This window comes from Mauremys reevesii, linkage group 25 (genome assembly GCF_016161935.1).
Source record: "Mauremys reevesii isolate NIE-2019 linkage group 25, ASM1616193v1, whole genome shotgun sequence".
In the NCBI taxonomy this organism is placed as follows: Eukaryota; Metazoa; Chordata; order Testudines; family Geoemydidae; genus Mauremys; species Mauremys reevesii.
The window spans coordinates 20,992,230-21,063,140 of NC_052647.1; the positions used below are offsets into that span (position 1 = coordinate 20,992,230).

A 70,911-nucleotide genomic window follows, 5' to 3' on the forward strand; every position below is an offset into this window, starting at 1 on the left:
TTTTTTTACTGGAAACACTAATTTTTACCCAAACCCAAAATGTTACCAAAAATCAACATATTTTGACTGAAAACTGAACTGGTCTTCCTGAAAATGGTGTGCAAGAACCAAATATATTTACCAAAAGCTGATTGGGTTGGGTTTTTTTTAACCTAAAACAGTTCAGAATCCAAAAAAGGTTTCAGGTTTCATTTTTTCGATGAAAAACTTTCATGAGAATTTTCAGCTCAAACAAAATGTTTTGAACCCCCCCATGACAATTAATGCTTTTTGCAACAGCTCTAGCATCTAGGACGTCAGATCAGCAGCTTGTGATATGGTTACATCCATTCAAATAATAAAACTGATGGCACCAGTCATTTGACTCAGACACCATAATGTGGCGTCTCGTCTAAATGGAATCCAAAAGGTTGGATTTGACTTGACCAATAAAGCCCTACATGATCTGGGGTGGGTCACTGCTGTGATGTTGCACTCCGTATGTTTATGGAAATATGCTTAGGAGTGTAAATATAACGTAGCTGGGATCCCCCTCTCTCCCTAAGCCATACCGCTGCAGGTAAGATCAGCACAAATCCTCCAAGTTTCTCCTTCGATAGAGGGGGATACTGGGATGGACTTTGGAACTCTCCCCCACTTGATCCTGGATTTTTTAACCTCCAGGCATGTGTGTAGCCCATCGTCTTCCTCTAGCTGGTGAGGAGAAGGGGTGGAGGCTGCAGGCAGCAGCGCTCCAAGTGTGTGCCGGGGGCGGCAAGCCGCGGGAGGCGCCCTTGCCGGTCGGTGCGAGGGCGGCAGTCAGGCTGCCTTCGTCGGCGCGCCTGCGGGAGGTCCGCCAGTCCCGCGGATTCGGCGGCAATTCAGCGGCGGGTCCGCCGAAGCCGCAGGACCGGGGACCTCCCACAGGCAAGCCACCGAAGGCGTGCTTGGGGCGGCAAAAAAGCTAGAGCTGCCCCTGAGGAGAGGGGGCGGAGGCAATATTTTTGGCTTTATATTTATCTATTTTAAGGAGCCCAGAGCAAAGGATAAATTTGAATCCATAAATAAATACAGACTTGGTGGCTTCAGTGGCTGGGAATTTCCTACCCTGAAAGGGGATTGTCATTGAATGACTCTGAATCTCTGTTTAAAAAAAGACACCTGCAGCAAGAGGGGGGTGGATGAATTTGAAAAGACAATTCACCTAACCTGGACAATTTCAATGGGCACTGATGCTGAGCCGTCCCAATTAGTTTGTGCTGAGAACTCCCATCAAAGGGGTCCCTGGTCGGCGTTAATAGGGTCGGCCCAACTTCCCCCAACCTGGCCTCCCTGCCTGAGCAGGGACAGGAGTGTAGAGCTTCACAGACAATCCCAATTGTGAGCATTAATCACTTTACAACTCGCAGTGCATGGAGCAAAATTACCTTCTGCAAGAAAACAATTTCCCCTGACAAACTGTAGCTTGCGATGAGCAGGCCCTGCTGTTACATTCCAGTGACCTGACGCGGGCATCTAATTATTCTCCAAAATTGGGAGGTGATGCTTAAAAACAATAATTGGTCTAGTCCATAAATTTGGAGGCTAAAATATCTCCACTCAGAGACCGGGAATGAGCACCCACTCCTCCACTCCAATAACAAGCCCGGCAGACGTGTGCACTAGTTGTAGGAGTGGCGGAACGGTGGCAAAGGGGGACTGGCTGGTTCGCAGGGAGATTGGGCTAGGGAGCTGTTCACCCCAGAGCAGATCCGCTGGAGGTTATTGGTGGTATCATATGGCTCTCGAGTGGCCTGTGTGAAATAAGTTGGGTGGGTCTCAGCCCAGTTCTTAGGGGCATCGGGGTCCAGCTGCACAATCCAACCCCACCCCCCCGCCAATCTCCCAGCAGTGGGGCGAGGAGCGGTGCCCTGCGAGGGCAATATGCTGTGGGCGATTTGTACACGCGGCAGATATTAGTCGTGTTACAGAAGCACCAAGCTCCGGGCCCACTGTGCTAGGGGCTGTACAAACGTAGTGAGGCCCCGTGCCTGCCCCAAATGACGGTTTAAACAGACACAGGGTGGGAAAGGGACCCAGAGAGGGGAAGGAACTTGCCCTAGGTCACCCAACAGCCCAGGGGTAGGAATATCTCCCCCATTTCCCGAACGCCAGTCTGGGGCCCCAGCCGTTGGGCCGCACTGCTGAGGGAGAGGGAGCGAGAGGTGGGCTAAGGAACTTGGACTCCTCTCATAGAATCTCAGGGTGGGAAGGGACCTCAGGAGGTATCTAGTCCACCCTCCTGCTCAACGCAGGACCAACCCCAACTAAATCATCTCCTTAAAGCAGGGCCGCCCAAAGGATTCAGGGGGCCTGGGTCTTCGGCAGCACTGAAGTGCCCCCACCACTGACATGCTGCCAAAGACCTGGACTGCCACCAGGCCAGGGCTCGCAGGGCCCCCGTGGGGCCTGGGGCAAATTGCCCCACTTGCCCCCCCCATTTAAGGCAGGGTCTTAAAGAGAGCCCCTGAGTCCAGATCAGGGTCCCAGCAGGGGATGCTCTGTATACATATGGGAGGGAAGCAAGGTAATAATTGGAGATATACCAATCTCCTAGAGCTGGAAGGGACCTTGAAAGGTCATTGAGTCCAGCCCCCTGCCTTCACGAGCAGGACCAATTTTTGCCCCAGATCCCTAAGTGGCCCCCTCAAAGATTGAGCTCACAACCCTGGGTTTAGCAGGCCAATGCTCAAACCACTGAGCTATCCCTCCCCCAAGCGTGCACCATCACTGCCTGGGCTGGTTTCACTGTGTGGCTAAAGGGATGGGGGTCCCCTGGGCTGGCCCTCCCATGGGCCTCCCCCATTGCATTCTGATCACAGGAGAACTGCCGTCAGCTGCCACCGGCCAGAAAGCTCGCGCTTCTCGGCGCTGCAGCAGCTCTCGGGTTCGGAAGAGCCTCAGAGGCAGAGAAACGGGGTGGTGAGCGAGTTTCCCTCCAGGACCCGAAGCGAGGGCACCGCTCGGTAAGCGCCGCGCCAGCTCCAATCGGCAGACGGAAGCGCCGGCGCTAACGATCCAATCCAAGCTGCTCCCATTAATGAGTATGTAAATTTCATGCGGCGGAGAGAGACGTTTTGTTCCTCCGGCTCTGGGGAAAGCATCCTGCCTTGGTGGCATAACCATTAATGTGAAGTCTGTCGCCTCGAGATGAACAGAAGGACGCGGAAGGGGGAAACAACGCAGGCAATTTGTGGTGGCGCGAGCGAGAGAAGTGGCAGCCAAGCCCCGAAGAAGCTGGCCTCCAGCCACGATCTCTGCAAACAGCGTTGGCATCCGGACAGGAGCGATCCCAGCTGAAATGATCCACGGAGCAGAGGCTGCAAAACTGACGTAGCACGGGTGCTGTAGGTCAAATCTTAGGGAGCTGGGCTTACCCCATATTATTCACATGACAGCAGCCAACCAAGCAGGGCCGGTGCAAGGATGTTTCACGCCCTAGGCGAAACTTCCACCTTGCGCCCTCCCCCCGCCGTGCCCCCACCCTGAGGCACCCCCCCCAGTGGCAGCTCCCGCCCTCCGCCCTGAGGCACCCCTCACCCCGCCCCAGCTCACCCCTGCTCCGTGCACGAGCACCCCAAGCATGCTGTGGCCGCTTCACTTCTCCTGCCTCCCAGGCTTGCGGCGCCTAAGCTGATTGGCGCCGCAAGCCTGGGAGGCGGGAGAAGTGAAGCAGCCACGGTGTGCTCGGGGAGGAGGCGGGGCAGGGGTGAGCTGGGGCGGGGAGTTCCCCTGCGTGCCGCCCTCCCTCTTACTTGCTGCAGGCGGCCCTCCCTGCGCTCCCCTGCCCCAGCTCCCTCTGCCTAAATGCTGGCGGCGACCGGGGCAGCTGAAGATCCGGCCGCCGCGCTCGCTGCTGAAGAAAATGGCGCCCCTCAATGCCAGCGCCCTAGGCGACCGCCTAGGTTGCTTAAATGGTTGCACCGGCCCTGCAACCAAGCCTGCTCTGGGGCCCGTTGTGCCAGGCGCTGCAGTCAGAGCATCAGACAAGGCCTGTTCTGAAGAGCTTACAGTCTCCATAGACAAGGCAGAAAGCAACTGGCCCAAGGTCAACCCCCGAGGTTAGCAACAGAACCAAGATACGCTGATTCCCTTGTCCCAGGCCGGGTGCAGCTGGAATGGCAGGAAACGATTTTCTCCTTTAGCAGATTAGGCCCAGAGCCTCAAATGTCTTTAGGCACCTAACTACCGTTGATTTCAGTGGGAATTTGGCCCCTTAATACATTTGATGATCCAGGCCAGTGGTCCCCATGGCACCCGCCGAGGCATCGATGGGTGCCCGCCTACCGACAAGGGAGCGCCCCGCCGCCGAGGAGCGCAGCCGCCGGACAAGCAGCCGCCGAAATGCTGCCGAGAAGCAGCCACGTCAAGAGGCGTCGCCGCCGAAATGCTGCTGCTTCTCAGCGGCGACGCTTCTTGGCATTGGCGCTTCTCGGCAGCATTTCGGTGGCTGCTTGTCCGGCGCCCGCCACACTGAAAGGTTGGGGACCACTGATCTAGGCCTTAAAGCACTTACTAAACAATGCATCGTTTTAGCTGCAAAAAAGAAATTGCCCTTTGGGCCACATTCCTTAATCTGGGACTCGGAACCTGCCTCCGTCGGGCTGTTATGCTCCTTGAACAGGCTTCTGCTGGATTTTCATTTCCAAGGCCCAAACCAAAACCTTACCTCAGACCGAGCCCAACCTTTTAAGCAGCTGGTTCAAAATTCTGAATTTTGCAAAAGTTTGCCTGGCATTTACCATCGGCTCAAGCAACCCCCTGGAGCCGGGCGTCACCTCTGGAGTGAGGGACGCCTGAAAAGAATGTGTGTGTTTCCGCTGCAGGGTGCTAACGGCTGCCATCAAGCAGGTCTTTGTCCTCTAGACTGTCCCAGACCTGGTTAATGCCCATGGGTGTGCTAAACACCCTTCATTCTGGCTAATTAGCAGAAGGGGCCATTTTGGCTGTTGCTTTGCTGACCAGGAGGCCTTTTCAGGACATTCGGGTGCTAATTTGATGACATTCATTGTGCTTATGCATGTAACAGGGGAGACCATGAGCAGGAAGGAAATTGCCAAACTGCGACAGTGACACGGTGCAAACTGGTGGACATATCACGGACGATTGTCCAATCTATGCTCATCCTGGAGGTGTCGCAGCCATTCACATGGCTACCCCCTTTGCTCTGGACTGGGTAAGAGACCTAAAGATCCACCTGTAGTCGCACCATTGCTTTTACTGTTTCACTATTGCCATAGCAAAGAAGAAGACTGGCAGAAGCAGTTAAGCTCCATGTATGTAGTGATAGCTGGAAACAATAGAAGCTACTGCCCAAAGCATAGGGCTGCCTGGCAAGGCCTGATCAGAAGCTAAATGGGCTGAGAGAGGTTCCCTGGTTGCAAATGCAGGGGCTGAGGGGCTGTGTGGCCAGCTGTGTGGGAGAGAGGCAGGAAGCGGAGAAAGCCAACAGAAATGGAGAGAAGCCGTCGTGAGCCTGGCCCTGACAGACAGCAGAAGGACAGAGCTCCTTGGAGCACAGGACTGCCTGGAGAGGCAGGCTTGGGGATTTCTGAGCAAGTCAACTGCCTGCTGCTGTTTGTTCATGCTGCGTTTCAGGCCCAGGACTCTGTCTCCCAATCAGCGCTCCGGTGGCTTCCACCCCCTCTCCCCACCTGTCTAGTCCTTTCAGAGTCGCGTCTCGAATTTCTGGTTAATGTCACAGGAGATCAGAGGCTGAGATGTGGCAGGGGAGGAGGTAATGACCTCAAACAGTGGAGAGAGAAATCCTTATCCGTGCAGACAAGAAGGGGAATGGGAGTGCAGGGGCAGAGGGAATAGGACAGGCTGAGACTAAAGCCTCTCTCCCTCCACCAGGATCTGGCTCTGTTTTTTAGGGGCTTTTTGATCAACACTGACAATCCCCCCCAAATAGGGCCATACCTCCCCAACCTGCTCCCCAATGCATGGACCGGTACCACCAGTCTCGGCGCTGGCAGCAGACAAAATGCAAAGGAAGCAGCCAAGCTTAAGGAGTCGTAATGCACCCGCTGGGTGATCCATCATCTGGCGTCATGACTAGCCTATTAAATGCCTCCCGTGAGGGTGGGGCACTTCTGCCATAGGGGAGGAGATGGTCCTCTGACTCTGTGTGTGTGTATGTGTGTGTGTGTGTGCGCGCGCGCACATCTGCAGGACGCAGTGTAACATGTGAAAGCACCACAAGAATAATCCTCCGCATTCCCTCTCAGTAATTCTCTGTATCCACCTCCACTCACCCCTCGAGGCCAGAGGTAGGGACTGGAGGAGTAACCCCATTCTGCAGATGGGGCAGCTGTGGCAGAGACAGGGAGAGGCTCGGAACTGGAGTTTCAAATAGTCGAGGCAGCTGACTGGCCTAGAGGGGCAGGATGGTCTAATGGTTGGGGCCCCAAGTAGAGGAAAGACCTGGGTTCGAGTCTCCTCCTAGGATGCAAAGTTGCCCTGGAACTTTGCGTACAACTACACAGCAAAAAAAAAAAAAAAAAAAGTGCAGTAGTGAGTCTAAAAACAGCAGTTGTAGACACTTGGGCTGTGAGACCAGAGCTGCATTCCAGCCCAAGCAGGAATGTCTCCATGGCTATTTTTAGCCCTGCAGCACAGAGGTGGGCAAACTACGACCCACGGGACCGTCCTGCCCAGCCCTTGAGCTCCCGGCCAGGGAGGCTAGTCCCCAGCTTGCCGTGCCACCAGTGCTCTGGGCAGCAGGGCTGCAAGCTACTGCCGGGCAGCGTGGCTGCGAGAGCCGCCGGCCTGCCCTGGTGTTCTAGACTGCGCGGTGGCGTGGCTGGCTCCAGCTGGGCAGCATGGCTGCCAGTCCTGATGCTCTGAGCAGCATGGGGGTCCTGGGAGGGCAGTCAGGGGACAGGGAGCAAGTGGGGCCTGTCAGAGGGTGGGGGGTGGATAGGGGTCAGGGGACAAGAAGCAGGGGGGGTTGGATGGGTCAGGGGTTCTGTGGGGGGTAGAAAGTGGGAGGGGGCAGATAGGGGGCAGGGGCCAGGCTGTTTGGGGAGGCACAACCTTCCCTACCCAGCCGTCCATACAGTTTTGAAACCCCGATGGGGCCCTCAGGCCAAAAAGTTTGCCCACCCCTGCTGTAGCATGAGCCTGAGTCAGTCGACCCAGGCGCTAAGTCTCACTGCCGAAGGGGCTACTTTGCGGTGTAGACGTAACCTTTGGGTATCCCTACGCTGCACACTAAACCTGGCCTCTGACTCTGGCTGGAGCCCAAGCCCCCTGCCCATCCACACCCAAACCACTCTGATTCAGCTCAGCAAGCACCCAGGAGTTAGGACCCTGCTGGGGTGGGGTGGCGGGGGAGGGAGGAATCAGAGTCACAAGCCGGATCCCACATGTCCGGCTTTACAGTGTAGACACACCCTTAGGCCCAGAGCCTGGTGGGCATTTAGCCATCCAACTCCTACGGAAATGATTGAATCAACGGGCATTAGGCAGTTCACTATCTTTGAGTTTCTGGGCCTCAGCTCCCGTCTGTAACTGGGATAAGCGTGTGGCCCTGCAGCACAGCAGTGCTATGAGCGGCGGCAGCTCCAGGCACCGGCGCTCCAAGTTCATGCCTGGGGCAGCAAGCCACGGGGGGCGGCCTGCCGGTCGCCGTGAGAGCGGCAGACAGGGAGCCTTTGGTGGCATGCCTGCAGGAGGTCCGCCGGTCCCGCGGATTCGGCGGCAATTTGGCAGCAGGTATGCCGAATCTGCGGGACCGGCGGACCTCCCGCAGGCGTGCCACCGAAGGCAGCCTGCCTGCCATGCTTGAGGCGGCAAAAAAAGCTAGAGCCACCCCTGGCTATGAGGCTGGACGATTGAGTTGCCCAAATGCTATGGTGATGGGGGACCAGAGTTTCAATGGGATCAGGGCTCCTAACGCCCACAGGCTTCTTTGGGAAATCTCACCCCATGTGGCCTATTATTTGGGGGACCCCTGATTTCAGACACCCCAGAGTGACTGAGCCCCTCTTTGCAGGTCCCAGTGACTTTGTTTGGTAGACTGTGGGGGTCTCAACATCTCTGGAAATCGGGGGCCTTTGTGCAGCAGGCAGGATGCCCCCAAAGTCGAAGAGATGAAGCCATACGTGGCTTTCAGAGATTTTTAAGGCTACCGGGCCCGTTCTGCTCATGTAGGCCAGGGGTTCTCAGCCTGGGGGTCCAAGTCCCTGTCCTTATGGCTCGGTGGCTGGTGGTCCCAGAACTATTTTATGCTGGAAGATGGGAAAAGGCTGAGAAGCCCTGATCTAGCCTGAACTCTCACCTAACAGGCCAGAGACCGGATAGATTCGTGGCATGTAAAGCCAGAAGGGATTGTTAGCTCATTTAGCCTGACCTGTATAACGCAGGACATTAAACCACCCCCTTACCCAAGAGCTTGTGTCTGGCTAAAGCAGCTTTTCCAATCTAGATCTGAAGCCATCAAGAGCCAGAGAAGCCACCACTTCCCTTCGTGCCCATGGTTGATCTGCCTCACTGATAAACGTGTCTAATTTGACTTGGTCTGGCTTCAACTTCCAGCCGTTGGTGCTTGTTCGGCTGTTCTCCACTAGCTCAAAGAGCCCTTCAGTATCTGGTGGCTTCTCCCCATGAAGGTCCTTCACGCCGTCATCAAGGGACTTTGCGATCTTCTTTTGACAGATCGTGCTCCGGAAATCTCGCCCAGCTGCAGGCCACCCGGCAAGTCAGTGGCTGAGCCTGGAACAGACCCCAGCCCTGCACTCTGACCACTAGCCAATATTCCCCCGTGACTATCTGCTTATTTGTACCGGGTATATGGGGGTGCTGTGCGCATGCTACCTGTGTGTCGGGGTGTACAGACCTGTCCCAAGTGTGATTAGACCATGCATCTGGTTACACGGTTGTCATGAACTTGCAAGAATACTGTGTGTACCCTTCCACACACCTCAGCACCCCCATCCTCACCAACATCCCCACCCCCAATCCCTGCCCCCTGCCACTTCCTGCACGTGCCCCTCTGCTCACTATAGTGTGCTACCCCATATGCACCGAGGGAGAGGGCAGCTCCGTGCCTCTGCACAGGAGCAGAATCAATGAGCAGGAGGAGGGAGCCATCCTCTGCCATGGCCCAGACTGGGAACTGTTTGGCTCAGAGTGAGCAGCCAGGCTGGGGGATCCATCATCGGGCCAATGGCTCCGTGGTGCCAACTGCCTAACCCTGGGAGCAATGGAGAGAGCAGGCAAACAAGCTCGGCCTGCAGAATGGACCAGCTGCAATTGGTACCGCTGACAGAGGGGACTGGCTGGGTCATGAATGAGGAGGGATCAGGAAAACGAGCACAGGACCTTTCTGTTCTAGGAAGCCCTGGTTTTGATCCAGCTCTAGGGGGAACTGGCTGGCTCAGGGGTCACAAAGTGAGGTATGACTGAGGCCTTTCCCCTCTTGGGGGGCTTGCTCCAATCCGGGGGGGACTGACTGGCTGCGAGGGGGTTACGAGAATGGGAGATGGGCCTTTGTTCTACAGGAGGCACCAGTTCCAATCCAGGTCCAAGTCAGGGAATGGGATACAGGGCTTCTGTCTCGAGGGCGCCGACTCCGAGCTAGGCTCCGGTCACTGGGCTTAGATGGCCAGAGGGAGCTGGGTATGAGCCTTTTCCTTCTAGAGCACTGGTTAAAAGCTAGCCCTAGGTCGGGGGGACCGCTGGCTGGGGGCATTAGGGACTAGGATACAAGGCCTGTCACCTCCGGGGCAGCAATACATGCCTGGCCTCAATTGGTGGTTCTCATGTGATGAGTTTGCTGGGTCTCAGTCCTCACACAGACAGATGACCATGTCCCACAAGCACAATGGGCTCACGGGGGAGGCTAGGACGGACTGACCCCAGAGGCTCACCCTTACACCTAGAGGAGTCCGAGGCTCAATGATGGATGAGGTGGTCGGGTGATAACATGGTGCTGCCCAGGCTCTGCCTGCTGTGTGGGCGGCAGATGCACCCTCCAGCATCACCGTGCCCCAGTACCCCCAGGTGTGCAGAATATGCTCTGAAAGAGCCATGCACGTGGCCCCACTGCTGACTCGCAAAAAACATGGGGCTTGGCAAACATGGGGTTAAATGAGCTTCTTTGGGGTTTTCTCCCCTTCCATACTATGCCCATAAACGCAAGGCACTGGCAGGGCCAGCTTGTGTCAGGCAGAGCCCTGGGTATCGCTGCATGGGCTTCCCTGGCACGGCCAATACAATGCCGCTGTCAGACAATTGCACCCTATTACATGTTGCATTGGGAGCAAACATCTGCAGCGTGGATGAAGTGAGACCTACCCTCAACCTCCTCCACTTCAGGGCGAGCTTCCAGACTGCCAGAGCCCACCCAGCTCATCACACTGGTAGCCTGCCTCGGGCGAGCTGGGAAGATTTGCACCAAAGGTGACTCATGCTCTTGCTGTCAGGGAGGTTCATTTGTTTCCAGCCATCTCAATTCCGGCTGTATTTGTTTAGCTGATGAATAGGGTTGTTAGCGTTAAACAGACTTCCAGCTCCGCAGTTAAGTGGGTGGCATTGTAATAAAATATTGAGAACATTTGCTCTCGGCAGCTGCGTTCTTGCCCGGATCCCATTTCAGACACGGCAGCCCTCGACAGCAGATTATGTGCAAACAGCAAATGTGTGCATGCGCCTTTGATCCCGGCACCTGAACTGCCCAGGCGCTAGCTGCCCTGTCCAGGGAGTGGAGACGGAGGTGAGGGAGCACAAAGAAAGGAGGATTGGGTCATCTTGCACAAATGCCTCCGCATGGAACGCTCAGTGGAGTAAATTCCATGCGTCCCGGTGCAAAGCTATCGAAGGACAGGGCTCTACACAAACTGGCACCCATGCAGTTAAACAAGGGCAAATGTGGACAGTCCCGTTGCGGCTTAAGAGAAATCGAATTAAGCCTGGCATCGTCCCTGAGCCGGGTGGTATGGCGGATGAGGGGAGCCTGCTGGTCAGTGTTCTGTTGGGGAAGAAATCAATGACACGGAGAGTGGGTTTTTTCTCAGTGTAATGTGCTTAGTTGCACGATATGCACCAGTCTGGGAACAGAGGTGGCTCCGAGTGGCAGGCAGCCAATCCCCTCTGCTCGGCAGCTCCACCCAAATGCCAATGCCCACTTCCCAGGGAGCAGCTCCACCCCAGCAATAGCATCTAGTTAGGGTGGGTCAGCCGATGCGCCAGCAGCTGCCTGCAGCTTGCAACAGCGGCCCCTAAAAGAACTGTGCATCGCAGAACAACAAGGCGGCATGTCTTCCAAGACTGAACATCGCTCCCATGTGAAGGAAAAAGAACGGGCAAGACTGCGCAACAGTGCCACCTGGTGACTCCTGTCATAACAGTGGGTTAAACCAAAATAAGAATGGGTACACCGTGAGTTTAACATCACACCTTAAGTTAAACACATGTAACTCTGCCTGTAGAGAAACGCCTGCCCCGAGGCTCTAACTCAACCCACTTAGCAGATGCTTCAGTACAATTTGTCTTGTCTTGACTTGAGTTTTAGGTCTTAATTAGATGGAGTCAGCTCCCAGGCTTGCTGCTCCCCCATCCCAACTTCACATCCCAGGCAAGGCAAGGCCGCAGCATATGCGAGCGCAGCGTAGCCGGGTGCCTGCGTGAGTTTAACCTTCTAATGCCGGCACGGTCCAAAGCTCGGGCATCAACAGCCTTGCAGCACCAGCTCTACACCCACATCCCGCTGCAGGGGAAAAGGAGGCCTGGGTGCAACCTCAGCTCACCCCCCTCGTGTATTTCCATTCTGATACAGTCTCTAACTACATGATCCCATGGGTATTTTTTCCACGGGACCCCAGCCTCACGCCGTGCACAGGTTGGATCACCCCAGGGGCCTGCGATCCACTTTCTGTCTGATCCCACGTGCATAATCAGCCTGTGTTTGCAACCTCACAGCCTGCCGGCAAGGGGCAGGGACAGGGACTGAGTGAGTGAGTGAGATTCACCCCATTTTAGCAGGGGCGGTGGGTTCGTTTTAAGAGGCTCACATAGTTCCACGTGCTGGTCATCGGGTCACCCCTCCAACAGCCCTTTGTCACTAGATTACACTGTAAGGATATTAAGCGAGCACAAGGTGAGCAGCCTCATTAGATGTGGGAAAGCAGCTGGTCAGCTTGGGGTCAGTTCCCAGCAGTGCAGGTAACCTTATCGCAACCCTCCAGGCGCTAAAAGGCCACACACTGAACTGAGCTATTCTTTAATAGTATGAAAGTACCACCTACCGGTCCCATTGCACCAGGTGCTGCACAGACACAGAGCGAGAGACGGTCCTTGCCCCGAAGAGCTCACAGTCTGAACAGGCAAATGGCTGGAAGGGAAACTGAGGCACCGAACCGGGGAGGAACTTACCCAAGGTCACACCCAGGAATAGAACCAATGTGCCCTGAGGTCCAATCTGGTGCCCTATCCAAAGGCCACAGAGGGAGGTAGCTTAACAGGGAAGCTTCCTCTACCACTGCAAGTGGCTAGTGAGGGGGTGTGAGACTCCCAGAATGGGACGTGGCTCTGTTCAGCAAGACATGTCCATCCCAAGTCCCCCACTCCCCTCTGAGCAAAAGCCCCATGTTTGATTTGACACCACAGGCGGTGCAGAGAAGCATCCGACATCCCACAAGTTATGTGAATCCTTAAGCGGCTGCGCCAGCAGATCCCGGGCTGCGAATTAAGTTAGCAGGAGAGTGCAGATTGCTTTTGTCCACTCCGCTTCGGGCCATCCATCACCGGGCCTTGACAGCACTTAAAGGTCCAGAGACAGAGGCGCAGCGGCACTTAGCACTGAGTTATTTGCAACATTACAGCTTGGAAAATGTTATTAAGTGGAGAGATGTTTATACTCCTGGATTGGAATAAACCTTCGATCTTCGCCGCAGCCGGCTCATGTGCAGCTCGCAGCTAATCCTTCAAAGGCAACGGGTGGGGTGAGGCGTGGAGGGCACCTTTCTCCAGAAAATTATACTTTCCCTCTTCCCCGGCATACACACAGGTCAAGGAAGTAGAGGATACAAATTTCCCCAGGGGAGATCTTTCATGTATTGCACACTGACTTTGGAGAAATGACGGAGGGGAACCTGAGGGCAAGGAACTGTCTCTGCTTCTTTTAAAAGGAGACTTGGAATGGGAAAGGAAACTGGACTTTGCCCCTATAAAGGACTGAATGTGTTTCCCCCATATACACAGACATCCACCTCTGCTGACTATCTCCAGATGTCCAGTGTGATCGTTCCTGGAGGACTTAGAGAGGTGAATTGGGAGCTTTCTGAATGACATCTTTAACAGAGACCTCCTTTCTCCCAAACACCCCTTGGGTGTTTGAGCTAAATAAGTCTGGACAAAACCAAACAAAAAAAAGTAAAGGTGCATTCAAAAAAGCAAAATTGCTTCCCCTCCCAATCAATTAAGGTTTCATGTGCATGGCACGTCTGGAGTCACACAGCTCCCCAGCCTGCCACAGAGACTTCCGGCAGGAACAGGAGTACATGCAAGAACTGACTTGTTAATGTAATAATAAGCAGGGAATAAGACATTTTAAAATAAAGGCCTGCGTCATCTGCCAAAATGAGGGGGGGGGCACCACCCTATTTTTCCCTCCTTTCAGATCACTTTTAAGGGCATCAAATCCACCCTTCCTGCTTAGCACCCCAGCAAAGTCTACAAAACCGGCCCCAGGACCGACCCCAAGCAGAGTGCCCCAGGGGTCAATCCTGGGGCTGGTTTTGTTCAACATCTTCATTAATGATCTGGATGATGGGATGGATTGCACCCTCAGCAAGTTCACAGATGATACTAAGCTGGGGGGAGAGGTAGAAACGCTGGAGGGTAGGGATAGACCCAGAGTGACCTAGACAAATTGGAGGATTGGGCGAAAAGAAATCTGATGAGGTTCAACAAGGACAAGGGCAGACTCCTGCACTTAGGACGGAAGAATCCCATGCACTGCTACAGGCTGGGGACTGACTGGCTAAGCAGCAGTTCTGCAGAAAAGGACCTGGGGATTACAGTGGATGAGAAGCTGGATATGAGTCAGCAGTGTGCCCTTGTTGCCAAGAAGGCCAACGGCATTTTGGGCTGTATTAGTAGGAGCATTGCCAGCAGATCGAGGGACATGATCATTCCCTTCTATTCAGCACTGGTGAGGCCACATCTGGAGTCTTGCATCCAGTTTTTGCCCCCCCCCCCCCCACTACAGAAAGGATGTGGACAAATTGGAAAGAGTCCAGTGAAGGGCAACAAAAATGATTAGGGGGCTGGGGCACATGACTTACGAGGCGAGGCTGAGGGAACTGGGATTGTTTAGTCTGCAGAAGAGAAGAGTGAGGGGGGATTTGATAGCAGCCTTCAACTACCTGAAAGGGGGTTCCAAAGAGGATGGAGCTCGGCTGTTCTCAGTGGTGGCAGGTGACAGAACAAGGAGCAATGGTCTCAGGTTGCAGTGGGGGAGGTCTAGGTTGGATATTAGGAGAAAATATTTCCCTAGGAGGGTGTTGAAGCACTGGAATGGGTTACCTAGGGAGGTGATGGAATCTCTATCTTAAGAGGTTTTTAAGGCCTGGCTTGACAAAGCCCTGGCTGGGATGATTTAGTTGGGGTGGGTCCTGCTTTGAGGAGGGGGTTGGACTAGATACCTCCTGAGGTCTCTTCCAACCCTGACCTTCTATGATTCTATGAAGTCAAGGGGAATTTTGCCATAGAAAGGATTGAAAAAAGAACTTTTTAGGCTGGAATCCCCAATTCCTATTAAATTTGGGAAATTCAGCTCCATCTACAGTACTTGGCCCCCCATTACCATAACATCTGAGCACCTCACAATCTTCAATGCATTTATCCTCACACACACCCCTTTGAGGCATAGCAGTGCTATTACCCCAATTGCACAGATGGGGAAACTGAGGCCCAAAGAGATTAAGTGACTAGCTCAAGCTCACCCAGGGAGTCTGTGGCAGAGCACTGAACCTAGCTCTTCCATGTACCAGGCTAGCACCGTAATCACTGAGACATCCTTCCATGAAAGAGTTTTTCTATCCTCTACTGAGTTTTGACCATTTCTGCCTTAAGAATTAGCCCTGCAGGGAGTTGGCTGTTTTTGTTTTTTTGCCAATTTCACATTTTAGTACGCTTCGCTTTTACCCTGAGTTTTTTCTTTTTATTAATTTTATTTCCTCTCTAAAAAACCACCAACAAAAACAGAAGCAGCCCAGAACACAAACTCTGTGTCTCAAAAATCTTTGATGTACGGACTCCAGATTAACACACATTTAGTCTCGCTTTCAGCCAGCCTGCAAACCCAGCTACACAGGGTTGCATCTGTGAATGCTAAGATGATGGCCACCCTCTTGGCCAATGTATCAGGGATTGAATCAGGGACCCCCTCCAAGCCAACAGCGGAAGCCACTACAGCTTGAGCCGTCTCTACAGGGAACGGGGCTGTAACAACTCACATCCGCTGTGCATCAGCACAGAGAAGACCCTGTAACACACACTCACCAGTGGGTTACGACCCAAGACCTAGGGTTGGCAGACAGGTGCCAAACTGGATTTGGCATCCAGTCAATAATCAGCACGTCTGGCGCTGGACGTCAGGCCATGACCACATTCTAGGCTGGGCTGGTGACGTCAAAACGGAGTGTTGGACAGGTGGGACATATTCACCACTGTGATATGATTACATGTTTGGTACAAAGTCTGTCTTGTGAGGTATCATTTAAATAGTCTTGAACCACTGAACATTGCGATCCTGTTGAACTGTATGTACTATCATTGTATGGGAAGTTATGAAGTATCGCTCCACGTCTGATACTGATGTGACGGGTTGGATCACAGAAAACCCCTTGGGAACTGCCAACTGATGTGCTAAGACTACCTCTGAGCCAGTTTTCCCTGGCAGCTTGGGACTCCAGTGCCCTGCCTGGTTTGAGCGAGACATGCCAGCCTGCTACAAACACAGACCCAGGTCTGAACAACGTCCCTCAAAAGCTGCAGGCTTGACTGAAAATAGCTTAAGAAGTGTTCCTGTCTCTAACGCTCAGATGCCCAGCTCCCAATGGGGTCCAAACCCCAAATAAATCCGTTTTACCCTGTATAAAGCTTATACAGGGTAAACTCATTAACTGTTCGCCCACTGTAACACTGATAGAGAGACTTGCACAGCTGTTTGCCCCTACCCCTTCAGCCCCAGGTATTAATACATACTCAGGATTAATTAATAAGTAAAAAGTGATTTTATTACATGAAAAAGTAGGATTTACGTCAGTGGTCCCCAACCTTTTTCGTCTGGCAGGTGCCAGATGAAGGACTGTGGCGGCGGTCGAGCATCCGCCGAAATTTCGGCGGCATTTTGGCAGATGCTTGACCGACAGCCAGTATGCGGGTGTATTTAGATGCCCCCGTGGGCACCACGTAGGGGACCCCTCATTTAAGTGGTTCCAAGTAATAACAGACAGAACAAAGTGAATTACCAAGCAAAATAAAATAAAGCACACAAGTCTAAGCGTAATACCGTAGGAAAGTGATTACAGATGAAATCTCATCCTCAGAGATGTTCCAGTAAGATTCTTTTACAGACTAACCTCCTTCTAGTCTGGGTCCAGCAATCACTCACACCCCTGCAGTTACTGTCCTTTGTTCCAGTTTCTTTCAGGTATCCTTGGGGGTGGAGAGGCTATCTCTTGAGCCAGCTGAAGACAAAATGGAGGGATCTCCCAGGGGCTTAAATAGACTCTCTCTTGTGGGTGGAGCCCCCCTCCTCTCTCCTGTGAAGAATCCAGCTGCAAGCTGGAGTTTTGGAGTCACATGGGCAATTCACATGTCCATGCATGACTCAGAACTTTACAGGTGGCATATTCACATGCTACCTTGAACGTCCCCAGATAGACTTCTTATGTGGATTAGAGTCTTCCAAAGTCCATTGTCCGTTAAATGTTTCTTGATTGGGCACTTAACTTGCAAATTCCTTTCTTAAGAAGCTGACCAAATGCCTTACTAAGGCTACTTAAAATCAGACGAGTACAGAGCCAATATTCATAACTTCGAACACAAAAACGATACATGCATACAAATAGGATGAATATATTCAGTAGATCATAACCTTTGCAGAGATATGTTACATGACATATGTAGCATAAAACATATTCCAGTTATGTCACATATACATTTATAAACATATTTCCATAAAGCATTATGGGGTGCGACGTCACAACTGAGATACGTGGTAAATGGGAATCGCCCACCGCCGGCCTTTCAGTGGCAACAAAGGAACAGCTGACAAGACAGATTTACATCAGGACCAGCCAGACATGTGTTGATGGCCCATCAAGAAGAATCCACTCTCTAAGACTCCTCAGAGAGGCCACATATGCAATGGAAGCTACCTAACCCCCATGTCACAGCAAGGATCTTTCTAGCACCTGGAAGAAAGTATTCAAAAAAAGAGACAGTGACATCATCACTTGTCCTCTCTCCTCCCCTGAAGGCAACAAGAATGCTGGGAAGACAAAGGCTTTAAACTGAGGAGATTGGTCCCAGGCTGAGAGAGCGATCCGGCCTGTGTATTAAGAACTGTAACCTACCAGCAACATTCAGAGGGGTGAGAAAAGCTGTTTGATGTAAATCTTTGTCTGTTCAAGTTAGAAGTTAGATTGCAAGTCTGTTCTTATTCCTTATGTAACCAACTTTGACCTCTGTGCCTAACACTGATAGTCACTTAAGTTTATTAACTACAGGAAGATAGATTTTACTTTAATGTTTTATCTTTAGCAATGAGTTTGTCTAAAGTGCTTGGGGAATCTACTCAGATTACAAAGGCTGGTGCATGTCCCCTATCCTTTGACGAAGGGGCAAACTAATTAATGAGCTTGCACGGTTCAAGAATAGGTCTTGAGGCGTGTAAGACGGTATATTTCTGGGGGCTTGGGAGATGTGCTGGTGTTTCCCTCTGCATAGTTCAGGAGTGGCTTGGAGACCATTCAGGCAACTTAGCTGGGTGTGTCTCTGCATGCTGGAGCTGAATGATAACAGCCCCTGGAGGGGGGCGGGGGTTGGCAAAACATGCTTAAGGAGGCACAGCGATCCCACAGTTCCAGGTCATACCCCAGGGAACCCGTCACAACAGGACACCAAGGGAGGGGATCTGGGCTGGTGTAAATTGGTCAGCACTCCAAGCTGCCTCCTGATGTCAAACACCAGCTCATCTCAGTGTTAAGGGGGCCGAGCAGCATGGGAACCAAACTGGTTTCTAACAAGCCCGGGGTGGAAGGATCTGACTTGCCCTTCCAACCAGGACTGGGCCCAGCCACAGAGAGGTGGCAGAACTGACGAGAGGCCTGAATCAAACCCCCAGCTCGTGAGGATCTGAAGGCTGCAGTCCCTGTCTCCATCAGACACCAGTTGAGAGCAGGATCCGAGGCCGCTCCTCTGCAGCCCTCTATGGGGGATGTAGATGGTGGGTAACAAGACTCCAGGTGAGGGTATGGGGAGGTAGTGTGGGTGCAGGAAGCCCCAGTCTTCAGGACGGGGCTCCTGTTATCCGCTAGTCAGTGGCTACGGCAACAGAAATGTATGTCCTAGGTGGCCTGGAGCATCGGCCACGAATGAGACCCAGGGAGTGTCTCCAGCAGGGGGGGTGCCCTCCCTGCCCCAGGCTCAGCCCGTCAACAGGGGCAAGACACGCAGCTCCTCCAGCCTGGCCTTGGCAATGGCCTCCCAGCCCCTGTTGGCCTGAGGGTTGCGAGGCGAGGGGTGCATCAAGCCTTCCACCCGCACCTGGAGGCCAGCCGAGGCCAGGGCCTTGCGGGCCCGCTGCTCGGCGAAGCGGCCCACGCCGATCACCATGGCAACACTGAGCAGGCGTACGGCCTGGGCCAGCCCGTCGTCGCAGACCTGCAGCAGGCGCTCGCGCTGGGCGGCCGGCAGGTCGGCCGGCGTCAGGTTCTTGCCGCTCTGGCTCATGAAGAGCAGCGGGCAGTGGTTGTGGACGAAGCAGCGGCGGAAGAAGGCCTCAGGGCCAGGGCACAGCGAGCGGAAGAGGCCCCAGAAGCGGGCACCGCTCACCTCCGTCTGGGGGCACTCCAACCCCAGGACAGGTCTCTTGGGGTGCTCCTGGGCCGGCTTCGACACATGCCCACGGATCTGCAGCCACTCCCGGACGTGACGCACCTCCCCAAAGGGCACCTGTGGGGGAACAAGAGCAGGGTCAGAGAGGAGCCTGACCAGCAAGACCCCACCTCCTCCATCAGGGGAAGCCATGGAGCTGGAGCCACAGCCATTGATAGGCTAAAGCCAAGAGCATCAGGGAAGCCAAAGGAGGTAGACACCATGGGAGGCAGTGTTGCCTAGTGGATAAAGCATCACATTAGGAGAGTTAGGTGCTGGCCCTGGCTCTGCCATTGGCCTGCTGGATGACCTAGGGCAAAATGCTTTGTGCCTCAGTTTCCCCTCCCACCCTTTGTCTATTCAGAGTGCAAGCTCTTTGGGGCAGGGCTCTCTCCCAGTCTGTGCAGTGGCCAGCACGCTGGGATGGTTGGGTTCCTATTCTGTATCCAGGCCTCTGGCCACTGCTGCTATACAAACATTGTATAAAAACAACCCTTATTTTATTCTAGCCCTGGGAACTGAACGCAGGAGTCCTGGCTCCCATCTCCCACCCCTGCTCTAACCACTGGACCCCAGTCCCTTCTGAGAGCTGGGAACTGAACACAGGAGCCCCCCCCCCTCTTTTACCCACCTGGACAGAAAAAGCAGAGACAACCAAGCCTCCTCCTGCAACCCTCTGCCCCAGCAAACAGCCGTGTTTGAAAATCTGCATGGCCCCATCCCAGGAGCCATCCCTGCCAGGCCTGAGCGAGCAGCCAGGGCTCTTCTCTGTAGTCGTCGCCCCACCCCATTCTGCAGCCAGGCAGAGGAAGGAAGCACTCCCTGGTCGGAAGTGGCCTCATCTCTAACCGGCTGGGATTCGGATCCCGCCGTACCACGGCCACAGAGAATTGATGCCTCCGCAGAAGGGGCATGGGGGAGACTTTGCTTCACCCTTCCCCATCCTAACACAGACACAAGCCAATGCCTGGGACTGACCAGGTGCCCCACTTGCCGGAGAGCCCCTCCCAGAGCAGGACTGGGGAAGGGACACTTGGTACAATGACCCCACTCCCAATAAGGAGGTAACAGGAGTCAATCCCACAGAGCAGGATTTATCTCTCCCCACTGAACCCCAATCTCCTGGTAGCCCACTGCCATCCCCCGCCCCCCCCACCCACACACCGGGGGCACCCTCCCCCAGGGCCACCCCCCAAAATAATAATGCAGGCTGTTTGCTGACAGGCCAGATGGGGCCGCTCATGTGGGAGACAGAAGAGGAGAGAGAGAGACTCGCACATAGCTCTACCAATGCCCCTCAGTCCCGACCCACAGCCCCCTGCTACCCCAGCTCTGGGCTCACACACACCTCTCTGCCAGTGCCCCTCAATCCCAACCTGCAGCCCCCTGCTACCCTAGCTCTTGGGCTCCCCCCCCCCACTCTGCTGGTGCCCCTCAATCCCAAGCTGTAGCCTCATGCTATTCCAGCCTTGGGCTCCCCCCTCAGTTCTGCCAACGCCCCTCAATCCTCACCTGCAGCCCCCTGCCTCCCTCTGTGCCAGTCCTCAAGAAGAAGCTCCTAAGGTGAGACTCCCAGGCAGCTGCAAGCAAACACGTCACCTGGGGCCAGAAACAACCTGGACCCTTTGCAGCTGGAAGGCTAATGATGTGGGGCGTGGAGGGGCTGTGCTGGCCCCTGGGGAGTGCCATCGGGATACAGAGCATTCCACCACTGTGACCCAGCCAGGTGCGGCTTCAGTCCAGGTTCCCAGGAGGAGGAGGCGGCTCGGCCGCCCAAGTGATACAGACCCGGGAGCCGCACTCCAGATCCTGGCGGGTTCATTTGCAGCTGCTCAGGCCGATGGGAGTTGTGAGGAGGGGCAGTGGATCTGTAGCCATTGGTCCTCTAAAAATCCACCACCAGGGTCATCCATCCCAGCTGGTCCCCCTTACCAGCAGCCTCAGCAGAGATGCCCCCCACCCCCGTCTGCATCATATCCCCCACAGCAATACACTCGCCCAAAAGGAACCCACATGCGCTCTGCTGGATGGGACCTGGTGGGGAGAAGCTGCCTTAGGACTGAGCACCCAGCTCCCTGCAGGGAGCATCAGCACCAGACCAACAGGGCAGGAAACAGGAGTGCTGGGAGGAGAGAGACTTGCAGGCAGAGATCAGAGGGGAAACGAGGAACTGTTACCATATTGGAGCCATGGTGCTTCCCCTGCCTGAACTGAGGGGTGACATGCCAGGCCGAGAGGGACAGCGGTCAGCGCGGACCCAGCTGCAGAGAAGAGAGACTGGGCTTTGTTAACAGAGCAGCGTGGGGTGGAGAGTGTGAGAGGAGACACAAGAGGCTGTGATTTCACCATTGCTGGTCTCTGCCGGTGCAGGTCTCCGTAGAGGGTCCTGGTTATTTTCTCCCTAATGAGAATTTCGTGGCCGCCAGACAGCCAGCTCTGGGGGCTGGAGTGCACAGATCAGAGAGCAGCGGAGCAAGCTACGCACACGGACTCAGCATTCGTGGGCTGCAGCTTCCGTCCACCTGTGGCGGAAGGGCAGTTAAAGCCCAGTTCAACCTTTGCCTCTGCTGAGATGGGCAAGGAGGCGGCCAGTCAGCACCCACTAGCATGGTGCATTAGATGGTGCAGCCACCTCGGCCCTCAGTTCATTTCACACTGGCCGCCAGGCCAGACCTGCACCCTGGAGGTCAGAGGCTGCATTCAGCCCATTGCCATCTGGTCACCCGCGAGGGGCATGGTGGCTCTACTCCCTGACACACACACACCCCATGGGATGGAGGTTATTTGGAAAGGGGGCAGAGAAGAAGCACGAAGGCTGGAAGCATCTACGTTAGGTGTGGGAAGGGGAAGGAGGAGGCTGGGGCAGAGAGTATGGGATCTGAGCTCTGACTCAGCCCCCAGGGGAGGCCCGGAGCTACCAACTGCCAGATCTTCAAGCACGTGGCATGTCAGGAGCTGAACTCTTTGGAGGATCTGGGTAGGAGCATCACACTGGGAGCTGCAGATCTGGTCCTGGCGTGGTAGGAAAAACAAAACCTTCCTGACCCCTACAACCAGCCTGCTCCCTGGAACATGAGAGTTGCTATCTATCTCAGGCACTTTTACAGCCCCCATCACCACAGCCTCTGAGCGCCTCACAATTTCAGATGTATTTACCCACACAGTCCCTGGTAGGGCTATTATCCGCATCTGGGCAACTGAGGCAGTGAGGCTAAGGGACTTGCCCAAGCTCACCCAGGGAAGTCTGTAGCAAAAGAAGGATTTGACCCCACGTCTCCTGCATCCTAGGCTGGTGCCCTAACCACTATGCCATGCTTCCTGACCCCCAAAGTGCACACAGACGCCTTGTTAAAAGGAGGCTTTCCCTGAGAGCCGGACAGGGGAAGGCACACCCGGGGAGGGGTTCGCATGGCAGGGGGATTGGAAGGGAAGAAGAGGGAGTCACGGGAAGATGCCCAGATGTGGTTTCTTGAGGCAGAAGGGGTTTGGGAAAGCTGGGAATGAGGGCTGAGAGCGACTGAGGCGGAGGCGTCACGAGGGGGTGGAAGGATCCTAACCCAAAGCCCCCAACACTCACCCCAATGGCTGCAGACTCCCAACCCTGCTGGCCCCCAGAAAGGAGCCCTGGGCTAGGAGACCACGGCGGCCGAATGAAGCCGGCTCCTGTGTTATTAGCTCCCTGCACAGAAGTTGAATTGATACAAAACACCAGGGGGGTCCCACCCCTCCCCCAGTGCCAGGGTCCTGCCGCGGCAGCCCTCACGGTCCTGGCCCTGCGCTGCCCTGATCTGTAATCATATTTCAGGAGAAGCCAATCTCGCCCTCTGCAGCCCCCGGTCCCCACAAAACACCCCCCCCCCGCATCTATCGATCGCCCCTGGGTCTAATGTCAAGATAAAGCCTCCCCTCACCTCTGCTCGCCAGATCTGCCAATTAGCAGCTGGACAAATGCAGCTTGGCGGGAGACCCCCCCGCACCCTCCGACCCCCCAATATAAATTAAAGCGCATTATTGAATGATTTGTTTAGCTGATCCTTTGACCTCTGACCCCAGGACCAGGGGCTGTCAGAGAGGATCAGTGATGGAGCAGCTGTCAGGCACCGGGAGGGGAGAAGGGGCTTGGGGGAAGGGGTCTCCGTCTTGCTCTCCCATCCCCTCTGCTCTCCCACTTTCTGGCCCTCTGCAAATGGATTCAACTATGGGTGAGTGGGGAGGAAGCAGTCACAGGGCAGCCTCCCACCTCTGCCAGTCACTTGGATAAACTGGCCAGCCCTCTAGCCCAGTGCCCACTGAGATCCTGAGTGTGGTACAGGCAGGATCAGGTCCTCGAGCTGGGACTGGGAAGGAGCTGGCTGGACAGACACCTGAGTGACAGCAGGGCTAAGGAGTTACCCATGATCCTCCTGAGATGTGGTTTTCCTGGTCAAACTCCATTATTTTTGTTACCTTAAAACCCCTCCCTGCAGCTTCGTATGGACAGAGAGTCCTTCTTCACTTCCTTTCCTAAAGTGCTGCCGTTAAACAGCTGCTGCATCCCAGCCCAGAGGTGGCTGCATTTAGACTGGGAGCTCTCTGGACCAGAGACGGACTTGTTGTTCTGTTTGTACAGCACCTAGCACAATGGGGTGCTGATCCATGACCGGGGCTCCTAGATCAGAGGTTTTCAAACTGGGGGGCGCACCCCCTTAGGAGGGCGTTGAGGAACGTTTAGGGGCACGGGGGAACGAGTGGCCGTGCAGGGGAGGGGGCCTCAGGGCGGGAGCGATACCTCCAACCCCTGACTCACCTCAGCGGGCCACCCAGCCTATGGCTCAGTGTCAACGCCTCCATGCCCAGTGCTGTCTCCGCCCCCAGAGACCATTGCAGGCACCTTCCCCCACCCTGAAAGCCCCGGGGGGAGGGGTCGCAACCAAAAATTTTAATTCAAAGGTGGAGCTCCACTCAAAAAGTTTGAAAATTGGTGTCCTAGGTGCTACCACAATACTCATAAATAATAAAATAATAGTAATAATAGTAATTTCAGTGTTGGGTGAAGTGTAAACAGCTGCTGTGTCCCACCCCAGAGGTGGCTGCATTCACAAACTAAACAAACAGCAAGACTAAACCACGGTAACAAATCACAGCCAGGCAGGAAACTCAGTCTATCTAGAGTACTTACATAGTACCATTACCACTGCATTTGAGTGCCCCAAAACCCCCTTGTGAGGCAGGGCTATCATCCCCAAGGTAAAGACGGGGGAAACTGAGGCACTGAGCAGCTAGGAGACTCCCCCAAAGTCTCACACGAAGGCTGCGGTCAAGCAGGAGCTTGAACCACAGTCTCCCAAGTGCGAGGGTAGGGTCCGAACCACCGGACCCTCCGTCTTCTCACTGAGTAAAAGGAGACTCTCCATTAGTAGTACAGAGCCTATGACACACAGTAGAGCAGTTCTGGTTCCATACAGTAGAGGGCAGCAATCACACACACGTGTGCGCATGCGCTAGCGCTTTGCAATATCCTCGCAAGCCCTGGACTCTGACACCAGCTTTCCGCTCTGCTTCCTGGCATGGCATCAAAGGAGGAGTGGATCTACATGGCCCCCGTCCAGTCAAACGTTAGAGGAGGCAGCAGGGAACACTGGTCCCACCTGCGCACAGGGAACCAGGATGTTAGAGCCTGCTACACAAGCAGCACTTGAAGGAGCTGCAGCTCCTTGGGCAGATGAGCGTTAACAGCGGGAGATCCTGCTGCAGCGCAGGCGCCTAATTACTCCCCGAATTAATGCCATTAATATTAACCAGCTGCCTTGTATCAACCAACCAGCTCGCGGCTCCCAGCTGCAGCCACTGAACAGAGCACACCCCCAGGGGGTACATCATCAAAATGTGTCATGGTCCAAAGGGTAGGGTACTGGACCAGGACACCTGGGTTCTATTCCCAGCTCTGCCATGTGCCCGTGGGCAAGTTTCCCCTCCTGCTCTTTATATATGTAGATTGTGAGTTCCATGGAGCAGGGACGGCCTCCCATTATGTGTACGTGCAGCACCGGGCGCACAACCAGATCTTGGGTGGGGCTTCTATGCTGTGCTATAATGCCCACACTAACGTTATTTGACTTCACGGAGCTACGGCCGATTGACACTCGCTGGGGTCTGGCCCCATTGATTTCCATGGAGCTATGGCTGATTGACACTCGCTGGGGATCTGGCCCATTGGTGCAAACGTGCAAGGTCTCACCACCACCCCCACTCCCCTACCCCCGGCAATCACCACACACTGGCTGTGGTCTCGCAGGCACTTCCAATGCACCCACCGTGCAACTCAAGACATGTCCCAATTCTGCCCCGGCCCCCAAGATTCCAGTTCGAATGTGGGGAGACTGATCTTACCTAAAGCCTTAAAGGGCTCTAGGGCCCATAACAACCCGGGACGAGATCCTGGGCCCACTGAAAACAACGGCCAAATGCCCAATAGGGCCGAGACGTTGCCCACAGTCGCTGCTCCAATCCCCACCTCCCCTGTTCGCCCCCCTTACCAGGTGCCCCCCGTGGGACGGGCTGCCTTACCCCGGTCTGTGCCATCCCGAACGGGCCGGGGTTCATGCCGAGGAAAAGCACCTCTTTGGGGGAACGGCAATATCTCTTCACATAGTCCTCATGGGGCTCCCAGGCGTACTCCAGAGGGTTGTAGACGTAGCAGACGGGGTCGAGGAAGGAGAGCTCCCTGAGACGCACGTTCTGCTCCAGCTCGGCCTCCAGGAACTGGGTGGCCAGGACGTCCCCCTGGGGGAAGGGCGGACCCACATGGGTGGCACCGAGGGGAGCATCCGGCTGCTCCATCATGCTGCCATCTCCTGCCAAACAGACACTAGCCAGTAAGAACCACCCGGCAGGAGAGGTGGGGGAGACGTGTGATGTTTGGGGGCCATTTTCAAGATCCCTTGTGAGGGAACAGATTCCCTCCCACACCCCCTGCTTATCCACAGGGCACGTGCAGCTCCGAGCGCCTGCTGCCAGGGTGGAGAGGGGGGCTGGGTCTCCGCGGTGCCACTGCTGGGGTTGCCAACAGAGGACCAGCTTGGTCCCACTCCGAGGCAGCGCGAGACCGAGCAAACTCGCCTGACAGAGGCCGCCGTGGATGGGTCACCCCCGCTGGCCCAGGTAGAAGGGAGCTGGCGCCCTTAGAGTCAATGACTCCAGCCCAAGCCACCGAGTCCTCCTGGCCGGGAACCGGATTCAAACCTACAGCCTCAAGGTGAAAGGCAGCACCGTTCCCTTGAGCCAGCCGGGCCCTGACCTGGGGCCAGATTTTAACCTGTGCTCTAGACGTGGAAGGCTCCATACCCTGTACCCAGCACCCTCGAGCATCTGATGCCAATGACCTGGATTGAAACTGGGGCCCCCTTAGAGGTGAAAGGCCCCATATCCCATTCCCTGATCTCTCCTAAACCAACCAGTCCCTTGACCCTGAGGCAGACAGGAGCCAATATTCCCAACAGGAAAGGCCCCATATCCCATTACCCACCCCCTTGAGCTAGTCAATACCCCCACCCTGCATCTGGATCACAGCCAGCCCCCCACTCCCCCCCGAGGAAAAATGCCCCATATTCCATCTCCCCTAAGCCATCCCCCGCCGCCAGCAGCCTGGGGCCAGACTGGAACTGGTGCCCCCTAGAGGAACTGGGGTAATGGGATATGGAGCCTATCTCCTCTGAACCAGCCAGTCCCCCCACTCCTGGGCCAGATTGGAGCCAGCGCCCCCTAGAGGAGAAAGGCCTCATCCCACATCCCCAGACCGCCTATTTTGTACCAGAATCCTTTCTGTGCTGTAACTCAGATGAGTGATTTCGTCGTAGCCCTGGTTACAAGTGAACCAAGAAAGACCTTCACATAGATCCCTCCACGGGGAATGTGCTTTTTATAGCCCTTTTTATGACTGTAATTAGTAAAGCATTCGCTCAGATACAAACCATTACTGTAAATAATCTATAAACGCTTTGTGCTGTGATTAAACACACACACACACACACACACACCCCCTACAAAACCCAGATTCGCACTTCCGCACGTGAGGGAGGAGAAAATTAACCTTCCAAGAGCCCAACCGTAAGGCGCTTGCAACAAGCATTATCATTCAATTACGGTAGCACACAACCAAGATCAGGACCCCGTTATTATTATTATTATTAATTATGTGTATTACAGCAGCGCCTGGGAGCCACACTCACGGGCCACGACCCCTGTGCTCTAGGCACTGTACAGTATTTATTAGGTGTATTACGGTAGCATCTCGGAGCCCCAGTTATGAGCCAGGACACCATTATGTTAGGTACTGTGCAATACATTTAGGTGCATTATGGTAGCATCTAGGCCAGGACCACACTGTGCTAGGTGCTGTACATTATTTATTAGGTGTATTACAGTAGCACTTAGGAGCCCGTCATGGACGAATGTGCTAGGAGCTGTCCGAACAGAGAACAAAAAGTCCCCAACCAGACAGCTTTCAGTTTAAACAGACAAGGGACAGCAGGAGAAACTGAGGCACAGACTAGGGAAGTGAATTGTCCACAGTCACCCAGCAGGCCAAGCTTAGGGTTGGCAACTTTCTGATTGCAGAAAATCAAACACCCTTGCCCTGCCCTTTCTCTGAGGTCCCGCCCCTTCCCTGAGGCCCCGCCCCCAACCTCCATCGCTTGCTCTCCCCTGCCCTTGCTCATTCACTCATTTTCACCAGGCTGTGTGCGGCATGTCCCTCTAGCTCAGGGGTTCTCAAACTGGGGGTCAGGACTCCTCAGGGGGTCACGAGGTTATTTCAGGGGGGGGGGTCCGCAAGCTGTCAGCCTCCAACCCAAACCCCACTTTGCATCCAGCATTTATAATGGTGTTAAATATATAAAAATGTGTTTTTAATTTAATAGGGGGGGTCACACTCAGAGGCTTCCTATGTGAAAGGGGTCACCAGTACAAAAGTTTGAGAACTACTGCGCTAGCTCCTAGATGCAGAGGCAGCCATGGGACCCCATGCGCTCCCCCGTCCACAGGTGCCTATCCTGCAGCTCCCATTGGCCGTGGCTCCCAGCCTAGGAGCTGGAGGGACATGCCGGCCGCTTCTGGGAGCTGCACAGAGTCGGCCGCTGCAGCCAACCACTTTTAGCAGCCCGGCCAGCTGTGCCGAGTGGAGCCACCAGGGTCCCTTTTCGAAAACCGGATGCCTGGCAACCCTACTCCGCTGCCCCAGCCACTAGGCCAGCGCTTCTCAACCTTTGCAGTGCGGCAACCCCTTGGCTGAATCAAAACTGGGCACGTTTACTTTCAGAGTAAAAAAATGGATCAATGCAAACAACGCTAGGCCTGTATAAGTGATGCTTTGTGTGCGTTTCGAGCCAGGGACAGACAGTACCTGATCTTGAACGGTCAGGAAATGGGGAGACGAGATTTTCTTTGCTTAGACTGTAACAATATCTTCAATCCCTGTGATTGCCTTTCGTCACCCCACCCCCGCCCGGGGATGTGACCCACCACTACAAAAACACCACCCTCTACTGCACCACCTCTCTGCATCCTACCTTGCTGCCCAGCGCCGGGAAGCCCGGGGGTATCAGCACAGCGGGTGGGAAAATGGCGTATCAGACCTCTCCGATCACAAGAATGAATGGGGATAAACTGGTGACCGAGGCTGGGAACGAGAAGGCTTTGTTCCCAGATTCAGAGATTCTAAGGCCAGAAGGGACCACTGTGACCATGTCCTGTATGGTACAGGCCAGAGAACTAACCATCAAAGGACGGCAATCCAGGAGCCGTCTCCTTAGGACAGTGCGGGGCAAAGGACCTAACTAGTGTGAAGCAGGAGCTTGCTAAATTTCTGAATGGGCGTATCTGATGGGGTTGTTGAGACAGCAGGGACTGGATGCGGTGTCCCAGGAGATCCCATCTGGTCCTCCCTCCTACCAACAGGTGATGCTTCCGAAGAGACTGACGCAACACCCCCACAATAGCAGGTTGTTTTCCACCCCCTTCCGCTTGAGGATTTCTAAGCACTCTGCAAACAAGAGCTAGGCAGGGTTGAAGCTCTGATTCAGGGATATTTTCCATAGATTCCAAGGCCAGAAGGGCCACTCTGATCCTCTACTCTGACCCCTGTGTAACTGAGACCACTGAACTTCCCCACAATCATTCCTGTCGGAACTAGAGCAGATCTTTTAGAACAACGTCTGACCTTGATTTAGAAATTGACAAGGGATGGAGAACCCACCATGCTCCTTGGTAAATCGTTTCGATGGTTAATTACCCTCACTGGTAAAAACGTGCACCTTAGCTCCAGTCTGAATGCATCCAGCTTCAACTTCCACCGCTGGACCTTGTTAGACCTTGGCCTGCTAGACTGGGACCCCCTGTAGACTAGGATCAAGGCACCCCTGAACAATCCAAATTCAGTTGACTAGGGCTTAGACAGCTGCAGCCTTGGGGCAGGCAGGCGAAGGCACTAGGCTTGATGCAGCTGACTCCCAAGCAGGCGTGAGCTCTCCGAGCACAAACTGCACTGTTGCCTACCTGCACTGGTGCAGCTATGCCGGTTGCCGGAGTGGGAGCCAAACCCAGCCTAGACAGTGCCTAGGACTGTGGAGTACATGTTCCTCACCAGCATCTGGCCACGCACCGGGCACGTGGCAAGAGAACCAGGAAGGCCAAAAGGGTCCCTGATTTTAGCCCCAGATGATGGTGTTTGCGAATGGGACATTCGCGACTCTCCTGTTCAAAACGTTTGTGTTGTCCACTGGGAGGAGAAACGATTCTCTGGAAAAGGGAGACGTGTGTGATCCAGCAGTGCCAGCAGAACTCCTGGGTTCTATCCCCGGCTCTGTGAGGGCAGTGGGGTCTAGTGGCTAAAGCGGGGGGCTGAGTGTCAGGGCTTCTAGGTTCTATGCCCAGCTCACAGAGGGGAGGTGGTGTCTAGCGGTAAGAGCAGGAGCCTGGGCACTATTCTGACCCCAACGCTGATTCTCTGTGTGATTGCGGGTAAGTCACTTCCTCAAGCTGCGCCTCGGTTTCCCCACCAGTAAAATGGGGATAACGACCATGGACCTTCCTTTGAAATACACTTTGAGGTCAAGGGATGATAACGTGCTGTCCTAGAATCGCACAGAATTTGTTGCTATTATTAATAAGTGATCGAGCGGCAATGTGGTGCAGTGGCTGCACTGGCCTGGGTCTTAGGACAGCTAGGTTCTGTTCCCGGCTTTGCTACTGACCTGCTGTGTGACTGTGGTAAAGTCACCTCCTCGAGCTGTGCCTCGGTTTCTCCTCACACTTCTGGTCTATTTAGACTGTGAGGTCTTTGGGGCAGGAAATGTCTCGCTCTGTGTCTGTCCAGCACCCAGCACCCTGATCTCAGTCTGGGTAACATTAATAATCATGAGCTCAAAAACAGAGCAAACAATTGCTTCTGCCCTTATGGGGGTATCCTGCCACCCGACCTCCTCCTAACCCGGGGAACCTCAAACCCTCAATGCAGGGGGGAAGGGGTTGTCCCATCATCAAACACTCTGTTTGCACCGAAATGTAATCCCCTTGCCAACTGCGCAGGGTATAAAGCCATCTGCCCCAGATGGAAACCGCCTAGGAACGCCATGCTCCCAGATGATGCATTAGCACCATTCCACCTGCTGGAAAAGGGGATGCCTTCAGCTTTTAACACAGGAAGGGGACGGGACACAAGTTTCCCCACGCAGCATCAGTCACAAACCATTTCCCCAGCAGGGGACGGGGATGGTCTAGATTCCAGGTAGCCGCACGGAGGGGCTTTGGAGACTCGAGACAGCCAGTCCAAAGGACTAGATTTTCCTTAGTCCCTCCCAGTTCCCTGCAAGCCCCTCTCCCACAATATTCCAGGTGGGCTGGCTTTGTTACCATTGGTCAGCTAAGTCACATGGTTTGGGTACGGGACATTATTTCTGCTGTCCAGTGATGGAGGACGCTCCCATCCATTTGGGTCATAGATTTGAAGGCCAGAAGCAGAGGCGGCTCTAGGGATTTTGCCGCCCCAAGCACGGTAGGCAGGCTGCCTTCGGCGGCTTCCCTGCGGAGGGTCCGTTGGCCCCGCGGCTTCGGCGGTCCGAAGCCACGGGACCAGCGGACCCTCCACAGGCACGCCTGCGGGAGGTCCGCCGAAGCCGTGGGACCAGTGGACCCTCCGCAGGCAAGCCGCCGAAGGCAGCCTGCCTGCCGCCCTTGCGGCGACCGGCAGAGCGCCCCCCGCGGCTTGCCGCCCCAAGCACACGCTTGGCGTGCTGGGGCCTGGAGTCGCCCCTGGCCAGAAGGGACCATTATTGATGGGGTGTCAGGAAGGAATTCCCACCTGGCCACAACTCCCCCGCTCATTGGTTGGGACCTTGGGGGCGGGGAGGGGTTCCACCTTGCTTTGCAGCATGGGGCGTGGATCGCCTGTTGGGATCATGTCGGCATATCCCACCTAATCAGCTCCCTACCACTCCAGGGGCCTCAGGCATCGGGGGCATTTCTGTCTCCCCTGTTCTCTGCCTGTGGTGCACAAGGGTCTGTCTACATGGCGAGTTACTGCACGGCAAGTCAGGGTGTGAATCTCCAGCGCCCCAGCTTGCCACGCAGGAACGTCCCCTGTGGACACTGCCACAGGGCAGCAAAAGTCACAACTTGGCCAAGCGCCCCGCGCTTTCATGGCCATACATCTCCTGAGGACAAAAATGGTTTTGTCTACCTAATGCCATTGGGCTCAATACAGAGGTAACTGGCGAAATTGAATGGCCCGTGATATAGAGGCTCTAATGGACCCTTCTGGCCCAAAACTCTACCCTCCTCTGCAGGGCCGGCTTTAGACCGATTCCCCCGAATTGGGCCCCACGCCCGCACCTAAGAGGGCCCCGCGCCCTAAAGAACAGCGCCGAACTTAAGCGCCTTTTTAATTTTTACTCACCCGGCGGCGGTCCGTCACTCACTCCGGGTCTTCGGCGGCAGGTCTTTCAGTGCCGCGGAAGACCCGGTGCAAAGACCCGGAGCGCCACCGGGTGAGTCACCCCTGCCAGGGCCCCGTCGAAACTATTCGAATCAGGCCCCGCACTTCCTAAAGCTGGCCCTGCTCCTCTGTAGCACCGGCCAATCTCACCCACTGAGTCCTTCATGCAAGATGAGCAGCACATGAGAGTCTCTTTATTTCCTTCTGTGGGATCCCCCATCCATCTGCACCTGGTGTCTCTTGCCTACTACTCAGATGGGAAGCTCCCTGGGGCAGAGAACATCTTATTGTTCTGTTAGTGCAGGGGGTCCTGGCCCGTGACTGGGGCTCCTAGGTGTCACGGCAATAAATAAATCAGAAGAGTAGCCATACTGCAGAAAGCTCAGGCCACCTCTCCTAAATCAAGTGGTTCCCAGGAGCTGGCTCGCATCTGAGCTACATCATGGTGGAAGATCCACTAACTGGATCTTTACCTGACTCCCAGCCTGCCCGCCCACCCACCCGCCAGACCTCACTTCCCTGCCACAGCCAGGGACAGAACCCAGGAGTCCTGACTCCCAGTCCCCTGTTTTCGGCACTAGACTGCACGCTCACTTCCCCAGCTCAGTGAATTTAGGGGCCCGATGGACACAGCGGGAGAATGATGTTGTCCAGATATTCACAAATCTGGTACAGCTGGGCCAACCCCCCTTCCCCCCCACCCCATGCTCAAATTGCAGCTGAGTAAATAGGTTGCAGTGACTAACTCCACCTCATTCCCTGCAGCTGCCAGCCGATCAACACTTCCTCCAAATAACTGGATTTCCCTTAGTGCTGCCTGGTTCCCTGCAAGCCCATCCCTCGATATTCTAGCTGGACTGGTTTGACTACAACTGATCAGCCAAATTACATGGTGTGGTTTGGCTTCCCCAACCGGCTGAGCTGGCAAAGCACTCCTGGTTTGGATGCTCATGTTACAGAGTGCAAAACTGGGTGTCAGCAAATAACCCCTGGAATCTGCTTCCCCCAAACACCGGGGCCAACGCAACAAGTGCAGAATCCCCTCCCACATCCCAGCCAAGGCCACTCTGCTGGAACTGCCCAACTGGGAACAAGTTTCTTGGTGGGTTTTATGCCCTGTACCTCTGGCTGGTGAAACTGGGCTGAGGCCGCATGGCCCAAAGCAGGGCACTGCCCTAGGATCCAGGACACCTGGGTTCTATTCCCAGCTGTGCCACCAACTTAGGTCCAGTCCCTGCCTCTCTCTGTGCCCATAGGCTAGGAGCTCTTTGGGGCAGTGACATCTCACCATGGATCCGTGCAGCCTCCAGCACAATGGGGAACATCGTTGGGTGGTCTACATGCTACTGTAATACAAATAATGTTGAGACCGACCAAACTCACCGTCATTCAGTGCTAACAGCTCTTCGTCTCTACAGGACTGACCTGAACTGTTGACCTAGCTGCCAAAGGCCCCAACCCCAGAGGCAGCTGGCCTCTGCCCTGCTTAGTCTTTGCAAAACTAGTTTGTCCGAGGCCTAAGGGCTGTTGACATCGGCTGCAATGCAGCTCCTCTGACCTGGCCTAGGTTGCAAAACAGGCCCAGAGGGGTCGCTACCAGCAGATCAGATTACTTGACGGGCCAGCCTTAACCATCTGACAGGGGCACCACTCAAACCCACAGAGTGCACTGGGAATGGGTCCCTGAACCTTTCATCTCCAGGTCACCAGTTCAAACCCAGGCAGGGCCCACAGTGACACAACCATGGGAGTGCTGCTCAGTGGGGAGCGACATGGCAGGTGCTGGTTCAGTTCCTTGGGGGACAGGAAGCCACATCGCAAAACCCATCGGCACAAGGAGCACTAACAGGCTCCTTCCCTGGGTCCCTGACCCCCTGCTAATGGGCTATGGAGATGAAGCTCCCCTCTGTCAGGGGGCTGGAGAGCAGAGATGAAAAGAAGATTCCCTAGGCATAGGGGCAAGCGGGGAGGAGTCCTTGGCATCGTCCTACAGGCCCCTAGGTAGGTGGAATGGGATGCTCTGCTCACTACGCCAGGTCTTCACCAACAAAATGGGGGCAGGGAAGGGGCCAGGGGTATGCACAGAGCCCCCAGGGCCTACATTCTCTGTGTTCCTATCCTGGAGCAAGGCCGACATCAAAGCTCAGAACGTTTGAGGGCCTGTCATTGGGACCCTGTAATGGCAGCTGGATCGGCAGGCGTAAGTTTGGGATGTGTCTGCACTCTCACTGCTGGGATGGAAAGGAGTGGGAGCTGCCTGGATGTGCAGCAGGCCTCCCCGGATCCCTTTCCAGCCCTGGGTTGAAATCCACCCTTAATTCTCTGATAATCCCTACAGCAACACACTAGAGATTCTAATTCAATACCCAGCCCCGACCTCTTACTCCCTGTCACAAGCACTGCAGGGGGAGCACCCCGAGTTGCTCTACAGCGTCACCTCTGGCCAATCTAGACACTGCACCGATGAATCCCAGCCAGCCACATTTGGACAGAGCGCGGCTGGTGTGATACAAAGGGAGCAGAGATGGAGAGATCTTGTAAACGCCATCTGTAGCAGAGCTAAAACTGGGGAAACATTTGGGACTCATGAACATTTTGATCCATGCAAATCATGTCCCATCACAGAGATCCAAATGCGGCACTTTCTATCTGTGAAAATACTCACCCGTCAAACTCTTTAACTGTTGGCCCAGCTCAGGTGCAGTCTGATGTTTCCATTTCACAGATGGCCAACATTTCAAACAGAGGCCCTTGATTTCAGGTGCCCAATTTTACACCATGAAGGGCTAAGCAGTCAAAGGCTCAGCTGAAATCCACGGGAGCTGTGGGCTCTCCGCTCTTCTCAAAAAGCAGGCCCAAGTTGTCACAATCTGGGCACCCAAAATCAGGGGCCAATTTAAAAAACATTGGCTTAACCGTCTTGCCAAAGGTCACACAGCCAGCCAGAGGCACAACCAGTGAAAGCCAGGCTGTCTGGCACTGAATCCCCCACTCTAACCCCTGCACAATCTTGACTTTTTGCTGCCTGGAAATAGCTCAGGGCCTTGTCAACTTAGCAATGTGTCCACAGGGACAATCTGAGAGACGGTACCACTGGCTGGGCCCCACTGGCTTGGGCTTAAGCAGAGAAGGGGGGCTAACAGGGCAGGTCTCACATTTTTCCATGCTGGGGATCTCTCCCCAAGACTCTTGGAGAGGCTTCCTGGTTCTGATCCCGTGCTGTCCGTGTGGAGACTGAGACTAGGTTACATATATAAAACTACTAGGGCAGGGCCAAGGAGCCAAAAGGAAGAGAAACTCATCGTGAGGGAGAAGTGTGGCTGTCGGGGGCTCATGAAACCCCCATTCCTTTGTATCTGAGGTGCATCTGCCCTCTCCACAGGGGCAGGGGCTCAAGGCTGAATTTGCCCCCTATTATCGGCAACTTGAATCTCTCCGGGTCACTTTGCGCGTTGATTCTCTTGCCCATTTGCTGCCCCCAGATTTCTGTGCTGGTGATAAAGCCGAGCGTGGCTGGGTTCACGCCACAACAAACAGAATGATGCAGACAGGGATGCCTTGCGGGAGGGGAGCAGGGTGAGTCAAATCAGGGAGCCTGGACCAAGCTGCAAACTAACCCCGGGCATCACACTGAGGGAGGGGCAGCTCCCAGGGTGCCAGAGAGGGTGCTCCACCCCAACTGAAAGGGGGGAGGAGAGAACAAACTCCCTCCCTTCTTCATTCCCCCACCCAGCTCCCGCCTCCCCAGCTCCCCCCTCCACTTCCTCCTTCTTCGCTCCCCCTCCCAGCACCCCCTTCTCTCCCCTTCTTCACTCCCCCTCCCAGCTCCCCCTCCTAGCACCCCTCCCCCATGGGAGGGGGGAGGAGGCAGACAAAGGGAGGGCTGCATTCTCTTTCCCCCACCTCCCTTTCTCCACTCCCCCCCTTGGGGCAGCATCCAGCTCTTCCCTCCTGCCTCACCCTACGGGCCCCGGGTCCCAGCGCCGCCACCCCACTCGCCCGCCCCTTACCTGCCTCCTCCAAGCTCAGGGTTCTCCCCCCGGGCGGCCAGCTTCCCATGTGCCCTCGCAATGGCCGCTGGGAGCTGTAGTCTCTCCGCCTTCCACGTCCCTTTGGCACTCAGCTGCAGCCCTTCCACCCTCGCACTACAGCTCCCAGCAGGCTCCTGAGAGCGCGGGGGAGGCTGGGAGATGTAGTTCCGAAGGGCAGAAGCGTGTGTATGCCTTGTTCACTGCTACAGCAGCATCAATTGACATGTGTATGTGTTTGTCTGTGTTAAAAGGACACGAGTGGGGAGTGTTATAAGAACAAACAGGTGGATGAGTATGTTATAAGGACACAGGTGTTGTGTGTGTGTTGTAGGGACACGGGTGTGGGTGTTATAGGGACACACAGGCATGTGTGTGTTATAAGGACACAGGGTTGTGTGTGTGTTATAAGGACACAGTGGTTATATGCACATACAGGTGTGGGTGTGTGTTTGTTTTAAAAACACAGAATTGTATGTGTGTGTTATAGGGACACACAGGGTGGTGGGTGGCTGGGTACATTGTTATAGGGACATAGTTGAAAAATAGAAACAGATAATTTGTCTTAAAGAAACCCCAATTTTGCCAATTCTCACAATTTTATCACAAGTCTCACACTATTTGATGCTTTTTTAAAAGACCCAACTCCTGAAGTCATAGAATTACATGAAAAAGAAGAGTACGTTTCTAGCTCTCATAATGCCGAGAAAAGCTTGAAAACACGACCCCTGGTGTGACCCTAATGGCTCAGCAACCGGAAGGTAAAGAAAACCCCAAATCAATCGTTTTTGATAAAAATCTCATGTTTTTTTAAGCTAGTCTCATGATTTTGCAAGGCCTGATTCATTCATGGTAAAGTTTTACAGTTGGGGTCAGTCATACTGCAAATGTCCTTCCATTTGTTACTCTGTAATCTCATAAAGACTAAAAGGGGGGAAATCTTAAACATCCTGGGTGAGATTTTTCCAAGCCACCTACAGGATATATTATTCCTTTCATTTGTATTGCAGCAGCACAGGACCCCATTGTGCCAGGCACTGTGCAACCCTCCCCACCACACAGACACACAAAAAATGTGTACTATATATAGTTAGATGTGTATGCTAGGATTTATAGAGAGGGCTCAGGATATGGTTCCCACAACTAAGAAGAGGTGTTGGTGTTGGTGTCTGAGTTCCTGTTGAAATGATAACTTTAATGCTGCTGGTGTTTTATTGTATGATCAAGAATGTGTTAGGGTGGCTAAAGCATTGGCTTTTAATTATTTTAAATCTAAATAAACAATAATACATCATGGCCGGCCCCAAATGTTCAAATATGATAAGTCAGGACCCAGGAAATCATGAGACTGATTTAAAAATCATGAGATGTTACAATATGATAATTCATTGGTGGGGGGAGTTGTTTTGTTTCTTTTTATTTTTTCCTCTATTTGCCTTCTGCGTTATGAGTCTTTATGGGTCATGGTTTCAAGTGTGTAATCACCTGGAGCTGAAGCTTGAAGAAAAACAGCAAATGTTTTGAGATTCATGCTAAAATCACAAGAGTTATCTGTGCTGGATTGTGGCTGATTGTGGGGTTGTTCTGTGTTTGTGTGGCACAAAGGGGTCTGGTCCATGACTGAGGCTCCTAGGCGCTACCATAGTACAGGAATAAATAATAGTAAGAGGTGCTGAAGGCTTGGAAATTTGGCCTGGAGATTTTTTGAAAATCTGGCCCTAATTCCCCAGTATGAAGTTTCTTGCTCCTTTTTCTGAAGCCTCAGATACTGGCCATTGTCATAGGATACTGGGCCCGATGGACCACTGATCTGATCTGGTTTGGCAATTCCGAAGTAGTTGTATATATCTGAATCGAGGCCTCATGTCCCTGAATCACACTTGACCCTTACCCAGTAGAATCTAGAGTCCCTATGCACGATCTATGCTTCCCCTTCGGTCTGGGGGAAGCATAGAGACTGGGAAAAGCAGGCAGCCTTACCAGAGGCTGGGAGATTCGCTGTGGTTCAAAGAACCGAGTCCAGGCAGAGTGATCCTTATTCAATTATCCCATGAAAATGACCCAGTCTAATTATTCCTTAGGTGAAAACCAATTTAAAACAGGAGTTAAAAATTCACAAATCACCCTAATGGACGAATGATCCCAACTGCTAGGTCTGCTTTAAACCTGCCTGATCTGAGCAAATACTGCACTTCCATGCGCTTTGAGAAGGGAGAGGGTTGAAATGATAACTTAAACCTCATAACCCCCTGAGGGGTCCCGACCCCTGGTTTGAGATCCCCTGATCTAGGCTGACTTTGGGTATAACACAGGCCTGAGAACTGCCCCAAATTAATTCCTTTTGAACTAGAGCAGATCTTTTGAAAATTAAAAAAAAATCCAGCCTTGATTTAAAAATGTTTCATTTCACTTGAAACAAAAAAAAATCGACTTTTTCGTTTCACTGGAAAATTTGAAATGTTTTTGTTTCCAGGCAGCCTGAAGCGAATGAATCCCCCCCACACCTTTTTGTTTGTTTGTTTGTTTGTTTGTTTGGTCACCAGAACATCAGTTCATAGCACAGCTCTAATCTCCATGTAGATTGTAAACTCTTCTGGGCAGGGACCATCTTTTTGTTCTGTGTTTGTAGAGCACCTACACAGTGGGGCCCTGCTCCAGGACTGGGGCTTCTAGGGGCTACCGTAATACCCCTAATAAATAATGTACAGCACCTAGCACAGTGGGGCCCTGCTCCATGACTGGGGCTCCTAGGTGCTACCGTAATACACCTAATAAATAATATACAGTGCCTAATGCCATGGGGCTGTGATCCATGACTGGGGCTACTAGGCGCTACCACAATACCCCTAATAAATAATGTACAGCGCCTAGCACAATGAAGTCCTGCTCCATGACTGCAATGGGGGGGGTCCTAAGGAACTACCATAATACACCTAATAAATAATAATAATGTCAGACCCCTATATGCAGAGGCACCGCAAATAGCGAGTCACTTTTGAAAATTCCATCCAGATTAAAAAAAACAAACAGAACAAGCCCCCACCTCCCGCTAACCCCATAACTCCAAAATGCCTGATGGGATTTTTTATATAACTGTAAAAGCAGCAAAGAATCCTGTGGCACCTTATAGACTAACAGATGTTTTGGAGCATGAGCTTTCGTGGGTGAAAGCACGAAAGCTCATGCTCCAAAACATCTGTTAGTCTATAAGGTGCCACAGGATTCTTTGCTGCTTTTACAGATCCAGACTAACACGGCTCCCCCTCTGATACTTTATATAACTGGATTCCCACAAGTTGGGGTGGGTAGAGCTCTGGGCTGCCCTTTGATCACCTTTCTAATGGAAGATGAGAATCCAGGGACTTTCACTCACTGCTGGCTCTTTCCACTCCATGTTCTGCTCTGATTAGAAAAAAAAAAAAGAAGAAGAAAAAATATTCTGGCTAAATACACCAGATCTGACGATGAGCAGAAATGACTGGATCTAATTATTGCTTCTGTCAACACTCAGAACTTATCAGCTGGGTTGGCGCAGTGGCCTTGTCCCCTTCCCCACACCCGCCCCTCTGTGCGTGTGTGTGTGTTGTTAGCAGTGAGATAATGTTTGAAGGCCCAGACCTAGGGCTCACCAAAGATCCAAACATTTCAAAGGGTCAGACACCCGCAGCTTGCTCTGGACTTTCTCCAGACAGGGGCTGTGCAAAGCAGTGGAATGCAAGACTCAAGTCTGGAAGGAGGCATCTTCACTTGGAGTAGCTCACAGCTAATGGCCCACATGGGCAGCACATTCAGCAGTGTGGGGGTGGCAGTGTGGCCTTGTGGCTAGAGCCCTGGACTGGGACTCAGAATATCTGTATTCTATTTCCAGCTCAGCTGCTGCATCTCAGTTTCCCCATCTGTCAAATGGGGGTAATGATAGTGAACTCAGGTGTTCAGATACTACGGTGTTGAGCACCATATAGAATCTTAGGCCAGAAGGGAACATTATGGTCATCGCTGACCTCCTGTATATCACGGGCCATGGAACTTCCTCAAAAGAATTCCTAGAACAGATCTTTTAGAAAAACATCCCATCTTGAGTTAAACATTGTCAGTGATGGAGAGTCCACCATGACCCTTGGCAAATTGTTCCAATGGCTAATTACTCTCACTGTTAAAAATGTGCATCTTAGTTCCAGAATTAATGTGTCTAGCTTCAACTTCCAGCCATTGGATTGTGTTAGACCTTCCTCTGCTAGACTGAAGAGCCCATTATTAAATATTTGTTCCCCATGTAGGTACTTACAGACCATGATCACATCACCCCTTAACCATCTCTTTCTTAAACTAAATAGATTGATCTCCTTGAGTCTATCACTATAAGGCAGGTATCAGAGGGGTAGCCATGTTAGTCTGTATCCACAAAAACAACTAGGAGTCTGGTGGCACCTTAAAGACTAACAGATTTATTTGGGCATAAGCTTTCATGGGTAAAAAAAACACTTCTTCAGATGCATGCATTTCTTAAGGCAGGTTTTCTAATCCTTTAGTCATTCTCGTGGCTCTTCTCTGAACCCTCTCCAGTTCCTCAACCTCCTTCTTGAATTGAAGCACCAGAACTGACCATTGGATTCCAGCAGTGGTCACACCAGTGCCAATTAAAGAGGTAAAATAACACCTGTACTCCTGCTCGATTCCCCTTTATTCATCCAAGGATCACGTTAGCTCTTTTGGCCACAGCATTACACTGGGAGTTCATGTTCAGCTCATTGTCCACCACGACCCCCAAATCTTTTTCAGTGTCCCTGCTTCCCAGGATAAAGACTCCCAACCTGTAGGTATGGCTAACATTCTTTGTTCCTAGATATATACTTTTACATTTAGCCGTATTAAAATGCATATTGTTTGCTAGTGTCCCATTTACCAAGCAATCCAGATTAATCTGAATCAGTGACCTGTCCTCTTCAATATTCACCTACCCTCTATTTTTGTGTCATGTGGAAACTTTATCAGCGATGATTTTATATTGTCTTCCAGGTGATTGATAAAGAGGTTAAGTAATGTAGGGCCATGAACTGAGTTCTGCAAGGTCCCGCTGGAAATAGACCCACTCAATTATGATTTCACATTTTCAGTTACATTTTGAGACCTATCAGTTAGCCAGTTTTTAATCCGTTTAACGTGTGCCCTGTTCATTTTACATTATTCTAGTTTTTTAATCAAAGCATTGTGTGGTACCAAGTCAAACGCCTTACTGAATTTTAAGTATATTACATCAGCACCGTCACCTTTATCAAACAAACTTGTAATCTCATCAAAAAAAGATACCGAGTAAGTTTGACAGGATCTATTTTCCATAAACCCATGTTGATTTGCATTAATCACATCACCCTCCTGTAGTTCTTTTCTAATAGAGTCCCATATCAGCCACTCCATTATCTTGCATGGGATCAGTGTCAGACTGATAGGCATATAATTACCACAGTCATCCCATTTACACTTTTTAAAATTAGCACAATATTTTTTTGAGTTATCGGGAATTTTCCCAGTGCTCCAAGACCTATTGAAAATCAACATTAATTGTCCAGTGAGCTCCTTGGCCAGCTTTTTAAAAACCGTTGAATGCAAGTTATCTGGACCTGCTGATTTTAAAATGTCTAACTTTAATAGCTTGTATTTAGTATCCTTCAGAGATACTAGTGGAATGGAAAGAGTGTTATCACCATATGAGACTATATCATCTGCTTTTTCCCAAAATATAGAACAGAAATATTTATTGAACCCTTCTGCCTTTTCTGCATTATTATGTATAATTCTACCATTTCTATCTAGTAATGTATCAGTGTTGTTGTCAGGATTCTTTTTGTTCCTAATATATTTTTTTTAAAAACTCCTCCTTATTGTCCTTAACATTGCTGGCCAATGATTTCTCCTTGTGTCCCTTGGCTTCCCTTATCAATTTTCTACAATTCTTAACTTTTAATTTATATTCATTACTATCAACTTCCCCTTCCTTCCATTTGTTATATATTATTTTTATTATTGTTTTTACATCTGCCTTCACTTTCTCTTTTCACCACATCAATTTTTTAACCAGCATAGCCTTATTCCTTGATTGTGGGACTGTGGCTTTTTTGGACATCTAATAAGGAGTTCTTAAATGATTTGCAAGACATAGATAGACTATACAGTCTTAGAACATCCAACAGGGTCATGCAGACATGCAGAATGGCTCCGGCAGAAAAAAGAAAATTGCTATGCTCTAGATTTAACAGAGGTGTATTCAGTGGTGCTACTCTGGTAGATCATTCATGGCCACTGGTGGTGAGGGCTCTGCACTGGAGCAGGAGAAAACCCTTGTGATCAAGGGCAAAGTTCCCGTGCGCCTTGCTGGGTTTCATTACAAAGTACAGCCATGTTTGTCAATAGCCCTGGTGGCCAAGTTAAGGAGGAAGGATAGTTCTGTGGTTCAGGCACTGGCCTGTGTTACAGGAGATGTGGCTTCAAATCCTGTCTCTGCCACAGACTCCCTGTGAGACCTGGGGCAAATCACTTAACCTAACTGATGCCTCAGTTCCCCCATCTGTGAATGGGTAGGACACTGGGCTGAGAGTCTGGACTCCTGCATTCTGTTCCCAGGCGTGACCTTGGCAAGGCTCTTCTCCTTTCTGGGTGTCTATTTCTCTTCCCACCCTTTGGCCAGTCAGACTCTGAGCCCTTTGGGGCAGGGACTGTGTCTGTGCGGGGCCCCGATCGCAGCTGGTGCCGCATGCTATTATAATATTAATAATAATTAGCTGCCGTTTCACTTGAAATGCAGATGGCCCAAAAGGATTTTGCACTTTGGTCAATGGGGCCTGAGGTCCAGGTTTGTAATGAAACCTGAAATTCCCAGCAAAGGTTTGGCAAGAAATCAGCCCCTGTTCGGCAGAGCCATCCGCGCTGCCCGGCACTTCCACGCCAGTCACCAACAGCAAGGGCCACCTGCCACCTTGGCTGATCTCCCAGCCTAGGGTTGTAGTTTCTATGAATGAGGCCACGTCCTTTCCTCCCGTAAGCACCTTTTAAATAATACCCAAAGCCCTCACGCCGGCAATTCCCAGAGACATCAGGAGGAAATGCCGGGGTGAAAGTTCAACTACCCACTGGTTATAAATGAACTGCTGCGAGAAATCAATACAGCATCGGGAGAACAGCTGACGCCGACACAGCTCCCTGGGGCTGGCAGAGAGATGCTGGCTGATATCAAAACTTCCTGGGTTTTGGGCAACGTTGAGGAGGGGATGGGCTCTGTCAAAGCAATGCCACCTTCTTCTTCCTCTGATTACTGGTGGCTGGATAATAGCTCCTAGGCCAGATGGGGTGCTAGGGGTGAGGACTTGGGTGCAAAGAGGCCATCATCACGCAAGGAGGGAAGGAAACTCTGTTTCACATGCACTGATATCCCCCCCACCATCCTTTTTAATTGGTGTCTGACTACCAGCCTGGGTAATCAGTGGTCCAGCAAGTTCCTTCCCTATTCCCACCCAGCCCAATGTGTGTCGGACACCCCTCCACACACACTAAGGCAGGGAGGAGGGTTCATTCGCACCCCATGACCTATGCAGTGTCCCTGGCTTCTCTGCTGAGGCCGACAAGCGAGGGACGGGAAGGGCCCAAGATGGCCAACTCGTGTCACAGGCCCCTCAGCAGCCATGACGGTCAGGCCTTGTGTGCTGGAGCCATCCAGTCCTGCCCCAGGGAAAAACAACCCCTGTGGGACCTGATCCTCCTTCCCCTCTGGACCAGTGTGGAGCTAATGGTTCTCTCCCTTTCACTGGGGTTTTCCCCACTCCCTGGTGCAAAGGGGGCACACAGAGCTGTGTCAGCATTAGAGCTGCTTGTGTAATGTTCGTAGCCAGTTTGCTTAATAGAAGCAGGGGCTGGATTATGCTAATGTCCCTTTTCTTGTTCAAAGCAGTGTGGTGCAGTGGCTAGGCACTAGGACTCCCGGGGTCACTTTCTGGCACATAGCGAAATGTCAATCAAGTCACACTGTCTGTGCCTCGGTTTCCTTGTCTGTAAAATGGGGCTAATGACACTGATCCTTCTGGGATGAGATGAGGCAACTAAGTGCTGAGTTGCTGGAGAACTAGACTGTCACTTGGGAGTCATGGGTTCTAGGCCTGGTTCTGCCACCAGCGCGGTGGGTGACCTTAGGTAAATCACTTTGTTTCTCCGTGCCTCAGTTTCCCCACCTGTATAATGGGGCTAATGAATCATGATACTGATCTCCTTTGAGATGTGCTATATAGATATATAGATGTGTTGTATAAGAGTTAGATGGTAGTATTGTAATGTTATTGTAATGTTAATTTTATTTGCATACATAGTGCCACCGAAATTCCGTTCCCAGGAATATTTCCTAAGAGCCAATCCTGAGGCCCTCAGACCCAGAGACAGAAATTTCTTGGGGAAGTCACTTTTAAAGATGAGGTCATTTAATTGGGGCCTGGAAACAAAGTCATGTGACTGAGGCAGTCACTCACAAAGATCGGAAGGTGGGTTTCCAACATGGAGCTGTGGATTGACTAGATTGCTAAGAATCCTGTAAAGCGAGTGGGAGAGGGAGACAGGGAGGATGTGGTGGGCACTTGTTTGAGGGCAGAAGGAAGGATTTTCTTCTTTGCTAAAATGCAGAAGAGTCACAGGGGCATGTTATTTGAGTTTATTGATGTCTATGAAAGTGTATTGTAACTTCATTTTGAGCCAACCCACAAACAGTTTTGGTTTCAATGAACCTCCTGCCATGAAAAATTATTGCGGGGGGTGGGGGGAGTTTGGGAATTTTCAAGTTGAAAAGAGTTTTCATTTTGAAATTTAGACTTAAAAAGGTGGAAAAAAGAGAGAAAGGTCAAACTTGAAACAAACCGTTTGTAAATCTCAAAACAAAATGTTTCAACTGACCCAAGCTGAAAAAAAAATTCAGATTTTCAGTTTGCAAAATTTGACTTTTCATCTAATTCAGGACAGGAAAATTTGTTTCTTATCATAAGAACAGCCATACTGTCAGACCAATGGTTCATTTAGCCCAGTACCCTGTCTTCCAACAGTAGCCAGTGCCAGATGCTTTAGAAGGAATGAGTAGAATGGGGCAATTTATCAAGTGATCCATCCTCTCTCGTCCAGTCTCAGCTTCTGGCAGTCAGAATTTTAGGGACACATGGAGCATGGGGTTGCATCCCTGACTATCTTGGCTAATAGCCATTGATGGATCTATCCTCTGTTGACTTATCTCATTCTTTTTTAAACCCAGTTTTACTTTTGGCCTGCACAACATCCCCTGGCAATGAGTTCCACAGGTTAACGGGTATGCAGTAGTTCTTCATTTTGTTTGTTTTAAACCTGCTGGCTATGAATTTCATTGGGTGACCCCTGGTTCTTCTGTTACTGTTATTGTCATCTCTTTTCTAAGCTAAACAGTCCCAGGCTTTTTAATCTCTCCTCATACGGAAGCTGTTTCCTACCCCTAATCATTTCCGCTGCCCTTCTCTGTCCTTTTTCCAATTCTAATATATCTTGAAGATTTTCACAGCTCGGGAAAGCCATTTCCTGTCCCGCTTTAACTGTAACATTTGTAATAGGCCAGTTTACACCGTGAGTTCTTCGGACGGGAGCTGTCTCTCAGTCTGGCCCTGAGCAGCGCCCAGCATGAGGGAGGCCCAGGCTCGGCTGGGACCTCTGAACACATCATCACCATCTGGCCAGTGACTGGAAGTTGAAGCTAGACAAATTCAGACTGGAAACAAACAGCCATTTTTTGAACCATGAGCGTAATTAACCATTGGAACAACTTCCTAAAATCTGCGGCAGGGTCTCCATCGCTGGCAATTTTGAAGTCAAGAGGGGCTGATTTTCTAAAAAGCTCTGCTCTGGTTCAAACAGGGATTAATTCAGAGCAGTCCTAAGATTTGTGTTATACAGGAGGTCACAACAGGTGATCACAGGGGGCCTGTCTGGCCTATGAATGCCCCCACAGGTTGCTGTAGACGCCATGAATGCATCTAAAGAAATAAATGTTTGCAAAAAGTGCCGGAGCCGAAGGGTAAAAACCAGGATCCGATCACCGGCAGCAAGGGTCTAGTTTGATTCAGGCACCAAACTCCCATCGGCTCCTTTGTAAACGCCAGCAGAAATATGCCCAATAAATCTCTGCCCTCGAACAGCTCCGCTGGCCGGGTTGGCACCGAAACAGCCTGAGGTTTGCGATTGACAAAGATCCAAGAGGTTGCTAAATCCGGTGCAAGCTGTCAGAGAGGCCCGAGCTCAGCCCCTTACCCCTCCCCCCTGCAGCCCTGTCCCAGCCAGTGTCCAGGAAGGGGTTAATGTTTTCAGCTTCAGCACCAAAGGACGAGTCCCCTGCCAGAGCTGGGGAAAGTGTGTTGTGCAAAGGGCACCATCTATCGCTCGAGGGAGGGAAATGGGGCTGGAATGCCCGGCATGCAGAGGCTTATTCCAAGGGGAGGGCCGCATCTCAGGGAGGAAGCCTCTGTGTGTGTGTGTGTGTGTGTGTGTGTGTGTGTGTGTGTGTGTGTGCGCACACGTGCACACATATTAGTGCTTGGTTTTGCATGTGTGTGCATGTGCATGCATGTTAATGTGGGTTCATGCATATGTGCACTAGTGTCCATGCGCACGTGTTTGTGGATGTTTGTGTAGGCAGGTGCATATGTGTGCATGCATGTATTAGTGTGTGGTTTTGCACATGCGTGTGCGTGCCCATGCATGTGAGTGTGTGTTCGTGCATATGTGTGTGTGTTCACATATGTTTGTGCATGCAGGTGTATGTGTTTGCTTGCGTGTGTGCATGTACGTGTATTAATGTGTGCTTTTACATGTGTGCACGCCGGCCTATGCGTTTACCGCATTTGTGCGTGTATGTGCATGCATGCATTAGCGTATGTTTGGGCATGCACATTCATGTGTGTGCTCATACATGTATGTTTATACTTGTGTGTTTATGCATGTGTACATGTGTGTGCACATGCTTGTGCATATGTGCCTGCGTGTGCATGTGCAGCATTGCTCACTCCAGACATTCAAAAATCCCAAGTCACCCCCAAAGCTCATGAAATTGGCCCACCACTCAGGAGCTTTTTAAAAAATATGAAATCCTGTTTGGGGCCTGTCTTCTGACTTTTGACCTCCTCGACCCCGTGTGTGTGATAATCCCAATGTTGTCAGCTCTCACAAATAATGTGTTTGTAGACCCTACTGCCAGAGCTCTCACTAGAGGCTCCAAACGAGAATGGGGCCCCATCAGGCCAAGCGCTGCACAGAGACAATCCTTGCACCAGAGAGCTCACAGTGCAGTGAAGAGCCTAGTGATAAGTTGGTCATGTGAGAGCTGAGACCGGAACCTGCCAAACTCATCTCATATCAGGGCCTCCAAACAGCCATTAGACGGGAACAACTTTCAATCCCTGCCATGCCAGGGAGGATAAAAACTGGTGACCTACAGGTGAAAGGGTCCATGGCTCATTAGTTAGCTACTGCCTGCGGTAGCCAGTCCCCATTAGCACTGATGTCCCACCTTGAAGAATGACTCTGCTTTCTGGAAAGATCAGGTTCTTAAATCAAGTTCTGGCCTTTTGAAGACTCTGTCTCAAGGTCCCTTCCAGTCCCACAGTTCTATGATTCTGCACGCTACAAATATCTACCCCACTCTGTTGTTAAAGGGAAAGTGCCCATTCACCAAAACAAAAACATGACAGAGCACTGGACTGGGACTCAGGAGACCTGGCTCTGCCACTGGCATGCTGGGTGACCTCAGGCAAGTCACATCACCTTTCCGTGCCTCAGTTTCCTCATCTCTAAAATGGGGATGATACTGAACTTTGTAAAGTGCTTCGAGATCTACTGATTAAAAGTGCTAGAGAGGAGCTCAGGTATTATTATAATAAATGCAACAAACAAATATTAGCACAACATCCAAATTCATTCCTAAAGATAACATTTTGCAATGTAAAATCAGCCCACTCTTAATTCCAGGGTTCTAAGACTGGCTTTTATAAATGCATCTATCCTCCCACACTGCCCGGTGGGCAAACAGCAGAGTCTGAACGCAGAACCATCAAATCCAGAGGACAGATGTCTGCTACTTTAGCTACAGCAGTAATTGGCAGGGGACTGCATGCCATTATCTCTTTGTGGATCAGACCATATGAGGAGATGCAATATACAAATTGTGGTCGGTTACAGCAGTGTTTGTGAGACAGTGGCGGTGGGACACTGGGCATCGGGATTGTTGGTCTCTGTGCCTGGCTCTGGGAGCAGTGTTGTCTAGTGGTTTCCAGCAGCACAGCCAAATGTAACAACCACCCTGCGTGGGTTGTCTGCGGGGAGTGACGCTGGGATGCACGTAAGCAAGAACCACTTGAGGTAAAGAACGTAGCGGCGCAGTCACAAACCTCAATATCCGCTCTAGCTACTAGAGAGTGGCATGGAGGTTCCAGAAGGGGGTTACAGAAGCACCCAGGTGTGGCATGCGCCTTCTGAAAGGCAGCCTGACTGAGACTTTGCTGTTACATTAGCAACCTGCGTTCTACTCCTAGCTCTGCTTGATATGATCTGGTGCAAGCCCTTGGTCATCTTATCTGTAAAAACGGGTGACTGCAATAGGAAGACTTCATTATTACAGCTTGTCATGGGAAGAGTTGGCGTTGGAGCTAGACCTCCTGGCGTGTAGTTAACCCTAGCCTACAGCACACCACGTAGGCAGTCGCATGCTCCCAGCCCTCTGTGCTTTGCCTTTTGGACATGGTATTCAGCTTCTTCCGCAGCCTTACAAAGGATGAGGTTGGAAAAAGCAGTTAATGTTGTCATCCCATTAATGTCATTTGATGAATTCATTATTTATTCTCTGCTGAGTGCCAAACCCACCATGTCTGTCAGAGGCAGCGTGGCCTAGTGAGTAGACTCAGGACACTTGGGTTCTATTCCTGGCTCTGCTGGATGACCTTGAACAAATCATTTCACCACCTCACTCCGTGCCTCAGTTTCCCTTCCTACCCTTTGTCTGTTTAGACTGCGGGGCAGGGAGGGTCTCTCACTCTGTGACTGCAGTGCCTGGGTTGAGGCCTTCTGGGACCTACCATAAAATGGTGGCAACCTAAACAAGGAATATTTGTCCACCCAATGTTTGCTTTAAATCCGCTCGCTGGGAAATTTGCGGAGAGCAGCCGCACCAGGCAAAGCAAACTCGGGTTTTCTTTACAGGAGTGGAAATCCTGGCTGCTCCTGCACAGTTGTGCTCTCAGCTACAGGGGTAGGTGCAGAGAGGAAAATTCCCTCCTCCAAGGAAGCCAGCTTTGCTCAGCTGATTCTCTGCTTTGGTCCTTCCTGTGACGCCCCTTGTGCGGGGCGGGGGGGAGCCCCTGCTGAAATCCACAAAGCGACCTCTGCCGTCTCCTTCAAGTCCTGCATACAGGAAAGCATGGCCCAATGGTTAGGCCCCAGTCTGGAACCCAGAGGACCGGCTGCATGACCTCACACAGGTCTCTTAAGGGCCTGCACTGCAGCCGGGAGGTGTAACTCCCAGCTCAGGTCCATCCACTTGAGCCAGGGCGCTAAATATAGCAGTGTGGACACGGCAGCTCCAGATTCGTCCCCTGAGCCCAATCCCATCTGAGATCGTAGGTACATGCTCAGGCATCTCCCTTGTGCTGCTGCCGTCACGCTGCTCTTTGTAGTGCGCCTGCTCGATTCACGCTCGCGTGTGCCCATCTCCTCGAGCTGGGAATCGCACCTCCAGCCGGCCCTGTAGCCTCTCTGTACTGTGGGGAGGGCAGCCCTGCCCTGCCTCACAGGGGACTTATGAGGATAAATACCGTGAAGATTGCAAGGGGCTCAGATGCTGCGGTAATAGGGACCATAAGGACATTGCCATTCTCTAGCAGCTAGAGTGGGGTGAGCTCTTGTGGGTCCTGGCTGGTTAAAGGTGGTGTGCAGAGCTCATCTGTGCTCCACCACGCAGGACTATTTTGGTTCTGCCCACTTGTTTGTATTACCCACCTGTTAGGTCTTGTCTATTTAGCCTGGAAGCTCTTTGGAGCAGGGATCATCTCTGTGGTCTGTGTTTGTGCAGCCCCCATCACCACGGGGTCCTGACCAAGGCTGGGGCTCCTAGGAGCTACCGTAATGCATCTAACAAATAATGTACAGCACCTAGCACAATGGGATATTGGTCCATGACTGAGACTCCTAGGAGCTACCGTAATACACTTAATAAATAATGTACAGTTTCTAGCTCCATGACCAGGGCTCCCGGGCATTACCATAACACACCTGTGATGGGGTGTACCAAGCTCCCTGCTGGAGGCCCCACGGTCCTATCCCCTCGCCCCAGGAAGGAGCAGTGAAGGTGGGGCGTCCAGGTGTGCCTAGAGAGGCCTTGTGGAAGCAGCCAATCAGAACCCAGTAGGCGCAGATAAAAGGAGCTGCAGGGCTTGATCAGGTTTGTGGCTGGTCACAAGAGCACAAGAAGCGATCCAGAGGATGTGTTCTGGTGTTACTTGCATTCAACAAGGAGGAAGAGGGCTACTTACTAACAATGTCACACGATCCCCAGAGGTGATCCTCATGCTCTCGGTAACAGCGCAAACTGTAGCAAAGGAACTGGTCTGGCTTTCCTCTCGGGTGGGCTTGCCCACGGAGATCCTCACAGACCAAGGGACAAACTTTATGTCCTGGTTGTTAAGGGAGGTCTGGACACTCCTCAGGGTTAAATCCCTCAGGAACTCCATGTACCACCCCAAAACGGAGAGGTTTAATTAAACTCTGAAAAGCATCTTGAAAAAGTTTGCAAATATGGACATCCACAATCGGGACCAACTCCTGCCGTAGCTTATGTTGGCAGGACGAAAGGTGCCGCAGGCATCAGCAGGTTTCCCCTTTTGAATGTCTTTATGGCCGGCAACCCTGGAGGACCTGGACCTGCTCAAGGAGACATGGGAAGAGCAGCCTTCCCGAGCCCCAAATTATTCCCATACATGGTATAGGTGCGTGAATGACTAAATTGCGTGTGAAGGTTTACTGGAGAGAATCTGGGGCAGGCTCAGCGAGCCCAGGCTCCCCATTAGAATAAAGGAGCCTGGGAAAGAGTCTACCAGGTGACCGGGTCTTGTTGTTGTTGCCTCGCACTGAGACCAAGCTGTTGGCCAAGTGGCAGGGACCCTACAAGGTCCTATGACGAACAGGGAATGTGGATTATGAGACCCATTTTCCGGATAAGAAGAAAGAAAGACAAATGTTCTATGTGAACTCGTTAAAGGCTTGGAAAGCACAGAAGCGTCTATTTATACATCCTCGAGACCAGAGACGATAGTGGGGGGACAGAGTGAGGGCAGCCGGCTTCCGCAACGTTCCTGAGCATGCTCAGTCCATGTGAGCATGTTCACTACAAGCCAAGCAGTAAATCGAGGGGGCACAGGAGCCCGCATGCCCCGCCCCCATGCGTTGCCTTTGTTTGAGACCTGCCATACTGCTTGGCCCCGCAGATATACCCTAGCAAGGAGCTTCCCTCCATGCCTGCGATGGCAGGCTGGGAACCTGTTTGGGTACTTTGGTGATCTCTTCTTCTCTCAGCCAGGTCAAACGCACCTCCAGGTCCATCACATGCAGACGAACCCATCTGCAAAGCCCAAACATAGGACTTACCATGTTCCAAAGGAACTCCAAGGAGCACTATAATAGGACGTTCGCGCAATGCTAGAACCGGGCAATCCAGTGGTAATGGTGCCCAGATGCACAACCCGGTTCCGTGTGGATTTCAGGGCCTTGAATGCGGCCTCACAATGTGACACTTACACCGTGCACCGAGTTGACGAACTCTTGGATAGGCTTGGGAAAGCGAAGGATAGTACAACACTGGATTTGTCTAAGGAGTATTGGCAAATATCCCTTACAGCTGACTGCTGGGAAAAAACAGCATTTGCCACCCCATTAGGGCTGTTCCATTTTATAACCATGCCCTTCGGATTGCATGAGGCACCAGCCACCTTTCAACGATCATGTATTTCATCACCCCAGGCAATCTACAGCTGCCTACCTGAACGATGTAGTGGTTTTCAGTGAAGATTGGCAATCGCGTTTATGGCACGTAACGGCAGTTCTGCAATCACTGGAGAAGGCTGGGCTCATGGCCAACCCAAAGAAATGTGTCAGTTTGGCCTGCAGGAGACCACAGAGCTAGGGCATCTTATAGGGAATGGGAGAATACAGCCCCTGCAAAATAAAACAGAGGCACTGGAAAAAACTCCCATCCCGGAAACAAAAAAGCAAGTCTTGCTCTTTTTAGCCCTGGCCAGTGGTTATCTTGGGTTTACTCCCCATTTTGGGACATGAGCCCAGATCTCACTAGGACGTCTGCACTAACTATTGTCCTATGGACACTGGAGTGTCAAGAGACATTTCAGAAAATAAAATAAACGACATTTTGGGGTAGCAACCGGTGCCAAGGCTTTTCACTACCTTCTATTCTACACGGTGACGCTTCCACCATAGAGGTGGGAGCTGAACTGTCTCAAGACTTTCGAGGGGCAGAGCACCCAGTCCTCTGCTTACGCAGGAAGCTCCCGCAATGTGAGAGCAGGTACATCCCCACAGAAAGGGAACGCCGGGCTAGTCGCTGAGCCCCGTGGTGGCATTGCGATATTATCTCCTAGGAGCCCCACTCAAACTATTAATGAACCACGCTCCCTTGAAATGGATGCAAGCAATGAAAGATCCCAGCCCGTGGATTACACGGTGGTATCCGGCATTACAACCTTTCGGCTTTACAAGAGGGCACCGCCCAGGGTCCCAACATGGGAACGCAGACATCCTTTCCCAAACAGGGGGACCCTGTACTTGGGAAGAAGCCCTACCCCTAATTCTTTCTGCGGGGGGAGAGGGAGTATGTGAAGGGATGTACTAGGGCCTTTGAGGCCCCCTGCTGGAGGCCCCACAGTCCTACCCCACCCTGCCCTAGGAAGGAGCAGTGAAGGTGGGTCCTCCAGGCCTGCCTAGAGAGGCCTCGTGGAAGCAGCCAATCAGAACCCAGCAGGCTCAGATAAAAGGAGATGCATGGCTTCACCAGGTCAGATCCTGGCTGCAGCCAGAGGAGCAAGGATGGGGGCTTATTGCTGGTCACAGGAGCTCAATAAGAGACCCAGAAGGTGGGTTCTGGTGGTAGTTGCGTTCAGCGAAGAGGAAGAGGAGTTGAGAACTTCAGCCCAGAGGCAGGGTGAAGAGTAGGAGGCTATGTGGGAAACGGCCCAAAGAAGAGCAGCAGCTAACTGACGGAAGCTGCACATGGCTGCTGTGTGTAGGGTCCCGGGGTTGGGACCCAGAGTAGTGGGCAGGCCCGGGGTGTACACACACACCCCCGCCACCGGCTGACTAGTGCAGTGGTCTAAGCCCCAGGAAGGAGACAAGGCTCTGCTGGGAAGCCGAAGTGAAGGGCAGCCCTTAAAGGGGTCCAGAGATGGGGCTGAAGACCCTGGTGAAGGCAGACAGCGCGTCGAACTCTTTGCTACCCCCAGAAGGGGTTCATCCATTTTAGACTGTTGTGACCTGAGCCACTGAAGAGCCACTTAGTGAGATCAACAACTTACAGGGGGCACCTGGGCAGGAGAGTTTGCAGCATCCCACCCAGCCAACAGAGGCACCCACGAGAGGTGAGTGTCCCTGTCCCAGCACCTAATAAATAATATACAGCGCCTAACACGATGGGGTCCAGGACTGGGGCTCCCGGGTGCTGCTGCAGGACAAATAATAACAAAGGTGAAAAATCTGCTTGGGTTGTGGACAAACTGCCGATCAGAAAATAACAGTGCCAGGCGTTTTTGCAGCCCTTTATAGCTTCAAAGCACCATCCGGGTGTTGAGACCAGGCCTCCGGGAGGCAGGTGGTTCACTGCTATTTTCACAATGGATGGAAGCCTGATTGAAGAGTAAACCAGTGTGCCCAGGGCCACTGAGTGGGTTTACAGCAGGGTGGGAAGTTCAGGCCTCCTGGTTCCCCATGCTTATTGCACCAGCCCCCACCCCCACGCCCAGGGCTGCTGTCCGACACTTGGCGTCGCGATGGACAGTTGGCCAGCTCGATGATTCTCCTGGCAAATGTCAGGAACTCCTCCTCGGGCTGGGCTGTGATATGTTCTGTGTCCCGCCCCAAGCTGCCTGTTTTCTATCACCCCTGCCAGACTCTTCCAGGCTTTTCTCTAGGCCCCTTCCAGGCTCTTGAGTGTGCGGGGGTGGGGAGGGGAAGGGGATGCATCTTCTTGGAGAGTAGAATGATCTTCTGATGAGACTTAATACTGCCAAAGACCTCCCTGCCCAATTCAGGAGGCCCTGGGAAGCAAGACAAGCGGCCCTTCCCAGACACAGTGTCTCGTGCATGCCAGGATCATGCATCCTATGGATTCCCAAACCTCAGAGCACTGAACACTGAGTCATAGAGGGAATTGGCTTCGATTCCAATGACAGAGCCATAGGGGACTCTTTCTTCGCGCCTCTAATACTGTTCTTAGGTGCAATGCAGGTTTGTAAAGCTAAGCAGCATTGGCTCTGGCCAGTTAGTGGATGGGCACCCTTCTACAGAAGGGCTCAGCAGGCTGGGCTGGGAGGCAGTTGTTCAATTGGCGGTGCGGATGTTCTAGGTGGTGCCGTCCGACTACAGTTATATGAACTCAAGACCTTAAGCAGTTCCTAGGCGGGAAGGGCAGAGTAACAGCTGCTAGTTCTGGCATCTGAATTCCAGCCCTGGAGAGCTTCATGGGTGCATGGAAGAGGGGCAGGTGCTGGTTGGGAAGGGGGAAAAGGGGGCCCAGAAATCTCCAGGTACAGTGAATTGCAGGACAGAGTCAAAGCCAAGCAGAATTTGCCATCTACTGAAGCTGCGCCACTCTGGGAAAGTCATGTGCTGTAACCTGGCCATGGCCATCGAAAACGTCACAGCTGTCCCCATGGCACACGCTGTAGGAACAGAACTCAGATCCTGCTGCTCTAAAAGCCCAACCCTGCCATTGCTTGAGCTAGAGAAGAATCTCCCTTTGCTGTTAACAGTACAGAGTCTATGACACACGATGCAGCAGTTCTGCTTCCATCCACTGGAGGGTAGTGAAGTACAAGCATACTAGCCTGTTTAATACACCGTGTCCGTGCCTTTGATACATTCCCTTCATTGGGCGTGTTTTAAAACATGGGACCTGTGTTTTACCAAACTTAAAAATATATATATCCAGGGTGGGAGGCCGGAATACTTGGACCGGGAGTAAGGAGATCTACCTTCTCATCCCAGCTTTACCACTGACCCCTGCTGAGTGACCTTGGGCAAGTTACTTGCGCTACCCCGTGCCTCAGTTTCCCCATCTGTAAAATGAGGATAACCCTTCTCTGCCTCACCCGGAGGGGTTGAGGCTAAAATCCATTGTGAGGCACTCAGACCCTATGGCGATTGGGGCCAGCCCGGTATCTCGATAGATAGATCCCATCCGCTTACTCTGCACACATTCTCTCCGCCCTGCAAGAGCCAGTCGGGCTAAGGGAGAGCGAGCTGGGTTCTCTCCTGCGTCACACATCACCAGTCTCTTCCGCTTGCAGCATGTTCAAGAAGGTCAGAGATGTTAAGAAATCAGCTTGGCTGCTCCAGTCCCAGCAGGATCGTGTGACTCTTCCCAGCGGGAAACCCCGCCTCTTGGCCTCACACGGGGCTCCATTGGGAAGGGGAGTACACGGGGGCCGTAGCACTGGCGCCCCTGGCCAGAGACTGGCTTTAGAGCTATTTGCTCAAGCTACTTTCCTGAGCCAAGCATTAGGGGCAACAACCCACCCGCACTGGGATGCAGGGAGGCGAGCAGTCTTGAGGATCAAGGGCAAAGCACCAGCTGCGGATCCTGGCAGTCATTGGGGCTGGGTGGCCCCAGCTGCTGGCATCCAACCCCTTCCGAGTTACCCACACAGCCACAATATGGGCCAGGCACTGGGAGGTGGCAGGGGCCGTTGGCTCAGATGATCCCTTTGGCAGTTACAAGGTGGTTTATGGTGATTTGATCAGAACGCTATCGAATTACTGCTCGGCGTCACCGTCGGGCCAGCCCTGCGCACCATTTCAGAGCGTCCTCCCGATCCCCGGGGCGCTCCGGTGTCCCAAAGCTCTTGCAACGTCAGTGAAAAGCAAATGTCCGTGTCACACGGGGATAAGTCCTTGCACACTCATGGGATTCACTGAGACCGGAACATCATAAACTTCTTCAGAGAGACAGCTCAAAGCTCCCTGGAAACGCTGCACCTACTGCCAGCTAAGATTAAGGGCCAGATTCCCCATTGTGCTGCACCTTGTGTGTCATGTATCAGAGGGGTAGCCGTGTTAGTCTGGATCTGTAAAAGCAACAAAGAATCCTGTGGCACCTTATAGACTAACAGACGTTTTGCAGCATGAGCTTTCGTGGGTGAATACCCACTTCTTCGGATGCAAGTCTTCTTCTTGCATCCGAAGAAGTGGGTATTCACCCACGAAAGCTCATGCTGCAAAACATCTGTTAGTCTATAAGGTGCCACAGGATTCTTGTGTGTCATGCACACCTGTGTAGAATGCTACTAGATCACAATGGTTGTGTTTCACACTCACTTTGCACTGGTGCAAATGATTGCACATGGGGAACTGGCCCAAACAGACCAGACATCCCCATTTTACTGAGCCAGTCCCAGTTTTTCATTTGATGTCCTGGGAACATCTTTGAGGACACATAAAATGTTCTGGTTTTTCAGTCCATCGGACAGAATATTTGGGTCTTTCCAAGGCACAGAATTTTGTCCAGGATGTATCATTGCACCGAGCCCAGTTTGCTCTGGGCTTGCCAGGAGCCAAGCATACAATGGAAGGAGGGTTCTGTGTGATGAACAGTGGCTGGAATGAAGAAGAAAAAAATGGATGAGCTCAGATGTTATCAAAGCTGTTCATTGGCCCTTGGCGAATAATAATAACAATGGCTATCTTTTATCTAGGGTTTGCCATCCATAGATCTCAAAGCACTTTACAAAGGAGGCTAGTATCATTTTATAATTGGGGGAAACTGAGGCACAGAGCAGACAAATGACTTGCCCATGGACACTCAGCAGACCAATGGCAGAGAACGCTGGTCTTCTGAGTGCCAGTGCAGTGCTCTAGCCACTAGGTTACACTGCTTCACATATTCATAAGTGTTGCCTCTTTCGGCCTGAGCGGTTCGCCAATATTTGGGGCTTTGCTGGGTTGTTTCCATGAGGAGGAGAAATTGACTATGGGAGTCAGGGCTATTCTTTAGTGTGATCTTGTTTATTTACAAAATATTGTGCACAAAAGTCCAGTTTTCCTGAGCACCACAGAAAAAAACAGCAGCAACTTCCTTGCTCAGAACTCACCTTATAGAATCATAGAAGATTAGGACTGGAAGAGACCTCAGGAGGTCATCTAGTCCAACCCCCTGATCAAAGCAGGACCAACCCCAACTAAATCATCCCAGCCAGGGCTTTGTCAAGCCAGGCCTTAATACCTCTAAGGATGCAATTGCCAAGAAGGCTAACGGTATTTTGGGCTGTATAAGTAGGGGCATTGCCAGCAGATCGAGGGACGTGATCATTCCTCTCTATTCGACATTGCTGAGGCCTCATCTGGAGTACTGCGTCCAGTTTTGGGCCCCACACTACAAGAAGGATGTGGAAAAATTGGAAGGAGTCCACCGGAGGGCAACACAAATGATTAGGGGGCTGGAGCACATGACTTATGAGGAGAGGCTGAGGGAATTGGGATTGTTTAGTCTGCAGAAGAGAAGAATGAGGGGGGATTTGATAGCCGCTTTCAACTACCTGAAAGGGGGTTCCAAAGAGGATGGATCTAGACTGTTCTTAGTGGTACCTGATGACAGAACAAGGAGTAATGGTCTCAAGTTGCAGTGGGGGAGGTTTAGGTTGAATATTAGGAAAAACTTTTTCACTAGGAGGGAGGTGAAGCACTGGAATGGGTTACCTAGGGAGGTGGTGGAATCTCCATCCTTAGAGGTTTTTAAGGCCTGGCTTGACAAAGCCCTGGCTGGGATGATTTAGTTGGGAATTGGTCCTGCTTTGAGCAGTGGGTTGGACTAGATGACCTCCTGAGGTCCCTTCCAACCCTGATATTCTATGATTCCACCACCTCCCTAGTAACCCATTCCAGTGCTTCAACACCCACCTAGTGAAATAGTTTTTTCCCTAATATCCAGCCTAAACCTCCCCCTCTGCAACTTGAGACCATTACTCCTTGTTCTGTCATCTGCCACCACTGAGAACAGCCTAGCTCCACCCTCTTTGGAACCCCCCTTCAGGTAGTTGAAGGCTGCTATCAATTCCCCCCTCACTCTTCTCTTCTGCAGACTAAACAAGTCCAGTTCCCTCAGCCTCTCCTCGTAAGTCATGTGTCCCAGCCCCCTAATCATTTTTGTTGCCCTCTGCTGGACTCTCTCCAATTTGTCCACATCCTTTCTGGGGTGGGGGCCCAAAACTGGATGCAATACTCCAGGTGTGGCCTCACCAGTGCCGAATAGAGGGGAATAATCACTTCCCTCGATCTGCTGGCAATGCTCCTACTAATGCAGCGCAATATGCCGCTGGCCTTCTTGGCAACAAGGGCACACTGCTGAGTCATATCCAGCTTCTCGTCCACTGTAATCCCCAGGTCCTTTTCTGCAGAACTGCTGCTTAGCCAGTCGGTCCCCAGCCTGTAGTGGTGCAGGGGATTCTTCTGTCCTAAGTGTGGGACTCTGCACTTGTCCTTGTTGAACCTCATGGGATTTCTTTTAGCCCAATCCTCCAATTTGTCTAGGTCACTCTGGATCCTATCCCTACCCTCCAACCTTTCCCTCCAGTGAGCTGTGTGCCCGAAAACTCCATCTCTCTGCTTCCTTTAAGGGTACTGCTCACAACTGCTTCTCTGGGCGTCTGCCTGCCAACACATGTGCAGCCTGCAACTGATCTCCTGTCTCCTGCATTCGCAGTCAAGGAAAATCCGCAGCCCAAACAGCCCGGCTCTGACCTGCCATGCAGCCAAGTGCCTGAGGCAGTCCCTCCATTGTCTGCCTCAGTCTTTACTACACAAAGGGGCTGGTTCACGCCTCTTGTTGAGCCCAAAAGAGCATGCTTGGCCACTCATTGGCTTTAACAAAGCCTGTTGTTGTCTTGGGAGCCAAGGGCACTTCCTAGCAGCTGTTAATATCTTTCAGCATAACTACAGTTATTCAGGATTTTGTGGTAAACCCAAGTGATTGGAAAAACCTCTCCCCTTTAAGAAGTATACCCATCACTATGTATGTTATGTTCATCACAGAGAAGTTAAATAAAAAAAATAACATACTCTTGCTGGAGGTAACACTATTTAATGTTTAGAATCCGGAACCTTAACACACAAGCACCAAAACCAGAGAGAGACAAAGCAGGCTGCTCCTGGAGGCTGAGAGGCTCAACTCACCCTACCTTGCTCTAGGCTGGCTCTTTGCAGACTACTGCTTTGAAGACCCAGATCACACACTTCCCTAGTGAGCCCCAAGCCAGCAAGCAGGCCCAGGAAGCCCTTTAGAACTTATGGCGTGTCATTTTAACACAGTTTTCAGTACACCACAGTGTCGGAAGCCAATCGCGGCACCCCGCGCGCACGTTGAAAAGTGAAGGGTGTTTTGCCGTTTGCAGCACTATTCTGCGAGCCTCACAAATGTCAGCACAAACGTGCCCTGGTTTTTTGATATTAAGAACATGCCTGGTGTGGCTGAGATTTTCATCTGTGGCAGGCGATGCTGGGTGCCTTCATTTCTGGACTGTGCAATTTGAGACCCCTTAAAGGGCCCAGTTTGCAGAATGTGCTGGGGACCCACCCTCTGAAAAACCAGGCCTCTTTCAAGGATCTCAGGGTGGGCAGCCAAAAATTCTCTAGTCACTTTTGACCCCTGCAATTCACCAGTGAATGTTACAGGGCCCCCTCTGTGTTAAGCCACAGAGATGATGAGCTGTCATGGTTCCAGAGGTGGAGCCTTTGCTCTTTAACTTAAGCTGTCGCCGCTCCAGCTTTTAGGGCTGAAAGTCCTGGTTCAATCCCCAGTGTGAGCTAAGAGAATGATTCTCTCCCCCAACTTGAGATTGCTACAAGTGAAAGAAATTAGAAAACAGGCAAGGAAGGGGGCCCCTAAAAGTGGCAAAAAAAATGTTTCTGCATTGTAAGGGGCCCCAGACATATGTTTGGAGGGGGCCAAAATGTTTCTGCATTGTAAGGGGCCCCAGACATATGTTTGGAGGGGGCCACGTTCTTGATCTCCCTCCTTTCCCCACCGCCACCCTTTTTGCCATGTGCATTTTGTAACACTTTGGCTCAGAGCCTCAAAAATCCATCCCGGTTTCCAACCAGCTAGTTGGGACATTACAACTTTTGAAATTTTTATGAGAAAGTTCATCAAAACTTTTTTTTTTTTCCGGCCTGTATTCAAAGGGGCGGGGATGGATGACAATTTTTTTGCTGTGTGCGGCGGCGTCGCGGCCATGTCAGTCCCAGGACATTAGAGAGACGAGGTTGGGGAGATGATCTCTTTCATTGGACCAACTTCCGCTGGCGAGAGAGACCAGCTTTCGAGCCCCACAGAGCCAGACCTGAAGAAGAGCTCTGTGGGGCTCGAAAGCTGGTCTTGCTCACCAGCCAAAATCAGTCCAATAAAAGATATTCCCTTGCTAATTTTTTGTTGAAAATTGTTTAATCCATTTTCATGATAATATTGACCCATCGATACCACCCACCCCTGAGAAATGTCTGGGAAGGGAGGGGGGCCCCATGATCGGGCATGGGATGTGTGACCTCGAGGACAAGACAGGACCCTTCCTCTGTCTGTGCCTCAGTTTCCCCATCATGCCCTACTATGGGGAAAAGTGGCAAAAGAGTCCAACTATCTTATGACTTCTCAGCACAATCCCATCCTCCTCCCTAAACACTGTCCCTCCCCAAAGAGCAGTTGCTTTCACCCCAAGCCATCATCTCAGGGAACTGCATCCCCCGCCCCAACCCACCCACATACAGGGTGAACCCAGATCGAGAGGCAGGGGAACAGCTGCCCTTATGTATGACAATTTTGGTCCCACCGCACTCGCACCATCCCTCGCTGCCATATGCCACCCCTGGGGTGGGACACAGTGGCTGGTTACCAGCGCACAGCACTGCAGCATAGCAGGCTGGATCATGAACGGTAGAAGAATTCTTTACCCAGGAAGAACATGCCAACCCAACTTGGAATTTGGGCTGGAAATTGCGTGCCTAGAGCTGGAGGGATCATAGCAGGAGCCTTAAACTAAAAGCACTTAAACTAAAAAGTTTCTAGGACTCATGGTTGGGAAGAGACGCTTGAAAATGGGACTGGAGTGTAACTGACACAGAGACCTCTACCTGAGTTTGCAGAGAGCCTGAGCTAATTGCTCTGAGAGGAGGAACTGCCTCATGCATCTCAATGGGTTGCTAACTCCCATTTTTTTCAGAGGAGGGGGCTGCCAACCCCACCTCAGCAAGGGGTTGTGTGTGCAGCAGGAGGGGATGAGCGGAGCGGTCACAACCCCCTCCAATCAGCTACACCCCAGTTGCTGGGGGCAGGGCTTAGAGCCCCTCTCCTCCACCCCTGCCTCTGTGGGGCAAGGAGGAGACCCTTGCTGCCCCCAGGGGAGGAAGGTTCATGCTGTCCTTCCAGCGGGGAGGGAGGAAGCTGGAGCTGCTGCCTCTCTGGAAAGGGAGAGGGCTTCCTGCCACTCCCAGCTGGGGAGCGGAGCCACAGGAGATAGTTCAGGGGGGTCACAAGTTTATTCCTCCTGGGGAGGGAGGAAAAGCCCACCCCATCACTCTGCATAAGGGAAGCCGATCTGCATAGCACCGGGGAGGCAGTTCCAGTCCGGAGCTGTCAGTGCAGCTCCTCTCACCAGCTAATCCCATTACGGCCACTAGCCGGGGGCGGAGCGGCTAGTAATTTGGGCTGATGCAGTGTTAACGATGTCAGCGGCGCAGGGGCAGCTCATTTGTCTGGACACTGCTTAGCGTTGGCCAGACCAATTATTCCCCGCCCGGGGCCGCAGCCAGCCAGCGACTCGCGTCGCAGCTAAGCATCGCCAGGATGCCACGGGTCTGTCGTGGTGGTGTAACCGGCCCTCCTTGGGGGCCGCAGCAGGGTTTGAACCTGGGGTCTCTGGGCTGAAAGACCAAGGCCCTGGAGCAGCAGGGTCACATCCCATCTGGGACCGATAGCTGGCTCAGAAATCTCTTAACCCCTGGGGAGCAGGGGGAGGGACAGGCCCCAAGACACACCCTCTCCTGGGGTGCTACCATATCTCCCTGGAATCATCCGCATGGCAAGGGAGCCTCATGATGGCACCAGGGCGGGTCCCCATGTCACGGCTGAGGCTGTGCTGGGCCTGTGCTGGCATGGGGAGAGACAGTGTGCAGTGCATCAGATGCAGCCCAACCCCTTAAAATGGGGGGCAGCCTGGCAAAGGTAAGCTGGTCTGATGCTGGCTGCGTATTAGCAGCAGTAAGGCCCTGAGCTGGGAATCAGAGCCCGGGGGTGCTAGTCCTGGCTTTGACCTGCTGTGTGATCTCAGGCAAGTCCCTCTCCCTTTCTGTGCCGGAGTTTCCCATCCTTTGTCTAATGTGAGCTTTTCAGGGTAGGGAATGTCTCTGCAGTTCTGGGGGGGCTGATCCTGGTTGGTTCCCCAAAACACAGCTGCGCTAGAAATAACACTAGGTTTGCCAAGGACAGGCTAGATCAAGGGGAAGTCACCTGGTCACTCAATGTCCTGAGCTACTTTTACTTCAAGCAAAACAGAAATAAATCCGTGCTTGTATTTCCCTTTGCAAGATCAGGTGCCTCTGAGCCTCCCTCCCAGGCACCCCGTCCGCCACCGCCCCTTTATTTGGTGGAGGGCTCCGGCGGCGTCCTTGCAGGATTTGAATGGCGATGCCACGCGAGGCTGGGGGCTCTCGCCTCCTGAGCTGAGTGGGGAAGGGACTCTGTGTCCTTAGCCCGTGCTGTCCTCCTGGGCTGGGGGGGAGAACCGGTATCAGGCTGGGGCTGGGGCCCACCCAGCCGCTCCTGCATTGCTAAGCTCCCTGGCTCTTCAAAAGCCCCCTGCTAAGTGCAATGCAGAGGGAGAAGCCCCAGTAGCCCCATGCGAAACAGGAGGGAGCTCAAGATGGAAAAGGTTGGAAAAGCTCCAGCTAAGACTCAGGATCCTTTGAAGTGAGCAGAGAGGGGCCCGCAGCTCAGCTGAGTGGATTCCTCCAGGGGTCCCCAGTTGAGCCCTCCTGGCGCGGGGCTGCTCCTTCCAGCGAGCAAGGAGGAAAGATGAGACTCTGGGGCAGCATGTGCGTAATGCAGAGTCTGGCTGGAGGGCAGCACCGCACCCCCAGGCTGGGTCCTGCAGGGCGGCGCCAAAGATCAGGCCCCTCTGTCCTGCCTTAGGGAGCAATTCATCTAGAGGGGAGAAGCAGGCAAAGGCCACATGGGGATGGACCCTGGGTGTGCATGGGGGAGACGGGGAGCGCACACAGTCACACACACGCTCATGCCAGTACATGCGGACTGCTCTATCCTGACATATACATGGATACCACACACGGACAGTCACGCCAGTGCACACACGTTCCCGCTCGTGTGCACGCCAGGGATGCAGACGCATTCATGCACACACATGCTGACCCACATGCGCACGCACCAGTGCAGACACATTCGTGCACATGGACATATACACACACGCGTACATCCGCTAGGGTGACCAGATGGCCTGATTTTATAGGGACCGTCCCGATTTGTGGGTCTTTTTCTTATATAGGCTCCTATTACCTCTCACCCCCTGTCCCGATTTTTCACACTTGCTGTCTGGTCACCCTAACATCCGCACACGTTCACACTCGCACTCGCAGGGCTGTGCGCGCACAGACACACACAAAGGGAATTTGAGATTCCCTTTGCACTGGCCTTTAAGAATCTCCCACCTGCCTCCGGGTGCTGCAGCCCCACTCCTTGCATATAAAGCAGGGCTAGGCAACCTAGGGCATGGGTGCCGAAGGCGGCACACGAGCTGATTTTCAGTGGCATTCACACTGCCTGGGTCCTGGCCACTGGTCCGGGGGCTCTGCATTTTATTTAATTTTAAATGAAGCTTCTTAAACATTTTAAAAACCTTATTTACTTTACATACAACAATAGTTTAGTTATATATTATAGACTTATAGAAAGAGGCCTTCTAGGAACTTTTACATGTATTACTGGCACGCGAAACCTTAAATTAGAGTGAATGAATGAAGACTCGGCACAGCACTTCTGAAAGGTTGCCGACCCCTGATATAAAGCATCACTGTCACCATCCTTGCCCATACATCACTAGCCAAGCTGCCTGGCACAGCTCCTAGCCGCCCCTGCCGGGGGCGCTGGCCCCTCTGCCAAGGAGCTGGTCTCTTTCGAGATCAGTCTCCAAAAAGATTCCGGTCGGCCATGGATCTGGACCATGTCCTGGAGCCGGGAACAGCGCAAGGATGACTATGTCCAAAACACCCCAGGGCCTTCGTGCTCTGAGGTCGTTCTTCCCCCGGGTCATTCCCATCGCCTCCTACTGGCCAAGCAGAGAACAGATCATTGTGGATGGAAATCCACTGCCCCTGGGGCAGCCAAGTCAATGGGCTGGTTACGAGCTGGTAGGAGCCACACTAGTCTCGGCCGGGGGCGAGTTTGCCGAACTACAGTCGTCACAGCTCTCATGTGGAGTATATGTGGCCTGTGCACAAGCCCCGTGTGTCACAAGCAGTTTGTGTGTTTCACACGTTGTCTGCCATAGGGTGGCGTGTGTCGTATGTGCCACTCATTTGAACTGAGCATGTACTGCATGTGTCATGGGAAGTTTCTGAGATACACAGGAACTTAGCATGTATTGGGTGTCCTGGGAAGCTTCTGCTACGTCCATGAACTCAGAAGGTGTCACATGTAAATGTCATTGGAAGTTTCTGATACATGTATGAAATCAGTGCGTAGCCCATGAAATTGTCATGTAAGCATTCTGCTTAATGGGTGTCCCCACAGTCCATTGCAACTAGCAGAGAAGGAAGTGGGGGCTAGTGATTATAGCAGGGGACGGGGTCTAGCAATCAGGACTCTTGGGGTCTAGTCCCAGCTTGGGGAAGGAGTGGTGCCCAGTGGTTAGAGCAGGGGACGCGCTTGGAGCCAGGACTCCTGAGTTCTAGTCCCAGCTCAGGGAAGAAGTGGTGCCCAGTGGTTAGATCAGGGGACATGCTGGGAACCAGGAGTCCTGGGATCTACCCCAGCTCTCTCACTGTGACCCTGGGACAAGTCACTTCCTCACTTTGTGTCTCCATCACCCCAGCCTGCCTCGGGACGTGAGTGGATTAATTCATTAGCACCCACCAAATGCTTTGAGATCCTTGTCCGTGAATAGCCCTAGGAGAGGTAAAGGGTGACCCTTAATGCGCCAAAACAGGGGCCTAACGAGGCTCCGGGAGGATCTATCCACAGACAAACCTGTCTTGCCGCTGAGATCCAGTCTCCTATTTGAAGCCGGGAGGGCTCGGTCACTTTGTCCCAGATCCCGGAGATCCATTCATCCCTCCTGCTCCCTCCAGCACGTTCCCAGCCTCGCTCTGCCTTTGTGTGTCATTCCCCCCCCCCCACGCCGCCCTCCGCCACTGCGATATTAAACACGCCGGCAGACAGCGAGCGCAGCGCCCGGCGCTCTCAGCAAATCAAAACTCCATTCAGCGGCGTGATGGAGAGCTCTGCCCTGCCGGTGAACCCGCACTTTAATACAGAGGAAGTTATGAAACCCACATCCATCAGGGCGCCAGGCGCTCGCAGCCTCAGGGTGGCAGCTCGGCCGCGCTCCCTTCTCCCTCGCTCTTCAAAATCTAATTTAGGCTGGGCGGGGGGAGAGGGGGGGATGAGGCCGTGGCTGGGTGAATATCACCCATCCGGCCACGCCCACCTCCGATGACAGCCCCCCCCCCCAATCTCTGTGGATGGGGGAAAGGGCACGGCCTTTTCCACTTGGGATTATTTCCTGACCTGCCTGAGATTCAGGAAAGCCCATCCCAGCCCCTGTCCTGTCATCCAACACCCCACCCCCGCCGCCCGGAATTTGCTTCCATGGCTTGGGGCCAATTTAAAATTTTCTGACATTTTAGCTGCATCCTATACATCACCGCCGCGGGGGGTGGCGCAGCGTGGAGGGCGGGGGGGGGGGGGGGCTACCAGCCGATGCTTCCGGAGCCGTGCGTCCGTTCAGGAGAGACAAAGGGAATGAGAGACAGAGAGAGATGCAGGAAGATGGCAGCTGGGGCGCTACCTCCCTGTATGGCGCCCGTTCTGCCAGTGCAAAGGGGAGTAGCAGGCCCTGCACAGGCAGGAACTGGGGTGGATAGATAGATAGATAGATAGATAGATAGATAGATAGATAGATAGATAGATAGATAGAAGGGGTGTATGGGGATAGATAGATAGATAGATAGATGGGGTGTATGGGGATAGATAGATAGATAGATAGATAGATAGATAGATAGATAGATAGATGGGGTGCATGGGGATAGATAGATAGATAGATAGATAGATAGATAGACAGAAGGGGTGTATGGGGATAGATAGATAGATAGATAGATAGATAGATAGATAGATAGATAGATAGATAGATAGATAGATGGGGTGTATGGGGATAGATAGATAGATAGATAGATAGATAGATAGATAGATAGAAGGGGTGTATGGGGATAGATAGATAGATAGATAGAGGGGGTGTATGGGGATAGATAGATAGATAGAAGGGGTGTATGGGGATAGATAGATAGATAGATAGATAGATAGATAGATAGATAGATAGATAGATAGATAGATAGATAGAAGGGGTGTATGGGGATAGATAGATAGATAGATAGATAGATAGATAGATAGATAGATAGATAGATAGATAGATAGATAGATAGATAGATAGATAGATAGATGGGAGGGAGGGGATGGATAGAAAGATGACAGCAGCCCAAATTTCTCCCTTTCCTGTAGCCCTGTCACACCAGCTCCTGCAGCAATGATGCCTCACACACTGGGAGGCTGTCGCCACTCGGGGCACGGCTTCTCCCACCCTGACCCACTCCTAGGCTTGCCAGCCCTCCAGGATTGCCCTGGAGTCTCCAGGACTTAAAGATTAATCTCTAATTCAAGATGATGTCGTGTGATGAAACCTCCAGGAATACGTCCAGCCAGAATTGGCGACCCGACCCCGCTCCCAGCGCTGCTGACTCTTGGGATTACACTGTGCGTCTCGTGATATTTGGTGCTTGCCTCACTGCCCCGACCCCGGGCATCAGGTGCATCTGGGAGAATCGCAGCTTTCAAAGGCAGTCTGTGGCCTTCGCGGCTGCAGAGAAATGCTGGGAAACATGAGGCCGGAAGCAGACAGAAACCACCTAAACTGGGCTATTTTTGTCAAATCTCACGGTTTTTAAACCAGCCTCGTCGTTTCTGCAGGCCTGGGGCTGGCAGAGTCTGAACAGAGGCCAGAGAAAGCAGACAGTGCCCACCCAAAGCACAGAGGATCAGGGTAAAATCCCCCAGGACTCCCCTTCCAGATGGGATGACCCTAGAGTGACCAGACAGCAAGTGTGAAAAATCGGGACAGGAGGTGGGGGGTAATAGGAGCCTATATAAGAAAAAGACCCAAAAATCGGGACTGTCCCTATAAAATCAGGACATCTGGTCACCCTAGATGACCCACCATTCTCCACTAGCAAGAGATCTTGGTTTGAGGCGCCTCACCTCTGCCCCCAACCTACAGTCTGTGTCCACCTGAGATGACATGAGCCCAGAGGCAGGGCCTTGCCCAGATGGGCAGTGGGTTCTGTTTGCCTCATGCCCAATCAGCAGCCAGGCTCCTCCTTTAGGGTCTGTCCCTGCCAGGCCTGGAGATACCCCAGCCCTCACCCACAAGGGGCTGTATGAGCGGAGCCAGCCAACCCTGTGTGGGGCAGGCCTGTATCATTGCACACACAGGGGTATGGAGGGGAGAGACTGGGGGGCCCTGATGCACAGAGCACACCCCCCCCCCACCCCAATACAGGGTGATTTGCACAGCAAGGCCGAGCCAGGAACAGCCCCCAGCTTCCTTCGCTCCTACCCACCCATCTGTTCACCCCCACGGTAGCCTCCCCTTCCCAGGCCCGCGATAAGGCACAGTCGGGGCGTGGACATCAGCCACGCTAAGGGGAATGCGACCAAATCCAGGATCCACCCAGCCCCTCCTCCAGGGTCAGAGCAGGGGCTGTCCCCAGCAGATCAGGGAGGCAGCCAGGCCAACGAGCTCAGAGCTTGGCAGCCGCCTCTGGCGCTGGGTTTTCTGCCTGTGCTATTTCCCCAGGCCCGTCCCTGCCTCGGGAGCTCTGCCCAGTGCTTGGTACACGCTGCCAGCTGGCGAGTTTCAAGGGCTCAGGATCATCCCAGCTGTTCGGGTCTTTGTGCCCAGATGTGATAGCCCTGCCCGGAGCCCCACTGCTGCCCTCCTTCAGGGCTGCCTTGCCATCCACAGGGACCCCAGGCCTCAGCCTAATCTCACCCTCCCGGATCCTGTTGCTAGAGCAGAGAGGGCGTTGGGAGGCCGAGGCCAGGCTGGCCTGGGGGTGGGGCCCAGGCAGACAGATCCTGGCTGGAGGTGCAGCATGAGTTGGCGGGGTTCACCCAGGAGCTGCCTTGTCCTGCAAGGGGGCAGGGAATGGGGGGAGATCTAGGGCAGGATGCCCCAGGGGAGGAGGCCCTGGCTTCACCCTCGTGCAGTGGTCAGGGTGGTGACGTACCCAGCCAGCTGTGACGATGGGGGACCAGCAAGGGGAATTGGGGGGTCCCCCACCATCGAGCTGCCTAGAGTGACTCAGGAGCATGAATACGAACCTCAGGGCAGACTGTGACGAAGCAGGGCACAAACCCCAAACTGGTTGTGAGGTCCAGACTTAGATTTCACCAACCAAGTGTGAACTCCTCACATGCTATAACAGCCTGACCATGGAGTCACTCACAGTCCCCCTGGGCTCTCCGGTCTGTCCTGCCACCACCACCCCCCTTACAAACACAACCTTACACACTGCCTGTTAGTGATAGATCGTCCCCTACATCAAAAACCACAGCAATATTCAGGTTACTCCCAGTCCCAAAGGACCAGTTGCTTACCCGAGATCCACTGTACCAAAGACAACGCTTGTAGTCACTGTTACAGACTAGGGACCGAATGGCTAGGAAGCAGTTCTGCAGAAAAGGACCTAGGGGTTACAGTGGATGAGAAGCTGGATATGAGTCAACAGTGTGCCCTTGTTGCCAAGAAGGCTAACGGCATTTTGGGCTGTATAAGTAGGGGCATTGCCAGCAGATCGAGGGACGTGATCGTTCCCCTCTGTTCGAAATTGGTGAGGCCTCATCTGGAGTACTGCGTCCAGTTTCGGCCCCACACTACAAGAAGGATGTGGAAAAATTGGAAAGAGTCCAGCGAAGGGCAGCACAAATAATTAGGGGGCTGGAGCACATGACTTATGAGGAGAGGCTGAGGGAACCGGGATTGTTTAGTCTGCAGAAGAGAAGAATGAGGGGGGATTTGATAGCTGCTTTCAACTACCTGAAAGGGGGTTCCAAGGAGAATGGATCTAGACTGTTCTCAGTGGTATCTGATGACAGAACAAGAAGCAATGGTCTCAAGTTGCAGTGGGGGAGGTTTAGGTTGGATATTAGGAAAAACTTTTTCACTAGTAGGGTGGTGAAGCACTGGAATGGGTTACCTAGGGAGGTGGTGGAATCTCCTTCCTTAGAGGTTTGTAAGGTCAGGCTTGACAAAGCCCTGGCTGGGATGATTTAGTTGGGAATTGGTCCTGCTTTGAGCAGGGGGTTGGACTAGATGATCTCCTGAGGTCCCTTCCAACTCTGAGATTCTATGATTCTAGCCAATCGTATAAGAAACTAAAGATTTATTAGCTAAGAAAAAGAAATAAGTGAGTTATTGACAAGGTTAAAGCAGGTAAACGGAGGCACACAAATGAGTTACAGTTGGTTCCAAACAGTAATAGAAGCTGCTATAAGGCTAGGGTGACCAGACAGCAAGTGTAATACATCGGGACAAGGGGTGGGGGGTAATAGGTGCCTATATAAAAAAATCCCCCCAAATCGGGACTGTCCCTATAAAATCGGGACATCTGGTCACCCTATATAAGCAGCTGGAGATCCCTTGCTGAAGCTTAGGAATATTGCCCTTTCCAAGTCCAAGGAGCACAGAGACCTGACTCCTTGTCCAGGATTTTTATTGCCCTCCCCCAGAGTTCAAGCTGATGGGATGAGACCACCTGCTTCATGGGGGCGGGAAGAGCACTCCACAAAGTCTTCTGGCCTCTGCTGTTCCACAGTGGTTTGGTTGCTGTCCGTGGGCCGTCTTTTGTGGGGCGGGAGATGACACCTCTTGTGGTAAACCAGTATTTCACACTTGGCAACGCTTCTCGCTTCAGAGCAAACACTTAATGTTAGCTGGTAACACAGGGCACAGCTACTGTAAGTGAGATGAATGCAGGCAGCAACTCACAAACCCTTCATAAAGTCCAAACACTAAACCTAATACCGATTTTAACCATCCTAACCCCCAGGTGAGCCAGCCTGGTCCCCAGCTCTGCATTTTTCAGTGTTCAGTGAGGCCCAGGGTCCTTGGCATGAGCTGGCACCTAGTCTGCCAGCGTCATACACAG

General features: G+C 52.5%; 1 protein-coding gene and 1 long non-coding RNA gene across 2 annotated transcripts in view; both read right to left on the minus strand.

Annotated features, from left to right (window-relative positions):
- Positions 1 to 17,122: 17,122 nt before the first annotated feature.
- SMUG1 (single-strand-selective monofunctional uracil-DNA glycosylase 1) lies at positions 17,123 to 36,203 on the minus strand. Its single transcript, XM_039514984.1, has 3 exons — positions 36,109 to 36,203; positions 25,678 to 25,964; positions 17,123 to 19,209 (listed from the first exon to the last, which is right to left on the minus strand). The coding sequence occupies exons 1-3, from the start codon at positions 36,155 to 36,157 to the stop codon at positions 18,682 to 18,684; spliced, it is 864 nt and encodes a 287-aa protein (XP_039370918.1). The 5' UTR covers positions 36,158 to 36,203; the 3' UTR covers positions 17,123 to 18,681.
- A 34,270-nt stretch (positions 36,204 to 70,473) lies between these two features.
- The window catches only part of LOC120390914, a 2,369-nt gene continuing 1,931 nt past the window's right edge, over positions 70,474 to 70,911 (minus strand). Inside the window, exon 3 of the long non-coding RNA XR_005591177.1 lies at positions 70,474 to 70,718. This is a non-coding gene — a long non-coding RNA (uncharacterized LOC120390914). The remainder of the gene's footprint in view (positions 70,719 to 70,911) is intronic.

Bases quoted from the DNA above. Each gene is read 5' to 3' on its own strand.
- SMUG1 (XM_039514984.1), bottom strand. From the start codon at position 36,157: ATGGGAAGCTGGCCGCCCGGGGGGAGAACCCTGAGCTTGGAGGAGGCA. The intron at 25,965-36,108 runs GTAAGGGGCGGG...TCTGTTTGGCAG, and splicing joins CCTGAGCTTGGAGGAGGCAG to GAGATGGCAGCATGATGGAG. The intron at 19,210-25,677 runs GTAAGGCAGCCC...GTTCCCCCACAG, and splicing joins TCGGGATGGCACAGACCGGG to GTGCCCTTTGGGGAGGTGCG.